A 72,089-nucleotide genomic window follows, 5' to 3' on the forward strand; every position below is an offset into this window, starting at 1 on the left:
GAGAGCCTATTTTTCATTTTGTAGAAAAATGAAGTATTCAATAATAACTTATCGTGACCAAGCACATGGCAAATGAAAGGGTAGAGTGGAGTGGGGAAGGACAATAATCTAATAGGGCTTTCAGCTGTTGGCGACAGATAAACTGTATCTAGACCTTTCTCTTTACTAGTAAATAGAAAAATGACTAAGAATCAGTAAATCTTTTACTTGGTTATACTAATCAATATAGAAACCCATGGAGACTAAAGAAAGGAAGGAGGAAAGGGAGAATGAAGGGAAGAAATCAGGAAGAAAGGAAAAGAGGCTTTATCAAGATGCTACTTTTAAAGTATTTAAAGTATTTTTAAAGTCAACTTTAAAATAATAATACCACACACATTTGACAATTTGGAGAAGTAAAGGCATATACTGTCATATGAACCCAAATCTGTGAATTTTAATCTAAAAGACTGAAATTGAAACACTATTTTAAGATAATGCAGAGGTTTTCAAACGTCCTTGGTTCCTGGAGTCCTTAACATCTTAGTCATTTTTCACACCCTCTGCACTCAGGCCAAAGGAGAGCTGTGCTTGTCAGGTCGTTAGAGCGAAACGATTTAGGAAGTTTTTATAATTCAAGAGATCGTTGTTAGTTGCTATGGAGTTGACTCTGACTCATAGTTACACGTGTACAACAGAACAAAACGTTGCCCAGTCCTGAGCCGTCTTCACAATCACTGGTATGTGCGAGTCTGTTGTTGAAGCCACTATGTAATTTAAGGGCTTTCCAGTCTAGGGGCTTACCTTTCTGGACTATATTGAACAATGTTTTGTTGTGATCCATAGAGTTTTCACTGGCTCACCTTCTGAAGTAAATCACCAGGCCTTTCTTTCTAGTCTGTTTTAGTCTGGAAGCTCTACTGAAACCTGTCCATCATGGGTGAACTTTCTGGTATTTGCAATACCTGTGGCATAGGTTCCAGCATCACAGCAACATGCAAGTCACCACAGCACAACAAACTAACAGATGGGTGGTGACAGACTTAGTCGCTGTTTAAAAAAAACCATAATTTGAAAGTTAAACATGACATTTTTCTTTCAACCTACACCCCAATAACTAATAACGAGATGTATCTACTTGGCAGGCACTGCACAAATTCTTAAGGTGGAAACTGGCACCTGCATTTCCTGCTCCAAATTATTTCCACGTGGTATTTACTTTTTCATGCAGTAACCATTAAAAACCCAGCTTCACAAAGATACGTCACTGAAAAGAAAGTAGCACAGTCTAACGTGAAACCATGAACTACCTCAAGCCAGTCGTTCACATGGTATACGCAGTACAATGAATCACTTTTATATGGCCTTTCTAGCCATGGTTTTGTAACTCACAAAATTATATCGGCAACAATGCAAATTGAGTGACTTATGGTCTACGGAGGGGATTGGTCAGTTTACGATGCAAATTCCTTACATAAGGGCCAACCCCACAGAGGTTGAGGGGGTGCCTCATTACCATCAAGAAGAAGTCTGGAGCTGAGTGTGTCCTTTGGACCAAGGACCAGGGGTCCTTGCATTGAGAATCTCCTAGACCCAGAAGAGAGAGATGTAACACTGAAGGTGGCGAGAATTGGTGGCAAGTACAGCAGAGCCTTGCAGCAGAGAAATGGAGGCAGCAGTATGAGCAGCAGGAGTCATGAGACTGGTTTCCCCACCCTCAGAGCGAGAGAGAACTGAGTGCCTTCAGGTAGGAGGCTTGCTGGCGGAGTGGGGTGCCTTAGGACATTTGTCGGTAGAGCTAAAAGAACTGTAACAGTTGCTTGTGCAGGGCAAGAGGGGTCCGAGTACACCTCATGCAGGGGTTGTACACTTCCCCTTCTGGACAGCAGGATCTGGTAGCATGGCTGCAAGAGATTCCTACAGGCCTGGGTAGCATGGTGGGAACTCGCAGAAGAGGCTTAGAAGGGCACAGAGGCAGAAGCTCGGGAGATCCTATGCAGGGGTTTTCCAGGTGGCAGCAAGGCCCAGCAAGGCCCAGAGGCAGGGAGAAGCCTCTGGCAGCATGGTGGTAGCTGAAGGCAGTGGTGACATGAACCCAGCATCTGACATGAACCACCGTGCACCTGCCCAGGGACATAAGAGTAAACATAGGCAATTTGGGGAAGGGTAAGAGTTTCCCCTTTGGGAATCTGTTATCATTTACTGTTTGCTTTCTGTAAATAATACTGACTTTCACTTTGCCAACACAGCATAAGTCTGTGTGTCCAGCTCAATGACAGATGAATGTAGCACCATAGAATGGCTGATAGCATTAGGTGTACATACCTCATTCTTAGTAGTTTTATGGCAGCCTGGAAGTTTGAGGCATAGCCTGTCTGCGGGCTCACTGCAGATAGACAGACATATGCATACAGTATAAAATTTTGTCCAGTAAAAATACAACTGATTTTTATCACATGGAAAAGATTACTTCCAACATTATAATGTTTTGCATACAGTTTATTGCTGTATAGTATAGTAAAAAGAGCCCTGGTGGCACAACTGCAGTGTTTAAGCACTTGGCTTCTAGTCAAAACGTTGGCAGTTCAAACCCACCAGCTGCTCTTTGGGAGAAATATCTGGCAGTCTGCTTCCACAACGACAGCCAAAAAAATCCTGTGGGGCAGTTCTACTCTGTCACATGGGGTTGCTATGAGCTGAAATCAACTCAATGGCACCTAACCAAAATAACAAAGTATATTAACAAGTTTTGTAATCTACTAGCAAAATCATTTCACCATCTGTCATTTCCTACATATATGTATTTCCTTCAAATTCTGCTTTGAACTGGTTTTAATATCTTACTAGTTTCCTCATTCACTAAGAAGTTAAATACAGTCTTTAACACGTGTTCATTTGTATGAAAGCGATGACTTTACTCTTAATACATCCTTATTCTTGATAGTAATCACAAACACCCATTACAAATTTCTCACTAATGTTCTCCATGGTTTCCAGCCTTTTGCTAGTTTCCTTAGCTTTCTTCGCTTTCCTTTCTTCTCTTTTCTGATCTGCTGCATGGTTTAAAATCAGGAAAAGTGTGTCAGGGTTGTGTCCTTTCACCATACTTATTCAATCTGCATACTAAGCAAATAATCCAAGAAGCTGGACTACATGAAGAAGAACAGGGCATCAGGATTGGAGGAAGATTCATTAACAACCTGTGATATACAGATGACATAGCCTTGCTTTCTGAAAGCAAAGTGGACTTGGAGCACTTACTGATGAAGATCAAAGACTACAGCCTTCAGTATAGATTATACCTCAACATTAAAAAAAAAAAAAAATCCTCACAACTGGACCAGTAAGCAACATCATGATAAATGAAGAAAAGATTGAAATTGTCTGGGATTTCATTTTACTTGGATCCACAATCAATGCCCAGGGAAACAGCAGTCAAGAAATCAAATGATGTATTGCATCAGGCAAATCTGCTGCAGAAGACCTCTTCAGAGTGTTCAAAAGCAAAGATGTCACTTTCAGGACTAAGGTAAGCCTGACTCAAGCCATGGTATTTTCAAATTACCTTATATGCATCTGAAATTTGAATAATGAATACTGAAGAATACTGAAGTACTAATGTATCTGAATTATGGTGTTGGTGAAGAATCTTGAATATACCATGGACTGCCAGAAGAATGAACAAATCTATCCTGGAAGAACTATAATCAGAATGCTCCTTAGAAGTGAGAATGGCAAGACTTCACCATACATACTTTGGGCATGTTATCAGGAGGGACCAGTCCCTGGAGAGGGTCATCATGCTTGGTAAAGTAGCAGGCCAGTGAAAAGGAGGAAGACTGTGTATGAGATGTGTTGACACAGTGACTAAAACAATGGATTCAAGCAGAGCAATGATTGTGAGGATGGTGCAGGACCAGGCAGTGTTTCATTCTGTTGTACATGGGGTCACCATGAGTTAGAACAGATTTGATGGCACCTAACAACAACGACATCCTGAATTATCCTGGTGGGCCGAATGCAATCACAAGAGTCCTTATAAGAGGGAGGCAGGAGGTTCAGGGTCATGAGAGCAGATATGACAGTGGAATCAGAGGTTGGCGTGGTGTCCTTTGAAGATGAAGGAAGAAATCAGAAGCCAAGGAAGACAAGTGGCCTCTAGAAGTTGGAACAGTAAGGAAACTGATTCTCCTTTAGAGTCATCAGAAGGAACGCAATCTTGCTAACATCTTGACTTTAGCCACCTGAGACCCGTTTTGGACTTCTAACCTCAAGAACTGTGAGAATAAATTTGTGTTGTCTTAAGCCACAAAGTTTGTAGTAATTTGCTACAGCAGCAATAGCAAGCTAATATAGACATCAACAGAAGCGCCTTCCTAACACCCCAAACACTTAAAAATCATTGTAAATGACTTGTAAGGTGGTTGCCAACCAAGTACACTCTTGCTCGAAGGAGTGGTTAGAGGGACAGAAAGCCTGTTTTCATGAACTCTTTCCTCCTCACAAAAGACGATCTTCCCTAACTCTCAGGCATCTTCTTATTTCCTTGGTAAAAGAATGTTTAGCACATGGTGGCAAAACTGGCATTGTCAGAGTCAAGATCTAGCTCTTCTCCAAGCTGTGCCTGGAGGGTTCATAACTTTGTTCTCAAGAGAGCCCAATCTCTGCTCTAGTCTCTTTCATGTTGCCATTTCTGAAAGCAAGCAAGAAAAACTTCAATAGGTACCACACAGTATCCTTATACAATATTTCATCTTACCACACCTAAGGCTCTCCTCAAGATATTTAAGACACTTCATCGCATTTAATTCTCACTCAAACCAGTGATATGCTGGGAATGAAGAAGTTAATTTATAGCTTTTGCCATTTCCCATGGTATAAATACTGCATCTTTGCTGATTTAAAGTTATGAACATGACATCAGCGAACACAGAGTTGCAAATGTGCAGTCGTACATAATTATATAATATTTCCATCATACAGATTCAAAAATAAATGTTAAGTAACTTGGAACATAGATAATAGTATAGTCAAATAATGAGAAAGTGATGACTTTTGAGAACTAATTAACTTTTTATTGAATATAATTTATTTAGTAGCAAGTTTATATAATTTAATTTTTAATAATGGCTGTGTTTAACAACTAGCTCAAAAAATTCCTAATAATCCTGGAGTCAGTTCAAATGCATCATGGGAAAACAAAACAATATTGTTTTCTTCAGACTCAGAGGTTGAGAAATTAGAAAAGCCAAGATTTTAACCCAGGTGCTCTAAATCCAAATTCTGTTATCTGCTCTTTATTTTGCTGCCATATCCTGAGTTATAACATTTCCCAAAGTAAATTCTCCATCACGATGTTCTCTAACCAAATGTTTCCAAGGATATAAAAGCCTGGGAAATACAATATTCTCTATCTACCTCTTGGGAATTCAAGATTACCATTAGCATATTATGTGTCCTGAAAATTCTTGACACATATAAACCTTGTTAACTGGAACTTAATTAACCCAAAATATATTCGACCAGGAACTTCCTCCCCATCCTCTTAGTACGTTGTTGTTGTTTGGTGCTGTCAGATCACTTCCAGCTCATAGCGACCCTAAGTATAACAGAACAAAACACTGCCCAGTCCTGCACTATCCTCACAATCATAGTTATGCCTGAGCCCATTGTTGGAGCCCCCAAGTCAATCCATCTCATTGAAGATCTTCCCCTTTTTCGATGACTCTCGAATTTATCAAGCACAATGTCCTTCTCCAGGGACTGGTCCCTCATGATAACATGTCCAAAGTATGTGAGACAAAGTCTTGCCATTCTTGCTTAAAATGAGCATTCTGGCTACACTTCTTCAAGACAGATTTGTTTGTTCTTTTGGCAGTCCGTGGTATATTCAATATTCTTTGCCAACACAATAATTCAAAGGCATCATTCTTCTTCAGTCTTCCTTATTCATTGTCCAGCTTTCACATGCATATGAAGCAATTCAAAACACCATGGCTTGGGTCAGGTGCACCTTAGCCCTTAAAATTTTTTTTTAATGGGTGGGGGAGTGGGGGGGAGAGATTTTGATTACTTTTTCAAACTCTTCTTTTGTTATGGGTCTATTTAGTTGTTCTAACTCTGTTTGTGTTAGTTTAGGTAGGTAGTGTGTTTCTAGGAATTCATCCATTTCTTCTAGGTTTTCAAATTTGTTAGAGCACAATTTTTCATAGTAATTTGATATGATTCTTTTAATTTTGCTTAGGTCTGTTGTGATACTGCCCATCTCATTTCTTGTTTGGGTTATTTGCTTCCTCTCCTGTTTTTCTTTTGTCAGTTTGGCCAATGGTTTATCAATTTTGTTGATTTTTTCAAAGAACCAGCTTTACAAAAAAATTAGGTCATTAATTCTTTTAATTGTTTTTCTGTTTTCTATTTCGTTTAGTTCAGCTCTAATTTTTATTATTTGTTTTCTTCTGGTGCCTGAGGGTTTCTTTTGTTGCTCTTTCTATTTGTTCAAGTTGTAGGGATAATTCTTTGATTTTGGCCCTTTCTCCTTTTTGGACGTGTGCATTTATTGATATAAATTGACCTCTGAGCACTGCTTTCTCTGTGTCCCAAAGGTCCTGATAGGAAGTGTTTTCATTCTCATTGGATTCTCTGAATTTCTTTATTCCATCCTTTATGTCTTCTATAGTCCAGTCTTTTTTGAGCAGGGTATTGTTCAGTTTCCAAGTGTTTGATTTCTTTTCCCTGATTTTTCTGTTATTGATTTCCACTTTTGTGGCCTTATGGTCAGAGAAGATGCTTTGTAATATTTCAATGTTTTGGATTCTGCTAAGGCTTGCTTTATGACCTAATATGTGATCTATTCTAGAGAGTGTTCCATGTGCACTAGAAAAGAAAGTATACTTGGCTGCTGTTGGGTAGAGTGTTCTGTATATGTATGTGAGGTCAAGTTGGTTGATTATGGCATTTAGATCTTCTGTGTCCTTATTGAGCTTCTTTCTGGATGTCCTGTCCTTCACCGAAAGTGGTGTGTTGAAGTCTACTATTATTGTGGAGCTGTCTATCTCACTTTTCAATGCTGATAGAGTTTGTTTTATGTATCTTGTAGCCCTGTCATTGGGTGCATAAATATTTAATATGGTTATATCTTCCTGGTATATTGTCCCTTTAATCAATATATAGTGTCCTTCCTTATCCTTTATGATGGATTTAACTGTAAAGTCTATTTTGTCAGAAATTAATATTGCCACCCCTGCTCTTTTTTGGTTGTTGTTTGCTTGATATATTTTTTTCCATCCTTTGAGTTTTAGTTTGTTTGTGTCTGTAAGTCTAAGGTGTGTCTCTTGTAGGCAGCATATAGACAGATCGTGTTTTTTAATCCATTATGCCACTCTCTGTCTCTTTATTGGTGCATTTAGTCCATTTACATTCAGGGTAGTTATGGATAGGTATGAATTTAGGATCACTATGAGTTGGAATCGACTCGACGGGGTTCTGGGTATGAATTTAGTGCTATCATTTCAGTGTCTTTTTTTCTGTGTTGTTGACAGTTTCTTTTTCCCACCTAATTTTTTTGTGCTGAGTAGATTATATATTGTCTTTATCACATATTTGTTTTGTTGGTTTTGTTTCTGCTGAGTCTCTGTTTTTTCCTTGAATTTTATTTTGATGGGTAGGATAGTTTGTCTCCTTTGTGGTTACCTTATTATTTACCCCTATTTTTCTAAATTTAAGCCTAACTTTTATTTCTTTGTATCGCCTTGTCTTCCTCTCCATATGAAACATCTTTGACTACATTCCTTAAGCCCTCTTTATTGTTTTAATGTTGTCTTCTTTTACATAATAACATTGCCGTTTCCCTGATTTGAGTGTTTTTTATCTTGATTTATTTTTGTGATTTTTCCGTCTGGATTGACTTTTGATGGCTCTACTCAGTGTTCTAGTCTTGGGTTGATACCTGGTATTATTGATTTTCTAACCAAAGAACTCTCTTTAGTATTTCTTGTAGTTTTGGTTTGGTTTTTATGAATTCCCTAAACTTCTGTTTATTTGGAAATGTCATAATTTCACCTTCATATTTGAGAGACAGTTTTGCTGGCAATTTTTTTCCTTCAGTGCTTTATATAAGTCATCCATCCCATTGCCTTCTTGCCTGCATGTTTTCTGCCGAGTAGTCCGAGCTTATTCTTATTGACTCTCCTTTGCAGGTGACTTTTCATTTATCCCTAGGTGCTCTTAAAATTCCCTCTTTGTCTTTGGTTTTGGCGAGTTTGATTAGAAATGTCTCGGTGACTTTCTTTTAAAATCTACCTTATGTGGAGTTCGACAAGCATCTTGGATAGAAATCTCCTCTTTCATGATATCAGGGAAATTTTCTGCCAACAAATCTTCAACAATTCTCTCTGTATTTTCTGTTATCCCTCCCTGTTCTGGTACTCCAATCATTCGTACATTATTTCTCTTGATAGAATTCTATGATTCTTAAGGTTTCTTCATTTTTAAAAATTCTTTTATCTGATTTTTCTTCAAATATGTTGGTGCCAAGTGCTTTATCTTCAAGTTCACGAATTCTGCCTTCTACTTGCTCAATTCTACTCCTCTGACTTTCTAATGAGCTGTCTAATTCTGTAATTTTATTGTTAACCTTTTGAATTTCTAATTGCTATCTGTCCATGGGTTTTTCCAGCTTATTAAATTTTTCTTTATGTTCCTAAATAACCTTTTTAATTTCTTCAACTGCTTTATCTGTGTGTTCCTTGGCTTGTTGTGCATATTGCCTGATTTCCTTCCTGATGTCTTGAAGGGTTTTGTATATTAATCTTTTGTGTTCTGTCTCTGGTAATTCTAGGAAGGCACTTTCATCTAGAAGATTTGTTGATTCTTTGTTTTGGAACCTTGTTGAGGTGATCGTAGCCTATTTCTTTATGTGACTTGATACTGACTGTTGTCTTCGAGCCATCTGTAAGTTGTTGTATTAGTTTATTTTATGTTTGCTTACTGTATCATAGATTCTTGCTTTGTTTTGTTTTGATATACCCAAATGGGTTGCTTGAGTAAGCTAGCTTGATTATTTTCACCTTTGGAGCACTGACGTCCTGTCCCCAGGTGGCTAGAGCTGTTATCAGGTATATCAGCCTAGGAGTCCATTCACTTTTCTTGTATGAATTCAGCTCAGGTGTCCAGGTAGCTGATCGTCAAGTGTGTGGTAGAAGCTCTGTCCTACAGCCTTAGAGGGGCAGGGGTGATTGGTTTAGGTACCGGTATCTGGTTGCAGCAGGGGGTCACTCTCTGAACAAGGCAGGGGGCTAAGAATTGTCCCCCACGTGTCTCTGAGGAAAGCATGTATCTGTTCCCTAGAGCATACGGGTGGGTGGGTTCTGCAGATGGACCATGGGTACACAATGTTTTTGCTTGTAAGGACTGGGAGGTACCAGTTATCCTTGGACCTCTCTCGTGGGTAGCTGGACAACCTGAGTGAAGCCACCAGTCCTTAGGCCCCTGATGTGTGTAGGTGAGGACCCCGTTTAATAGGCAAAGTAATGTCAAACATCAAACACCCAGCTCTCCACAGCACAGCTGAAACAGTTACAGTCTGCCAACAAGGGCCTATTCTCCTGAAATAGGCCCACACAGGTCCATGCAGGGCGGAAAGGTACTCAAAGTCCATGGATTGTTTATGCCTGGACAGGAGCCACTTCTGTCCAGAGCTCCCCTGGTTAGTAAAAAAAAGTGGAGCTGGTAAAATATCTTTTCCCTCATTTGAGAATTTATTCCTTCTCCAGGGCCTGGAGGATCGCTCTAGGCACTGGACGGGGCCTATCTCAGGCCCAGGGAAATGAACAGCCGCTGAAGCTGGCTTGGGGCCAGGGGGTGCGGTAAAATATATGGAAATGCTTGGCTTTTGCCTAAAGCAGTCTTCTTCTCTAGTTCTGGAGGTGTGAGTAGGCTGTTTGGCTGGCTGCTTCGCCCTGAGGAACTGCAGCTGAATGCTAGTACCAGCCCACCACCGCTGCTCTGGGAAGGGTGCCTGAGGCCTCCCAGCAATTCAGGTCCGATAACACCTCTCCACTTCTGAACCATCTCTTTCTCCCCCTGCCCCTCAATTCATTTTCTAACCCTAACTTTGATGTTCAGGGCTCCTAGCTTGTCATAAATATACTCGTTTCACTTATTTTTGGGGGTCTTTGTTGTAAGAGGGCTTGCTGGAAGCATCTGTCTATTCCACCATCTTGGCCCCGCCTCAGAGAAGTCTAGTTCTGAAAATTGACATCTTTGCTTTTTAACACTTGAAGAGGTTTTTTTTTACTTCAGATTTGTCCAATGCAATGCATCATTTGATTTCTGACTGCTGCTTCTATGGATGTTGATTGTGGATCCAAGTAAAATGAAATCCTTGACAATTTCAACATTCTTTCCATTTACCATGATGTTGCTTATTGGTCTAGTTGTGAGGACTTTTGTTTTCTTTATGTTGAAGTGTAATCCATACTGAAGTGTGTAGTCTTTGATCTTTATCAGTGCTTCAAGTCCTCTTCACTTTCAGAAAGCAAGGTTGTATCATCTGTATATCTCAGGTTGTTAACAAGTCTTCTTCCAAACTTGATGCCCTGTTCTTTATATAGTCCAGCTTCTGGGATTTTTTGCTTAGCATTATCCCCTTGTTCTGTTCAAACAACTGCTTCTTTGTCTATGCACAGGTTTCACATGAGCACAATTAAGTTTGCTGGAATTCCCATTTTTTGCAGTGTTATCCATAATTTGTTATGATCCACACAGTCAAATGCCTTTGCATAGTCAATAAAACACAGGTAAACTTCTTTCTGGTAGTCTCTGCTTTGAGCCAGCATCCATATGACATCAGCAATAATATCCCTTGTTCCATGTCCTCTTCTGAATCCAGCTTGAATTTCTGACAGTTTCCTGTCAATGTACTGCTGCAACCGCTTTTGCATGATGTTCAGTAAAACTTTACTAGCATATGATATTAATGATACTGTTCTACACTTTTTGCATTCTGTTGGATCACCTTTCTTTGGAATGAGTAAAAATATGGATCTCTTCCAGTCAGTTGGCCAGGTAGCTGTCTTCCAAATTTCTTGACATAGACGAATGATGGCTTCCAGAACTGCATCCACTTGTTGAAACATCTCATTTGGTATTGCATCAGTACCCGGAGCCTTTTTTTTCACCAATGCCTTCAGTGCAGCTTGAACTTCTTCCTTCAATACCATCGGTTCTTGATCATATGCTATCTACTGAAATGATTGAATGTCAACCACTTATTTTTGGTACAGTGACTCTATGTATTCTTTCCATCTTCTTTTGATGCTTCCTGTATCGCTTAATATTCTCCCTCATAGAATCCTTCAATATTGCAACATGAGAGGTGAATCAAAATGAGAAGAAACAGCTGCAAACATCTATTAATAATAAGAACATGGAATTACGAAGTACGAATCTAGGAAAATTGGAAGTTGTCAAAAATGGAATGCATAAACATCGATATCCTAGGTATTAGTGAGCTGGAATGGACTAGTATTGGCCATCTTGATTCAGACAATCATATAGTCTACTGTGCCAGAAATGACAAACTGAAGAGAAATGACATCGTGTTCATAGTCAAAAAGAATATTTCGAGATCTGTCTTTAAGCACAACCCTGTCAGTGATAGGATAATATCCATATGCCTACAAGTAAGACCAGGTAATACAAACTATTATTCAAATTTACTCACCAACCACTAAGGCCAAAGATGAAGAAATTGAAGATTTTTACCAGCTTCTGCAGTCTGAAAATTAATCAAATGTGCAATCAAGATACACTGATAATTACTGGTGATTGAAATGCAAAATTGGAAACCAAGAAGAAGGATTGGTAATTGAAAAATATGGCCTTGGTAATAGAAAAGATGCTGGAAATTGCATGAGAGAATTTTGCAAGACCAACAACTTCTTCATTGCAAATACCTTTTTTCACCAACATAAATGGCAACTATACACATAGATCTCACCAGATGGAATACACAGGAATCGAATCGACTATATCCGTGTAAAGACACAATGGAAAAGCTTAATATCATCAGTCATTACTAAGTAAGGGGCAGATTGCGGAACAGGTCATCAATTGCACATATACAAGTTCAAGTTGAAACTGAAGAAAATTAGAACAAGATGACAAGAGCCAAACCATGAAATTTAGTGCATCCCACCTGATTTAGAGACCATCTCAAGAATAGATTTGACTCATTGAACATTAATGACCAAAGACCAGAGAGTTGTGGAATGACATCAAGAACATCATACATGAAGAAAGTAAGAGGTCATTAAAAGTATGGGAAAGAAAGAAAAGATCAAAATGGATATCAGAAGAGAGTCTGAAAGTTGCTCTTGAACATCAAGTCACTACAGCAAAAGGAAGAATCGATGACGGCAAAGAGTCAAACAGAATATTTCAAGGGGTGGCTGTAGAAGACAAAGAAAACATTATAATGAAATACGCAAAGACCTGGAAATAGAAAACCAAAAGGAAAGAACACATTCAGCATTTCTCAAGGTGAAAGAACTGGAGAAAAAATTCAGACCTGGAGTTGCAATATTGAAGGCATCTATAGGCAAAATATTAAAATATTAAATGACACAGAAAGCCTCAAAAGAAGAGGGAAGGAATACACAGAGTCACTGTACCAAAAAGAATTGGTTGCTGTTCAACCTCTTAGTATAACAACAATTAAATTTCAGTAGAAGTTATGTTCCAAGTGTTCCCTAGTATCGTATATATGTTCATCTCATACGTGGGTGCTTGCCTCCCTCAAAATTGCTGGAAGCTTAATGACCACAGGAATTTTACCCTAAACTTTTCTTGCACCTTCCCTCCCCCCAAACTTGAGACATTAATAAAGACTCAGCACCATTTTATAACTTAATCAAATTCAAATAAATGACAATCAGGAACAGTGAAAATACAAGGACATTTCCTGAGGGCACAATTTTTCCCTTTCAAGATACAAAGACACTTTACTGATACATTTTAATTCAAGCTCATAATTTTCCTAAGTTATCCTTATTATCTCAGCTTTATGGATATTGATGCCAGAAAGAAATTAAGTCTTACCTAATAAGAAAGGATTGTCTTCATATTTTAGATTCTTCAGGTATAGTTCAAATCAGTTAATCAGTGGATAAAAAAAATATTGTAACTCTAGAATGGGAGGTATATGAATTTAGCTACATTACCACAGCACTTGTTGTCGTTAGGTGCCATGGAGTCAGTTCTGACTCATAGCAACCCTATGTACACAGAGTGAAACACTGCCCAGCCTTGCACCATCCTCACAGTCATTGTTATGCTTGAGCCCATTGTTGCAGCCACTCTGTCAATCCATCTCATTGAGGGTTTTCCTCCTTTTTGCTGACCCCCTACTTTACCAAGTGTGATGTCCTTCTCCAGGGACTGATCCCTCCTATTAACATGTCCAAAGTATGTAAGACGATGTCTTGCCATCCTTGCTTCTAAGGAGCATTCCGGTTGTACTCCTTCCAAGGCAGATTTATTCTTTCTTTTGGCAGTCCATAGTATATTCTACATTCTTCACCAACACAATTCAAAGGCGTCAATTCTTCTTTGATCTTCTTTATTCACTGTTCAGCTTTCACATGCATATGATACAATTGAAAACACCATTGCTTGGGTCAGGCATACCTTAGTCTTCAAGGTGACATCTTTGCTTTTAAACAATTTAAATAGTCTTTTCCAGAAGATTTGCCCAACACAGTGTGTCTTTGGATTACTTGACTGCTGCTTCCATGGGTGTTGATTGTGGATCCAAGTAAAATGAAATCCTTGACAACTTCAATATTTTCTCTGTTTATCATGATGTTACTTGTTGCTTCAGTTGTGAGAACTTTTGTTTTCTTTATGTTGAGGTGTAATCCATATTGAAGGCTGTGGTCTTTGATCTTCATCAGTAAGTGCTTCAAGTCCTCTTAACTTTCAGCAAGTGAGGTTGTGTCATCTGCATAACACAAGTCATTAATGAGCTTTCCATCAATCTTACTGCCCTGTTCTTCATAGACAGAGTCCAACATCTAGGATTATTTGCTCAGCATACGGATTGAATAAGTACAGATTGAATGGTGAAAGGGTACAACCCTGATGCACACCCTTCCTGACTTTAAACCACTTAGTATCCCCTCGTTCTGTCCAAACAAGTGCCTCTTGATCTGTGTGCAGGTTCCTCCTCATGAGCACAATAAATGCTCTGAAATTCCCACTCTTTGCAATGTTATCCAGAATTTGTTATGATCCACACATTTGAATACCTTTGTATAGTCAATAAAACAGAGATAAACATCTTTCTGGTATTCTCTGCTTTTGGTCAGGATCCATTTGACAACAGCAATCATATCCCTGGTTCCTCACCCTCTTCTGAATCTGGCTTAAAATTCTGGTAGGTCGCTGTGGATGTACCGCTGCAACTTCTTTTGAATGATCTTCAGCAAAATTTTACTTGCGTGTGATATTAATGATATTGTTCAATAATTTCCACATTCAGTTGGATCACCTTTCTTTGGAATAGGCATAAATATGGATCCCTTCCAGTCAGTTGGCCAGGTAGCTGTCTTCCAAATTTCTTGACATAGATGGGTGAGCACTTCCAGCTCTGTTGAAACATCTCAATTGATATTCCGCCAATTTCTGGAGGAAGCATATGATCAGGAACCGATGGTAGTGAAGGGAGAAGTCCAAGACTTCAGTGTATCTTGGACTTCTTCCTTCACTACCATCGGTTCCTGATCATATGCTACCTCCTGAAATGGTTGAACACTGACCAATTCTTTCTGGTATAATGGCTCTGTGTATTCCTTCCATCTTCTTTTGAGGCTTCCTGCATCATTTAACATTTTTTTCATAGAATCCTTCACTGTTACAACTTGAGGCTTGAGTTTTTTTCTTCAGTTCTTTCAGTTTGAGAAACACCGAGTGTGTTCTTCCCTTTTGGTTTTCTATATCCAGCTTTTTGCACTTGTCATTATAATAGTTTACTTTGTCTTCTCAAGCCACCCTTTGAAATCTTCTGTCTAGATCTTTTACTTAATCATTTTTTCCTTTTGCTTTAGCTACTCAATGTTCAAGAGCAAGTTTCAGAGTCTCTTCTGATATCCATTGTGGTCTTTTCCTTCTTCCCTGTCCTTTTAATGACTTCTTGCTTTCTTCATGTATAATGTCCTTGATGTCATTCCACAACTCGTCTGGTCTTCAGTCATTAGTGTTTAACGAGTCAAATCTATTCTTGAGACGGTCTCTAAATTGAGGTGGGATATACTCAACATTGTACTTTGGCTTTCGTCGACTTGTTCTAGTTTTCTTCAGTTTCAACTTGGCATACAAGCAACTGATAGTCTATTCCACAGTCAGCCCCTGGCCATGTTCTGACCAATGATATTAAGCTTTCTATCATCTCTTTCCACAGATGTAGTCAGTTTGATTCCTGTGTATTCTATCTGGTGAGGTCCATGTGTATAGTCACCGTTTATGTTGGTGAAAAAGGTATTAGCAATGAAGAAGTCATTGGTCTTACAAAATTCTATGATGCAATCTCGAGCATCATTGCTTCCTTCCACCAAGGCCATATTTTCCAATTACCAATCCTTCTTCTTTTTTTCCAACTTTTGCATTGCTATCACTAGCAATTAGCAGTGCATCTTGATTGGATATTTGATCAATTACAGGTTGCAGAAGCTCCTAAAAATCTTCAGTTTCTTCATCTTTGGCCTTAGTGGTTGGTGTGTAAATTTGAATAATAGTCATATTAACTGGTCTTACTTGTAGGCATATGGATATTATACTGTCACTGATAGCATTGTACTTCAAGATAGATCTTGAAATGTTCTTACCACAGCATTTAGGGGCCACCTTTCCCGTTATGGTTGGGTATTAAGAGCTTACCATGCTACTTAACATTCTTAATTGAATGTCAGTCTGACTTCCAGTGTTTCTGGCTGTTGAATTATATGGCTTTGGACTTAAAAAGTAACAGAAATTAGCTTCCCTCCAGAAATTAGCCCACCTTATGTCCCTTCCATTCACTACCCTTACTAAACTCACAGTGACTCAATGTTTATCAGAAGCTTAGGTGAAAGAAATAATATTTATAGAGGGTTTTCTGAAAGACACGTTATACAGTTCAAGCCATTCTTTGTTAATTTCCATGTTCCTCATTAAGGTAAAGTCTTAAGAAATTTAAAGACAGAGAAAAAAAACTATATCACATTATATTGTACTATAGTATATTATATCATTTAGTAAATAATTTTATGTTTTGTTTTGTTTACCTAATAAAAGCTTCTACCAATATTAGCTGATGAATTCTAGGAACGGTTTCTGCCAGCTAGCCCACAAAGCTGTTCTTGTTATGAACCTAAATTACCAAACTTATATAAAACCAGGAAACGCTGGTGGTGTAGTGGTTAAGTGCTACGGCTGCTAACCAAAAGGTCGGCAGTTCGAATCTGCCAGGTGCTCCTTGGAAACCCTATGGTGCAGTTCTACTCTGTCCTATAGGGTCGCTATGAGTCGGAATCGACTTGACAGCACTGGGTTTGGTTTGGTTTTTGGTATATAAAACCAAACAAAAATTCACTCATAGAAGTAAAATTAATAAGTCAAATCTGCCCATCACCAACAGATGGTATTAACAGTCACTTGCATAAATGTTACTTTGGACTAACATATAAAGAGGTCTTTGAATCTAAATTTTTTGTAAACAGGGGAATTCATTACTTGAAACATTTTGTGTCATTTTTTTCTCAGCCATATCATCATCCTAGTTGCCTCTCTCATGTTGTAGGCTATAAAGTGTGATTGTAATAATGTATGTAAGAAATTGATGTGACTATATTAATACTGAACTAGAAAATGATTTTATATTAGATAAAGCTATTAAAAAGAGTCTTAATAAGATTATTTGAAATAATATATTGAAAGACTTAACTGAAGGAAGACTTTAAGAGATATGTTCATTTGTTTATTCACTGAACATACATTTAATAAAACCCACATTGTGACAACTGGAGCCCTGGTGGTGAAGCCGTTATAGAACTTGGCTGCTAACCAAAAGGTCAGCAGTTCAAATTCATCAACTGCTCCTTAAAAACCCTATGAGACAGTTCTACCTTTCCGATAGGGTCGTTATGAATCGACTTGATGGCAACAGGTTGTTTTTGTTTTTGATAGTGTGAAAAATAACTTGATGGCCACTTCCTGCAGAAAGAGTTTTGCTTTTATCAGCTTTCAGTGCCTTCTGTTATATTTTATTTTTGCTTTTTAGCTTGTTGACTCATTTTTAATTTAATAACTTCCTTACTTTTTGGTTATTTTTAACTTTTTATTGAAGAATTACATAGTCCAGAAATGGGTAAAACTTGTCAGGGTACATATTTATGAATTTTCAAGAAATGAACACATTCATGATGCCAGAAGCCGAATTACAAACAGAATCTTACCAGCACCCCAGAAGCCCACCTGATGCCTATTCCATTCACTACCCTTTCTCCCAAAGGTAACAATTTATCCCAACCTCTAAGAGCATAGGTTAGAGGGCAGTGGTTGTTCAGTCATAGAATTCTCACCTTCCACGTGGGAGGCCTGGGTTTGATTCCCAGCCAATGCACCTCAAACGTAGGCATCACCCATTTTTCAGTGGAGGCTTACATGTTGCTATGATGTTGAACAGGTTTCAGTAAAGTTCCAGACTAAGAAAGACTAGAAAGAAAGGCCTGGTGATTTAGTTCTAAAAAAGTTAACCAATGAAAAGCCTATGGGTCATAACAATCCAATCTCATTTTGTAAGGGTCACAAAAAATCAGGGGCCAACTCAATATAACAACAGCAGCTAACATCAACAAGAAAGAGCAGAGATTAATTTGGCCTATTTTTGTAGTTCATGTATAAAGGGAATCATACAGCATATGCTCTTTTGCTTCTTTTACTCTATTTAAGAAATTCATCCAGAAGTGTTCTAGTAAAGTTTTAACAACTAGCTCTCTGGGGACAAAAAAAAAAATCTGATTTGTAGTTTTTGCCTATTTCTATGGTGTATGGTCACTGTAGTCAGAATCAACCGATGGCAATGTGTTTGGTTTTTTCTTTTTTTTTTATGGTATACATACTTTCATTGTGGCTAATTTCAAGTCATCAACATGATGTCACTGATAACACAGTTGGGAAGAGATGCACACAGTCACCTCTTACGAACCATGCAGACCATGACTTAATAAATTCCTATTGTTGCAGGTAGCATTTCACTGTGTGATTATGCCATTATATGTTTGAAATCTGCTATTGATTGCTTGTGGGTAGTTTCAGTTCAGGATTATTAAGGTTGTTGTTGTTATTAGGTACCCTTAAGTTGGTCCCTACTCATAGCAACCATACGTACAACAGAACGAAACATTGCCCGATCCTGCACCATTCTCATAATCATTGCTATGCTTGAGTCCATTGTTGCAGCCACTGTGTCAATCCATGCCATTGAGAGTTCTGGTCTTTTTCTCTGACACTTTAACTTCTCTGGGAGCTGGTCCCTCCTGATGATATTTCCAAAGTACGTGAAATGAAGTCTCACCATCCTTGCTTCTAAGGAGCATTCTGGCTGTACTTCTTCCAGGACAGATTTGTTCGTTCTTTTGGCAGTCCATGGTATATTCGATATTCTTTGCCAAAACCATAATTTAAAGGCATCAATTCTCCTTCAGTCTTCCCTACTCATTGCCCAGTTTTTGCAATCATATGAGGCATTTGAAAACACCATGGCTTGGGTCAGGAGTACCTTAGTCCTTAAAGTGACATCTTTGTTTTTTTAATACTTTAAAAAGGTCTTTCACAGCAGATTTGTCCAATGCAATGTGTTGTTTGATTTCTTAACTGCTGCTTCCATGGGTGTAAATTGTGGATCCAAGGAAAATGAAATCCTTGACAACTTCAATCTTTTCTCAGTTTATCATGATATTACTTATTGGTCCAGTTGTGAGGATTTTTGTTTTCTTTATGTTGAGGTGTAATCCATACTGAAGGCTATAGTTTTTGATCTTCATCAGTAAGTGCTTCAAGTCTTCTTCACGTTCAGCAAGCAAGGTTGTGTCACTGCAGAACACAGGTTATTAATAAGTATTCCACCAATCCTAATGCTAAGTTCTTCTTCATATAGTACAGTTTCTCAGTTTATTTGCTCAGCATACAGATTGAATCAGTACACATTAAATGGTGAGAGAATACAACCCTGACACACACCTCTCCTGACTTTAAACCATGCATTATCCCCTTGTTCTGTTTGAAAGATGGCCTCCTGGTTTATGTACAGGCTTCTCATGAACACAATTAAGTGCTCTGGAATTCCCATTCTTCGTAATCTTAATACATAATTTGTTATGATTCACACAGTTGAATGCCTTTGCATAGTTAATAAAACACAGGTAAACACCTTTCTGGTATTCTCTGCTTTCAGCCAGGATCCATCTGACATCAGCAATGACATTCCTCCTTCCATGTCCTCTCCTGAATCCAGCTTGAATTTCTGTCAGTTCCCTGTGGATGTGCTGCTGCAGCCGCTTTTGAATTTGCTTGTGGTATTAATGATATTGTTGGATAATTTCTGCATTTGGTTGGATTACCTTTCTTTGAAATAGGCATAAATACAGATCTCTTCCGGTAGGTTGGCCAGGTAGTTGTCTTCCAAATTTCTTGGCAAAGATAAGTGAGCACTTCCCGTGCTGCATCTACTTGTTGAAGCATCTCACTTGGTATTCTGTCAGTTCCTGGAGCCTTGTTTTTTGCCAGTGCCTTCAGTGCAGCCTGGACTTCTTCCTTCAGTAGCATCGGTTCCTGATCATATGCTACCTCCTGAAATGCATGAACACCGACAAGTTCTCATTGGTATAGTGACTCTGTGTATTCCTTCTATCTTCTTTTGATGCTTTCAGCATTGTTTAATATTTTCCCCATAGAGTCCTTCAAATCTCCTGCCCTTTTCTCCATTCAAACAGGTAGTTTTCACTGGCTCATTCCCTTAAGGGAAGAATGCAGCAGGGTAAAAAGCATTAGCCTGACTCATCTACTTCCAAAAATTAACCCCCAGATGAGGGAGGGAATGTACATCATATGTGACATGTTGGCTCCAGAAATATAAAGGGTTCTTTCTTTGAACACTAAAAAGTACTTGCCTTAACAAGACTACAAAAGGTGATAAAATCTCAGAGGTATATAGTTCTCAGAGAGAGGAAATCTGCCTTTTATCATCTCAGAACTGCTTACAGGGCATCAAGAGATGTGCCCAAGACCGTAGAAAGAGGTGACTTGCATACCATTTCAGCTTGTGCTGCCTCAGAGGCAGAAGCTCCCAGAGATGGAGTGGCTACATGATGTGTCTTAAGGAGATGGCATCCTGGGCATATGTAACCAATGGGCAGCCTCGTAGAAAAAGCACTTGGTCTGATCATAACCAGCTGGGAAGGCTGAATTAGTCCGAGCTCATTAGGAGGTGTTCACAATTGAGAAAACAGTAAAATATATTATAACTAGTTTAAAAAGAGACAGCGTTTCCCAAAGGATATTACAATGATAAGAGAATTTCCAACTACAAGAGATCCATCCTTGGGAGCCATTTCCAAGAAAAAATATCCAAATTATACCTCTGGACAACTCAGATGGAGATCCAACTACCTCCGCTGCTGGGCACAGTCACTGCAGCTCAGACCGAGGCAGAGCATGGAACATCAGCACAGGACGCCTGCCACTTCTGCCTCTGCCTTTCACACACCCTTGTGAAAAATGATTACATAAAGAGGGTCCCTCTTCGTAGCACTCTTTTGGAAGTGAAGCCTCAGGTGGTTGCATTTGGTTAGCAGAGCCTAGGTTCCATGCCTGCACCCTGATTACAAATGAGAATAGGAAAGTGAGTCTACAGCTTCTTTTTTTTTTTTTAGTGAAACTGAAATCATAAGATGAGAAATACCCCAAACATCGGAATGGTGTTCAAGTGTTGATGCCAAGAACACTTGGCAAATATTCACTATAGTCCTCCCTTGGTTACCAACATTCTCCCTCTCCTAAACTTCCAACAACCACCTATCCCTGTGAACAAGAGTATAACTCTCCTTCACAGAAAGGAAAACACACTCCCTCTCCTCCAAACGGGAAACAATCCAAAATTTCATCAATCATTGCTTGCAGCTTCACAGCTGGTAGTATTTCTCTTTGGTTATCGGGACTGTATTATATTCACTAGGTTCTGTATATTTATCATTCTTATCTGTACAAATATAAGACATTTAAAGGATAGCACCAGAACAAAGACTTTTGAGATACATGAATTTGCTTCCTCACTGTGTAATAAGAGAAACCCTGGTGGAGTGGCGTAGTGGTTAAGTGCTACAGCTGCTAACCAAGAGGTCAGTAGTTCAAATCCCCAGGCGCTCCTTGGAAACTCTCTCGGGCAGTGCTACTCTGTCACATAGGGTCACTATGAGTCGGAATCGACTCGACGGCAGTGGGTTTTTTTTTTTTTTTTTTGAGTAAGAAAAAAAGGAAAAAACAGTTGCCCTGCACTTGATTCTGACTCATAGTGACCCCAGGGTTTTCAGTGACTGATTGTTTGGAAGTAGATGGCTGGCCCTTTCTTCTGAGGCACCTTTGAGCAGACTCAAACCTCTAACCTTTCAGCTTGCAGTTGAAGACGTTAACAATTTGTACCACCCAGAGACTCCTGTCTCTGTTAAAGGATCTTGTAATTCCTTTTAATCAAGACTGAATGACCAAGCCAAGCCCAAGCCCAGCGCTGTTGAATCAATTCCAACTCATAGCAACCCTGTAGGACAGAGTAGAACTGCCCTGTAGAGTTTCCAAGGAGCACCTGGTGGATTCGAACTGCCAACCCTTTAGTTAGCAGCCATAGCACTTAACCACTACACCACCAGGGTTTCCGACTGAATGATCAGTCACTTGTATTTATTTACTAATTCCTTAATATTTCCTTTCCCAAAGAATACATTTGTACTTTCTGATTCCATAGTCATCTGTTGTTACCCAAAGCTCTTTTAAATTGCCTTTATGTTGGTTTGCTCATTTTGTGTTGTTTTTGGGAAGCTTTGAAATCATTGGGACAAAGTTTGTGACAAATTTGCATAGCAGAGAATCTGAATGATCATCCTTTTGATTGTATTTTGAAATTTGTAGTCTATATTAGATTCGTGATTTTAGTTGAAAAGTATAAGATAGCTTGATTTATAGCAGTCAACCATAACAAGAATTGAAATGTACGAGAGAACTCACAAATGACTGATGAGTATAATTTGTTAGACTTATAAAATTTGTTACATTTATAAGAGGATTATAAATATGAGATATTTGGGTTGCATTGCATGCTAGGGTCATAGATTTGATGAGGCAGATATCTGATCTGTGTATACATAAAATAAAATATATTAAATGTATGATTATTTTAAGTTTAGAATGTATAAAGACTGATTATTTAGGAGGATACCATATTTTTATGCAAATAACACATGCCTTCTATGTTTGTTTGCCAAACACGCCAGCCTCGAGTGAGGTATTTTCATAGGAACACTGCTAATTTATTTTTTACAGAAATGTGTAAAAAAAACTTGGCTCAATGGTGCTATGAAAATACCTTGAAGGGGGAGGGCGCAGATGGCAAACAAACATAGAAGGCGTTTGTTATTTGGTAAAAATATAGTATAGTCTTTTAAAATTGTGGCTAAATAATATTCTTTTTCTTTTAACTTTTTTCTTTGTGTGTTTTAGGTGGAAGTTTACAAGCACAAACTAAGTTTCTCATTCAAGAATTCATACACAAATTGTTTTGTGACATTGGTTGCAATCCCCACAATGTGTCAGCATGCACCCCCTCTTCCTTCCCGCCATGGGCCCTCCATGTCCATTTGTCCAGTTTTCCTGTCCCTTCCTGCCTTCTCGTCTTTGCTTTTAGGCAGGTGTTGCCCATTTGGTCTTGTATACTTGATTGAACTAAGAAGCACATTCCTCATGTGTGTTATTGTTTGTTTCATAGGCCTGTCTAATCTTTGGCTGAAAGGTGGACTGCGGGAGCGGTTTTAGTTCTGAGTTAGCAGGGTGTCAGGGCACCAGAGTCTTGGGGACTCCTCCAGTCTTTGTCAGGCCCATAAGATGTGTTTTTGTGTGTGTGTGTGTGTGTGAATTTGAATTTTATTCTACATATTTCTCCCACTCTATCTGGAACCCTCTATTGTGATCTCAGTCGGAGTGGTCAGTGGTGGTAGCTGGGCACCATCTAGTTCTGGGCTCAGGCTGGTGGAGGTTGTGGTTCATGTGGTCCATTAGTCCTTCAGACTAAAATTTTCCTTGTGTCTTTGGTTTTCTTTGTTCTCCTTTGTGCTGAACATGGTGGGGCCAAGGGACATATTTTAGATGGCCACTCGCAAGCTTTTAAGATCCCAGATGCTACTCACCAAAGTAGGATGTAGGGCATTTTCTTTATGAACTATGTTATGCCAATTGACCTAGATGTCCTTCAAACCATGGTCCCGAGTCCTCAGCCCCAGTAGCTCAGTCCTTCAAGGTGTCTATTTTACTTTTCAGTGTTGTTAGAATTTGTTTTAAGTATTTAGAAACTCCTACCTTTTTTTGGTTACTGTTTGCTTGCTTGATATATTATTTCCATCCTTTGATTTTAAGTATAGTTATGCCTTTGTGTCTAAGGTGTGTCTCTTGCAAACAGTCTATTAATGGGTCATTTTTTTTTTTTTTTAATCCAGTCTCCCACTCTCTGTCTCTTTACGGGTGCATTTAAGCCATTTACATTCGGTGTGACTATTAATAGGTATGAGTTTATTGCTGTCATAGTGTGCTTTTTGTGTGTGCGTGTGGTGCTGACATTTTCTTTGTTCCTCTTACTTTGCCGTACTGAGATCCTTTTGTTTGTGGATTTTCTTTTCTTTTGTTATTATAGATTTTATGTGTACTGAGTCCTTATATTTTTCTCCTTTTTTTAATCTGATGAGTAGGTTTGTTAACTCGCTTCTTTGTTACCTTGAAATGAATATATCCTTTTCTTCTTAAGTTTTAACCAGTCTTTTATTACTTAGTATTGCCTTGACTTCCTCTGCATGTGAAAGTTCTATATGTACACTGTTTATTCCCTCTTTTATTGTTTTATGTTGTCGTCATTTAGATTGACGTCTGTTTCTGTTTTCAGTCTTTTAGATTTATTTTATTGAGAGTCCTTTACCTAGGTTGGTATCTGGCTGATGCTGCCCCATGTCCTAGGCTTTGGCGGTTGTCTAATGTTGTGGTCCTCTAACTGTAGGACTCCCTTTAATATTTCTTGTAAGTTTTGTTTGGTGTTTACAAATGTCTTAGCCTGGGTTCTCTAGAGAAGCAAAACCAGTAAAGAATATAAATATATATACATAGAGAAATTTATAGCAACAAAATGGCTTACGAGGTTATAGAGGAACTTCCTAAGTCTGTGGGTCAGGATAGAAGCTTCTCTTGATTTGCATAGCTGCAGGGGCTAGCAAACCCAAGATCAGCAGGTAAGAGAGCAGGGCTGTTGCTCACAGGCTGTGAAGATCAATGAATCTCAAGATCAGCAGGCAAGACCGCAGTTAAGCTGCCAGCTCAAGTCCCAAGAACCAGAGGTCAGATGAGCAGAAGCAAGCTGCAGGATTCAGAACAAGCAGAAGTTCCTGAGCCTTGCCAAAACGTCTGCTTGTATTTGGATGCAGGCCACATGCCCAAGGAAACTCCCTTTCATCTGATTGGCTACTCATAGCAGACCTCATCATGGGGGTGATAACATATCAAATCTCAACAGGGAAGTCATCACAACAGTATACGACTGCCAAAACACTGAGAATCATGGCCCAGCCAAGTTGACACACAATTTTAACTATCACAATGTGTTACCTCAATTTCTGTTTATCTGGAAATGTCCTAATTTTGCCACCATATTTGAAAGTTTTGCAAGATATATTACTCTTGGTTGGCAGGTTTTTTTTTTTTTTTTTCAAGCTTTTGTCATTGCATTGCCTTCTCGCTTGAATAGTCCCTGCCAAGTAGTCAGGTCTTAGTTTTATTGTTTCCCCTTTGTAAGTGATTTTTCTTTTTTCTCGAGCTGCTCTTAGGACCCTTTCTTTGTCTTTGATTTTGGCAAGTGTGATTATGATATGTCTTGGTGACTTTCTTTTGGAGTTTATCATATATGGAGTTTATCATATATGGGGTTTGTTGAGCTTCTTGGATGGTCAGCTTTTCACCTTCCATGATGTTTGGGAAGTTTTCTGCCAGCAAACCTCAACAATCTTCTCTGTGTTTTCCATTTTCTCCCCCTGTTCTGGAACACTGATCAAATGCAGATTTTTGATCTTGATTTTGTCCCACATAATTCTTAGGTTTTCTTCATTCTTTTCTGATTTTTCCTTAAACAAAGTAGCGTCCATGAATTTGTCTTCAATCTCACTGATGCTGTCTTCCATTATTTCAAATTTGCTCTGAAAACTACTGAGTTGTCCATTTCTGAATTTTGTTTCATATCTTTGGGATTTCTAGTTGCTGTTTTTGTATGATTTCTAATTGTTTATTTTGACTTTTTGTTCTTGTATTATTTTCCTGATTTTCCATGGTCTGTTTTCCTTGATTTTGTCTATTTTTTCATTCATGTTCTCTGTGTTTTCCTTGATCTCTTTCCTAATCTCTTAACCACAACCCCCCCCCCAAATTGCCATCGAGTCAATTCTAACTCAGTGGGTGGTGGAGTGGTGGGAGGGGAGAGGTGGTGTGTGCACAGTGTGGCATCAATTCTGAGCCCCGGGGATACTCTAGTTGCATTAGTATGGCAGGGCCTGATGAGAAGGGGGTGGTGGCATACGGGGCTAGGTAGGTGGGAGAAAGAAAAGGAAAAAGACAGATTTTTTTCAAAAAGTGTAGCCAGCAGATGGTGGTGGGTTGGGCATGGGGGCCAGCAGGAAGGGTTTGGAGGTGGCATACAGGGCTAGGTGAAAAGGTGAAGAAAAGGAAGAAAGGGGAAAAAGTGGCATGATGGGAGCCAGCAAATGGGGGTGGGAGGATCCATGGTCCTGGCTCATGAGTGGCTTTCTAGGCCCTGGTGCAACATGGCCTGTTGGAAGGGGGGTGACATATGGGGCTAGGTGAGAAGGGGAAAAAGTGTTGCACTAGGAGCTGATGAGTGGGGGTGGGCAGACCTGGGTAACTGCAGGTTAGTGGCTCTCTAGGCAAGTGATATGGTGTGGCCCATCAGGGAGTGGTGGATTTGGCTAGGTGGGAGGGAGAGAAAAAGGATGATAGGGAAAAAATGGCACGGTGGGAATTAGCAGGTGAGGGCAGGGTAGACCCAGGGCAGTGGTGGGGCGGTGGCTCTCTAGCCAAGCGATGTAGTGTAGCCTATTGGGAAGGCGTGGAGGTGGCATATGGGGCAGAAGGGTGAGGAGTGGAAAATCGTGTTTCTCTGGTTACTGGGTGCAGTGTCTCCTCAGGGGAGCCCTGTGAAGTTGTCTTCCCACAATCACTGTCCAGGGTCCTTGGTGGCTATCTTCCAAGATGGGGATGTTGTGCTGGGTTAGTTGGCATGGGACCACCCCTCCATATCTCTCCTTATTCTCTCTTTTCCTTTAGTTTCTTCTTCCATTCAGTGTTTGATCTAGTTTTTTATCCCTTCATTTGATGGTTAGGGTTCCAGGATTGATGTTTGTATCTGTTTTGCTTAGTTTTTCAGGTCTTTGCTGCAGAAAGACAGAATGGTACATCCATCTACAGTGCCATGTAGGCTCTACCTCCTAAATAATATTCTTGATTAACACGACTTGTGAGTTTAAAGTCAAAGCTAAGAAAAATAATGTTTTTTTTTAATTTTTAATTCTAACGAATTGGATATAATTTTAAACCCAACTAACTATATTGACACAAGAAAGAGCTGCCTCAGCTCTCAAAACACTCAAATTAGGAAATATAAGTTCTATCTGAACTATGTTTCAGGAAATACGGGACTCATGAGTATACTGCCTATTTAGATAAGTCCTGACTCATTTAAAAACAAAATGACAATGAAATCCTTGGCAAGCTTAGCATAAAATAAGCAAGAGCAAACTCAAAAGATGCTACCCGCTAAGGTCCAAAACCAAACCCTTTGATGATTCCAACTCATGGCAACCCCAGAAGTTACTGAGTGGAACTGATCCATATAATTTTCTTGGCTATAATCTTTATGGAAGCAGGTCATCAGGCCTATCTTCTCCACTGCTGTTGGGTTGGTTCAAATTGCAAATCTTTCGATTACTAGTCAAGGGCAAACTATTTCTACCACTCAGGGATCTCCCACTAAGTTACCATATTTAATTATATGTGTAAATTATATCTTCAAAAACACTCAAATCTAAGAAGCCCACATGCGAAGGGATTAGCTGGCTCTCATATATAAATGAAGGCAAATTCTGGAACATTGATTTTTGATTCATTTATTGAGAAGGTTTATGGGGCTTTACAATCCAAAGCCAACTGTTTCACATTCATAGGCACAAAGTCTCACTTGGTCTTATAAATGCTTTCTCACATTAAACAATTAATTTAAAATTCAATTAAAAAAAATATGCCTATGGAAGAACAATCTAAGTTGTGAGCTCTGCTCTCTCCAGTTTGTTTATATGTATGAGTTCTGTGCTTACAGTTGAGTCTATTCCATTTTTGAAAGGAAATATTTTATTTCTAACAAATTATATGATTATTAGACATGATAACTATAAAATATGAACAAATTATTTTATTTCTGCTGCAAAATTTTTTTGAAACCCTTTTTCATTATATTGTACAATGTTCTTTTCATGACGATCACTGGAGAAATTTCTTTCTGGTTTGTACTAATTGTCTCCCTCTTTTTGCACTGAATGCAGAAATCTTTAGGACAAATCAGTGAGATACCTCTAGCAAAGTTAACAGGACCTTGTAGCATGCATTTTGTGTTCAAACCTCACTTCTCATCATCTTTTCCCTATTCTGATTTTCCTTCGTGCCATTTCCTTCAGGCAGTTATTTAATTTTTTAAATCGTGTATTGTCAGTTAAATCAAGCCACCTGAATTAGTTATACATTACTATGCAGCAAATTACTCAAAAACTTAGCAGCTCAAAACAATAAACATTTATTATTTCACAGTTTCTGTGCATCAAGAATGCGGGACCAGCTTTGTTGGATGGTCCTGCCTCAAGGTCTCTCAGAAGGCTGCAGTCAAAAGTGTCAGCTGGGATTTCAGTCACCTGAGGCTTGACTGGGGCTAGCAATTTCACTTTCAAGCTCACTCTCATGGCTGTTGGTTGGAGGCCTCTGTTTCTCACCACATGGGTCTCTTCATAGGGCTGCTTGCAACATGGTGGCTGGCTTTCCCCAGAGCAAGAGGGAGGGAAGACAAGCTCAAGAAAGAATATCCAGTCTTTTATACTCTAATCTTAGAAATGGCGTGCTATCACTTCTATTTGTGCTACTAGTCACAAAGAACAACATGGTACAAAAGGGTGTGAATGCTAGGAGGCAGGATCATTGAAGGCCATCTTGAAGGTTGGCTCCAATATCTCCCAAATAGTCTCAGAAACAATTTTAATGTATGAAAGTGTGTGGTGTCAAATATGAGGGTGGTTAGAGAGAGAAGCTTAGAAAACTATAATTTTATTTCCATTTATGATTTTTCTTGTGGACCGAAGGTCATTAAGGTAGACACCATTTAGTAAATGGGTTGGTAGGAGAAAGTGGGAAATGAAAAGAAGGAAGGCTAGGGCTCTGGAGAACAGTATAAGTGATCAGTGCCAACACTCCCTGCTGTGTTGTGTGGTTTGCAGACACTGTTGGCTGCTTGTCCAAAGAATCATTTCCCAACCACCTTCTTTTGTACTACTCTCTAATAAAAAAAAAAAAAAAATTCATCTTTCCCAGCCTCCTTTGCAAGTAAGCGTGGCCAAGGGTTTAGCTAATGAAGCATAAGCTTCAGACTTCTAGGAAAGGGAGAAGGAGTTGTTATTGACCTTCAGCTCTTCTTCTGCCTTACCATATACATCACAGACATTACACCTGGAGCTACAGATGCTATTTGGGGACCATGAGGCAATAAATATGAGACTGAAAGGCAGCAGAATTAATTGGGGAAGAGCTAGGTCCCTGACGAGGCCAATGAGCAGCTAAACCAATACTAGAAACCATCACCCCTCAGAGTTCTTGTTATGACAGGTAAATGAACCCTGATTTGCTCAAGCCACCTTTAAGGCAGAGTTAATGTAACTTACAGCTAAATGGGAAACCCTGGTGGTGTAGTGGTTAAGTCCTACGGCTGCTAACCAAAGGGTTGGCAGTTTGAATCCGCTAGGCACTCCTTGGAAACTCTATGAGGCAATTCAGCTCTGTCCTATAGGGTCGCTATGAGTCGGAATCGACTCGACAGCAGTGGGTTTGGTTTCCTTTTTTTTTTTTTACAGCTAAATGTATACATTAATTAAAACAGGTAGTGTACCACGATTGAAACTGTGATTGTAAATGTTGTGTGCCAACTCAGCTAGGCTGATTCCCAGTGGTTTCGCCAAACACTAGACTAGTTGCTGTTCCATAATTTAGTCTAATGAAATGTAATGTAACATAACGTAATGTAATGTAATCACCTTTCTCAAGGTAATATAATGCAATCAATCAACCATGTCAAAGAGGGATTGCCTTAGGGTGTGTTCTGCTTCCAGACTATAAATAAATATCCTGACAGAATATACTCTCTCTCCATTTTGTACTCTTCCCATCACCTGACCTACGGATCTTGGGATGCAAACCTGCAGGAGTCTCCAGCCTGCTGCCTTACCTACAGATTTTGAACTTGCCAGCTCCCACAATCACATGAGCCAATCCCTTAGTTAAATCTCTCTCTTGTTGTTGTTGTTAGGTGCCATCAAGTCGGTTCCGACTCTAAGTGACCCTATGCACCACAGAATGAAACACTGCCTGGTCCTGCACCATGCTCACAATCGTTGTTATGCTTGAGCCCACTGTTGCAGCCACTGTGTCAATCCATCACCTTGACGGTCTTCCTCTTTTCCACTGACCCTGTACTTTACCAAGCACGGTGTCCTTTTCCAGGGACTGATCTCTCCTGACAACATGTCCAAAGTGTGTAAGACACGGTCTTGCCATCCTTGGTCTTAAGGAGCATTCTGGTTGTACTTCCTCCAAGACAGATTTGTTCGTTCTTTTGGCAGTCCGTGGTATATTCAATATTCTTTGCTAACACCACAGTTCAAAGGCATCAATTCTTCTTCAGTCTTCCTTATTCATTGTCCAGCTTTCACATGCATATGATGTGATTGAAAATACTATGGCTTGGGGTCAGGCGTACCTCAGTCCTCAAGGTGACATCTTTGCTTTTCAACACTTTTAAGAGGTGCTTTGTAGCAGATTTGCCCAATGCAATGCGTCTTTTGATTTCTTGACTGCTGCTTCCATGAGCATTGATTGTGGATTGAAGTAAAGTGAAATCCTTGACAACTTCAAACCCTACTCTGTTTATCATAATGTTGCTTATTGTTCCAGTTGTGAGGATTTTTGTTTTCTTTATGTTGGGGCGTAATCCATACAAATCTCTCTCTCTATATATACATACATCTCACTGGATCTGTTTCTCTAGAGAACTCTGCCTAAGACAGAAGATAAAAGACCAGTAAGCTGACCCAAGGCAGCGGCACAGGGAGTGAGCACGCTGGGAGGTGTTTTCCTTCACGTATGAGCTTTTCTACTACCTCTCAGCATTCAGTCAGAACCTTTGTTGCCCAAAGAACGATAGCCCATGTGACTCAGAAAAAACAAAGGGGTTCACAAGCAACAGAACTGGGGACTGCACTGGTGCTGGAAGCAGATTCACGGAAAGAAGTGTGAAACTCACTTCTGAAAAAATAAGCGGTTACCAAATGACATTTAAAATCCTGATATGACCTTGCTGTGTCCCTTGACATCAGACAGAACTTTCATAGAACACTGAGCAGTGGGCCAAATTTTAAAGAATAGATACGGGGACTTGCGGAAGGAAACTGAGAAAAAACAATTAGGATGATCAACTCTGGAAAAACAGCTAATTTTTAAATGGCTTAAGGAATCATTCGTATTTCTTGTGCCTAGAGAAAAGAAGGCAGCTATTGATGCGATTTTTCTAATCATCTGTAAACATCTGATTTGTTATAACAAATCAGAATGATATTCAATTCTGCTCCTTTTCTTTAGGGGTCAGAAGTTCATAACAGCATTATTCAAAGTGTGCATTTGTTGTTTTGCTCCCTTAGGAAAATTACTCTGTTATTCCTAGGAAAAGAGTGACTCATCAAGATGTAATGAAAGCACTCCCTGTGAGAAGACCAGCCTCGTGCTTCTAAGAGTTAGGCCTGCCTTACGACAGTGAGGTGGTGACCAAGTTTTGTGTGCTTTGCATCATTAAGGATAAAAGTCTAAAGAGGAAGGGAGTGAAAACACAGAGAGATTCCTGGAAAGATTAGGAGAAGGGAGAATATCTAGACCCTTCCCTAAGGGTGCTCTCAAAGAGGTCTTGAGGCTGCAATGCGTGACCCTGGAAGGTCCAGAAGCCCCATAGAAGTAACCTCAGTGCTCTGCAGGCCAGGTAACAATTCACTAGAGCCATGTGGGCCCGGAACCAGCTACCTCCCCAAACCTTGGGCTCTCTCCTGGCTAGCTGCCTCACCTCAGGTGAATGAGATCCTGATCCTCAAGTTTGAGTCCACATACAGCAAATAATATCGCCTCCTCTTGTGGATTCCTCCCTACCACAGCCCAGGGTTAATTAAGCCTTAAAGGAGTCATGGCAGGAGAGGATGAGAGAATCTCTCATATGTGGACTTTGAGGTTGGACTGGGACACTGAGAGCTAGAGATCAAGGAGAAAACACCCCTGTTACAATACAGAGGAGAAGACACTATTGAAATGCAACCTATGAACTTAGGCTAAAGATGAAGAAATTCCTGACAAAGAGCACTGTCAAATGTTAGAAAGCATCACAGCAAGTTTGCTCTCTCTCTCAAAGCCTTTAAAAACAGGCTAAAGCATCATCTGCCTGCAGGGGCTTTAGTATAATCCTGCCTCTTGGCAGATGACTATCCTGAGTGGTTCATCCTAATTTTTTCCTTGTAATCCTTTATTTAGTCCAGTGGGGGGAGGGGGCAGGAGGAGACCTTTAAAAAATATTTTATGTATTTATATTTTACTTCTTTCCAAAAAAAACAAAAAATTTTTTTCAGGTGAATTCCAGGAATACTTATAATATTAGCAAAAAAAAGTATGATGAAAGAAATACTCAAGTGGAGTGAAATACTCAAGTGAAGTGGTAAGAAAAAGTAACAACATAGATAGGTTGGCTTTTGCTTTGCTAGGAGAACGAAGCATGCCAACAGAGATAGCCGGTCAATTTGCAGTGTGTTAAGTTCGTTGCAGTGGTGTGTCCCTGAGAAATTAGCAAACTTTTGCAAACTGTCTGAAGTACTCTTGAAAGCACTGTCTCACTCCTCGCCTGTCACTGATGAAATTATTCAGCACTACAATGGTCCCAAAAAACATGGCCTGCCAAGGCACCTAGACATAATTCTCCTATTTGGTCTAAGAATTATCAAGCAAGCCCAGAAGTGCCTGCCACATGACATGGTCCTCAGTTCCAGACAGTCGATCCAGGCCATGGGACCACCCAACACGGTCACAAGGGCCCCTGGACTTGACTTTATTTTTTCACCTGTTTCCCTTCTCCTGCTCCCTGGTCATTTTCTTTTGGAGAAAAGCCGTGATCAACAGCCTGCCTTAAGCATGCACACTGAGCCACAGAATATACTAGAATCCTTTTATTTGTTTTAATAAAAGGAATAGATGAACAATGAATCAACAACAAAAAACTGAATTATAGATTTGTTAATTGGTAAAAAAAAAAAAAATACCAAAAAAAAAACCCATTGCCTTCGAATTGAATTCCGACTCATAGCGACCCTATAGGACAAAGCAGAACTACCCTATAGGGTTTCCAAGGCTGTAATCATTACGGAAGCAGACTACCACATGTTCCTCCCGAGGAGCAGTTGGTGGGTTTAAACTATTGACCTTTCAGTTAGCAGCCAAGTGCTTAACCACTACACCACCAGGGCTTCAACTGCTGAAATAATCAGTCATAAAGGGCAGGAGAAAACCAGTGATGGGGCTTACCAGAGCTGATGCTTATATAATAGTGAGTTGCCTCAGATCCCCTTTACTCCTTCATTCCCTTTCTCCACGTTCACATCATCAACAAGCGTGAGCTGATGACCCGGAAGGAATTCCCCTGTAGCCTGCTCCTGGTGAACTCTACTCCCAACATTCCTCCTGCTTGAAATGCCTTTCCTCCTCCTTTCTGACCATCTACTGCCTGCCCCTTTCTTCGAGACTCATCCACAAAATCTCCCCTAATGTCCAAAGCCATTGCCATTTGTCCTTTTGCTGAATTCTTCCAGCATTTTATCTGTTCCTCGCAATTTAATACTTATTCAGCTATTGCCTTAAATTTTTCTTTAGATATTTCACTTATACTACTTCTTTTCCCAAAGGTATCATAAACTCGTGAAGGTTAGATCCCCATGGCTGGGCAACATCCTAAAGCCTTTATCACACTCCTTTGATCTGGCCTAATGGTAAATGAGTGACTTGGCTGTGAATTGGATAAGAAAATGGACAAGAATCTTGTTAGAGAAAATGTGCTTTAGAAATACAGACTGAAAGGCGAAGTAACTTCCCTTCTTCCCCATTGCTCCCCTTCCTTTTACTGCTAATATTAAGTGATAATCCTTTGATTAAGAAGTCCCGATGATACAGTGGTTAAGCACTCCGTTGCTGCCTGAAAGGTCAGCGGCTCAAACCCTCTTGCCGCTCCACAGAAGAAAGATGTGGCGTCTGCTTCAGTAAAGATTACGGACTTGGAAACCCTGGGGCAGTTCTACTCTGTCCTATAAGGTCACTATGAGTCAGAATCTACTCTACAACAGCAGGTTTTTAATCTTTTTAATGCTCTTGCTATGTGGCTTGAATGACAGCACGTAACGTAAATCAGTAGTGAAGTCCCACTCCACTCCATGGTCCTGAACATGCCGGGAGTGATGGCAGTGGCTGAGCTTCCTGCACTAATTTGGCAAGTCCAGTACTGGTCTGTCCTTGAGCCTCCTCCCTCTGGGCCTTGCATCACTGAGAAAAAAAAAAAGCACTTCCCCACAGATGACTCATCTCTCTTCAGGCACCGTCCCAATCCTTGTTGTATGCATTTCTAATATTCATAATATATCTTTTATATTTCATCTCTAGGCATGAGCTCTACAATACAAAGAAGTTCATTTGTTATCTGCCTGGGAAATATGGGTACTCTGAGACTGGGTAGCACTGGAAAAAAAAAAGATTTAATAAAAAAGGTATGAAAGGTTAAGTCTTTAGCTCTGATTTAAAAAAAGAAAAAATGGTGGTAATTATATTAGATGGACCATTTTGTGTCCTGATGAAACGGGGCATTGTTGATCCTCAAAATTTAGCTTCAAAGTACTATTCAGTGTTTCACTCTCTTTCTCCTCTTTGATTCACTGAGGGTCCTGGCATATGTAAGCGTTTATATTAGTCCCCCCAGAAAATATAGACCACTAAGCATAATCTTAAAAGGAGAAATCATATACATATGAGCTATGATTTTTTCCTGCATTTACACATATACTTATTTCACTTCATACACACGGGGTTGCCACTGCCATCGAGTCAATTCCAACTGATAACAGCCCCATTGGGTTTCCAAGCCTGTAAATCTTTATGGAAGCAGACTGCCACATCTTTCTCCTGCCGAGCAGCTGGTGGGTTTGAACTGCTGACTTTTTAGCTAACAGCTGAGTGTTTTAACCACTTTGCCTTATTTCATATCTTCAGGAAAAGGTGTCGCATATAATTTTCAGGCATCAAAATGGCATTCAGCTCTCAAGTCCTTATTGAACTTCAGCCATCAGATGGAATCTTGTTCAACTTCCTGCAACTATAGCTAAAAATCTCTCTGCACCTACAGCTAAGCTCCTCTCTTCCCATCCTCTTACAATACAATAAGTGTCCCTCAGCCTACCAGCAGCCTCCTTCCCTGACATATTCTAAATCCTACTTCCTGTTTCCTTCTCAGAGATCTCACTCAGCCAACTCAGGGTCAATATCTTCAGCCTTTCCCTCACTACTGGTCCCTTCCCATCAACACACTAACATAATAAATTTGTTCTATTTAAAGAAAAAACAGTAATAACAGCAGCTACTTTCCCCTTCAACTTTTTCTTCTTTCTTTCTCATCTCCTCAGTTTCAAGCAACTATGATTTCCAGTGGTACACCTCCAGCCCAGTCCTCATCTTATCCTGGCGGCCATTTTGCCATTTTTTTTTTTTACTTACACATCTTGCATTGAAAAAAAAATTTTTTTTTTATGAAAGGGTATGAAAGGTTAAGTCTTCCTTCAATGAGAATTTGCTCTGATTGTTTTTTAAATCTGCTGATAGCAATGGTGTAAGAGTTATGTTTCCTCCACTGTCTCATGTCATTGATGTAAAATACCTGTGTCCTAGTGACCTGATGCTACCATCACAGAATTAAAATAAGTGAGTGACTAATTTATTTTCTCACAGTTCAGGAGGTTGAAAGTCTGCATTTGAGGTATGGCTCTAGGGGGAGGACCTTCTTTGTCTATTTCAGAGACACTATATAACAGAGTAGAACTGCCCATAGTGTTTCCAGGAGTGGCTGATGGATTTGAACCGCCAACCTTTTAGTTAGCAGTGAAGCTCTTAACAACTACGGTACCAGGGTTCCGTTTCAGCTTCTAGAAGCTAGCAATCTTTGGAGTTCTCGGTCTTGTGGATTCATCTGCCTCCATAGTCAGTAAGTATCTATCTTGCCTTTCCCCTGTGTGTGTCTCTGGGTCTATTCTGATCTTTTTATAACTCAGATGTGGTTAGATTTAGGATGTACCATACATTGGTATGACCTCAATTAACTGATTATATTACATTGTAGAAAGTTATTACATTATAATACATTAGATGTGAAGTAATTACATTATATCACATCACGTCACCTTGCTATCCACAGTTATAATGTTTAGGATTCCAATACATATTTTGTTGTTGTTAGTTGCCATCTAGTCAGCTCCAAGTTAGGGCAACCTTATGTATAACAAAACAAAATATTGCCTAGTCCTGCACCATCCTCACAGCCTTTGGTGTGTTTAAGCCTGTTGTTGCAACTGCCTTGTCAATCCATCTCATGGAAGGTTTCCCTCATTTTTGCTGACCTTCCACTTTACCAAACATGATGTCCTTCTCTAGCTGGTGGTCTTTCCTGATGTCCAAAGTAAGCAAGATGAAGTCTCACTATCCTCACTTCTAGGGAGCATTGTGGCTGTACTTGCTCTAAGACAAATTTGTTCAGTCTTCTGGCAGTCCACGATATATACAATATTCTTTGCCAACACCACAATTCAAATACATCAGTTTGCATTCATCTTCCTTTTTCACTGTTCAGCTTTCACAGGCATATCAGGTGATTGAAAAGACCATGGCTTTGGTCAGGCACACTTTACACATCAAAGTGACATCTTTGCTATTTAAAACTTTAAAGAGGTCTTTTGCAGCAGATTTTCCCAATATAGTACATCATTTAAGTTCTTGACTGCTACCTCCATGGGTGTTGATTGTTCATCCAAGTAGAATGAAATCCTTGACAACTTCCATTTCTTTGTCATTTATCATGATATTGTGTATTGGTCTACTTGTGAAGATTTTCATTTTCTTTAAAGGAAACACACAATTTAGGGGGACACAATTCAGTTCATAACAGCCTGTTATAAATATGCATTATTCATTCAATAGTTATTCATTCAACAACTATTTATGGAGTGCCTGCACTGTGCCACAAACTGTGCTGGACAATAGAGATACAGATAATTGACAAAATATAGTCCCGGGCCTCAAGTAGCTTTCTTTTCAGAGGGTGAGGGCAGCTATGTTATGCTGTGAAGTAAAAATTTTCAGGCTATCATGGGATCACAGAGGCAGAGTACCTAGCCAGATATAGAGTGGGATAGGATGTGCAGGAAACACTTCCTAGAGTTGGTGGCATCTATGCCAAGTACGGAAGGGTGAGTCTTGGTTGACCAAGTAAATTGGAGAATGGGGAAAGAGAAGCCAAGTATGTTCGGAACTTGTGCAAAAGCCCAAGTCGAGTAGACAGTGCTGCTTGACAGAATGTGGGGAGTGATTAAAAGTAAGACTGGAGAAATAAAGCACATGATTGGTAGGGCAGGTCATGAAGGACATGCTGAGGAATTTGAACCTGATTCAGAGCGTAAGAGGGGTTGTTTGAAAATTTTATGCATGTAAATACAAATATCTAATTTATGACTTAGAAAAATCAGTGCCATGTAGAGAATAGATTATATGGGGCAAGACTGGAAACAGAGGACTAGTAGTTAAGAAAGATGTTAGTGACCTTAATTACGATAAAGACAAAGGGGTGGAGAATAGTCAGTAGGTTTTTGAGATGTTAAATGAGCATAATTAGCAGGGCTGGCTGATTCATTGAGTGTAGTGCATGAGGGTAAAAGAGGATTCAAGAACAACTCCCAGCTTGTTGATATGCTCCCATCCTAATCCACAGATGTATGTCAGAATCTGGATTTGGCTTAAAACCATGTCCTCTCTGTTTTCAACTATTAAATGGTTAATTCTTTACTTTCAGATGTTCTTGTTTTTATTTTTAAAATCCCTATGTATCTTATTAATTACTTTAGGAGACTTATTTGAACTTCAGATGTACTCTGTTCTCAATTATTACAAAGGATTAAATTTGATTACCTTGGGGTGAATTTCATTTTCTCCCTAATTTATTATATGTTCCAGTTGAATAAAAAAAGGGAATATTTCTTTCTCTGACATAAATAGTAGACTATTCTTCCAATTTGAATTCTTGCTGTTTAAAGATTAAGCAACCTTGACGCCTAGCTCTAAGCTTTACACCTCACAGAGAATTTTAACTTGTGCCTAAAGCACATGGGGTAAGGGTCAATTCCCAACATGGTTTAGGGTCTTGTTTAAAGTTTTTTCTGCGTTTATTCTCCTGTTAACACTTGAGATAACTTTTTCTCTTCATCCTCTCGAGAGTGTATGTGTTTACCAGAAGAAAGATTAGAGATATTCATGAAGAAGAAATAATCTGACCTTGGGCTTCCTTGATGAATAAATTAGCTTTATAAAGACTATATTTTATGTTAATGTGTCTTTTCTATACCTAGAAAATACATTTTATTACTTAATTACTGAATTTTTATGTTTTAGTCTATAATGCTCCCAAATTCATGTGATTCCTAATTTGCTGAATCCTGCTACTCCAGATGATAAAAGGCCTTCTCTTTCCCAGGTAGCACACAGGATTTATTATGGGTACAGATACATTTGTTTCTAGTCTACACTGATAACCTCTCTGTTCCTCCTGGGCTCTTGTATATTAAATAGTAATTTACTAAATGTAATAGCATTTATTCCCTATCCGCTGTGTAAAGACCACTCCTGTTTGTATTCTGGAGCAATAGAAAAGCACAAGAAACAAGTCCAGTACTATATCTAGTGAGTTTATTATTTGATTCATAACACAATTCATGGTAGTCAAATGTGTTACAGAGCAGAACTGCTCCATAGGGTCTTCTTGGCTATAATCTTTACAGAAGGAGATTGCCAGATATTTCTTCTGCAGCACTACTAGGTGCGTTCATATCATCAGGTTAGTAGCAGAAAGCAAACTGATTGTACTGCCTAGGCTGGAGTTGCAACATTGAAGGATTATATGAGCAAAATATTGAATGATGCAGGAAGCATCAAAAGAATATGGAAAGAACACACAGAGTCACTGTACCAAAAAGAATTAGTTGACATTCAACCATTTCAAGAAGTAGCATATGATCAAAAACTGATGGCACTAAAGGGAGAAGTCCAAGCTTCACTGAAGGCATTGGTGAAAAACAAGGCTCCAGGAATTGGCAGAATACCAACTGAGATGTTTCAACAAATGAATGTAATGCTGGAAGCACTTACTTGTCTATGTCAGGAAACTTGGAAGATAGCTACCTTGCCAAGCAACTGGAAGAGATCCATATATGTGCTCATTCCAAAGACAGGTGATCCAACAGAATGTGGAAATTATCGAACAATATCATTAATATCACAAGGAAGTAAAATTTTGCTGAAGATAACTAAAAAATGGTTGCAGCAGTACATCAACAGAGAACTGCCAGAAATTCAAGCCAAATTCAGAAGAGGACGTGGAACCAGGGATGCCATTTCTGCTATCAGATGGATCTTGGCTAAAAGCAGAGAATATCAGAAAGAAGTTTATCTGTGTTTTATTGACTATGTAAAGGCATTCAGCTGTGTGGATCATAACAAATAATGGATAACATTGCAAAGAATGGGAATTCCAGGACACAATTAATTGCTCGTGAGGTGCCTGCACATAGACCAAAAGTCAAAAAGAACAAGGGGATGCTGCATGGTATACAGTCAGGAAAGGTGTGCGTCAGAGTTGTATTCTTTCACTATACTTATTCAATCTGTATGCTGAGTAAATAATCAGAGAAACTGGACTATATGAAGAAGATGGAAGCATCAGGATTGGAGGAAGACTCATTAACAACCTGTGATACGCAGACAACACAACATTACTTGCTGAAAGCGAAGAGGACTTGAAGTACTTACTGATGAAGATCAAAGACTTCAGCCTTCAGTATGGATTACACTTCAACATAAAAAAAAAAAAAAATCCTCACAACTGGACCAATAAGCAACATCATAATAAATGGAGAACATATTGAAGTTGTCAAAAATTTTTTACTTATTTTACTTGGATCTACAATCAGTGCTCATGGAAGCAGCAGTCAAGAAATCAAAGGACGTATTACATTTGGTAAAACTGCTGCAAAAGACCTCTTTCAAGTGTTCAAAAGCAAAGATGTCACTTTGAGAGCTAAGGTGTGCCTGACCCAAGCCATGATATTTTCAATTGTCTCATATGCATGTGAAAGCTGGACAATGAGTAAAGAAGACCAAAGAAGAATTGATGCATTTGAATTACGGTGTTGGTGAAGAATATTAAATATACCATGGACTGCAAGAAGAATGAAAAATTCTGTCTTGGAAGAAGTACAAGCAGAATTCTCCATATAAGGGAGGATGGTGAGACTTTGTCTTCCATACTTTGGACATGTTATCAGAAAGGACCACTCCCTGGACAAGGACATCATGGTTCGTAATGTGGAGGGTCAGGGAAAAAGAGGAAGACTCTCAATGACATGGATTGATATAGTGACTCTGACAATGGGCTGAAACATAGGAACGATAGTGAAGATGGCGCAGAACAGGGCAGTGTTTTGTTCTGCTGTACATAGGGTTGCTATGAGTTGGAACCAACTCGACAGCACCTAACAATAACACAACAGTTCAGAATAGACTTGAGAGCAATGGTTTTGTTTTGTTGTGTTGTGTTTTAGTGCAGTCAAAGGAGTGCAAGCTCAGCCAGGCAAGCACTGTCCAGTTGTGCAGCACAGGGCTTTCCCTGCATAGAGCAAACAGATGTGGGAGGTGGTTGTGACTTCAGGGTTACAGGAATGCCAGCACAATGGAAACACAACAAATAGAAGACAACTCATGGTAAATGTCTAGGAATAAAAGCAATGTTCCTTTGGAACATACCAGGACCTCTGAGGACTGATTCAACTAACTACAGCACTGACTCTTTCAGTAGAAAAATGGGATCATGTGCCATGGACACTGCTTTGGTTAGCCCTAACTATTTGTCTGGAATCCCTGGGTGGAGCAAATGTTTAACATGCTTGGCTATTTAATCAAAAGGCTGGTGGTTTGAGTCCACCCAGAGAGCTTTGGAAGATAGGTCTGGTGATCTACTTCCAAAAAAATCAGCGGTTGAAAACCCTGTGAAGTACAGTTCTGTTCTGACACCCATGGGGGCTTTAGAAGTAGGAATCGGCTCAATGGCGACTGGTTTAACCATTTTCCGGATGTCAAACTCTCTATGCCAGAAATCTTAAATTGCACCAAGTGCTGGGAAGCAGTTTCTACGACCTTATTTTCTGGGTCTTACAAAAACATTATTTTTGACTTTAACCCCAAGATTAATGCTTACCTTGTTCCTCTGAGAGAGTTTCATATTTGTAAAGGTCCCTTTACAAATATTGTTGGTAAACTTTAAAAAACTGTTCTTATGTAGCAAACCAAATAAATGTAACACCAAGTAATAACTATACAGAATATCTTGTTAAACACATCCTAGAATTTTTAATATATTTTTAACATGTGCTGGAAGTACAAGTGGCCCCTGGGCCTATGTTCTCTTGTTGTACACTTTATTATTTTAATACCAAAAATATTGCTTGAAGTAAAATGTCATTGTAACTATATCTTTGCACAAATGATTGAAATGCTCCAAATTCATATAATAGGATGTTGAATGGTTCTTTTCTTGTCGTCTTAGATTTCTGCTGAAGCCCCCAAACTGAGAAGAACAATAGACGATAATCACCTTCACATTCTAAAGAGAGCTAGACCCAGCCATGCATAGCTTATTCAAGATTTTTTTAGAACTACCACCCCCAACAATCTATATAAACAGAAAATGGAGTTCAGTGAAGGAGCAATTTTAATTGAAGGGAATTTACAAGGGTAATGAGTGCTTTTCTCCTTGTTGGGGGGAGTTTTTTCCACCCGCCACCTCATCTGTATTAATTTCCTAGGGCTGCCACAATAAAACAGCACAAACTGGGTGGCCTTAAACGACAGAAATTACTGTCTCACAGATCTGAGGCTAGGAGGGCTCCAGGGGAAGATTCTTCCTTGTCTCCTCCAGCTTCTAGTAGCCCCAGGCATTTACAGTGCATTGGCTTTTGTAGCTACATCTTCACATGGCTGTTTTCTCTGTCTCTCTGTGTGTTCTCTCCTTTTTTAGAGAACACCATTCAAATTGGATCAGGACCCAGCCTCCTCCAGCATGGCCTCGTGTCAACCGATAACATCTCTGAAGACCTTAACAGGGGCACATTCACAGGTAAGGGGAGGAGTCAGGACTTCAACATATCTTTTTGGGGACACAAGTCAGTCATAACATCACCCAAACAAATGCAGGGTCACTAAAAGGACCACATTTGGAGATTGTGATGCTCATCAGTCAAAACCGTCTCTCGCTCCCTGCCTAATGCTTGCTGAGTTCCTAAGACTCTGGCCACCCTTTCCAGGGGGCATGTTGAAAGGGTTCCTAGAAAACCTCTTGGGTTGCAGGAGTTAGGAGTCATATGGAAACCCGGAGTCTGGTGCTAGCTTTCCATCTGGAGAATTCTGAAGAAAGAGGGCTGGCTGGAGCCTCATAAAATTGCATACCAAGGGAAAAGGAGCAGTGAGCGCTGACTGCCTGCCATCTTGTGGCTGGGTAAGTATGTGCAAGCTTTCTACACATGACTGTAATGGAAGGTAAGCGTACATGACTTATATTGATGGGTTGCTGCCAGGGTTAGAGGCCACCAGAGTGGGAACTGAGGGAGGTACTACTAAAGACAGAAGCTGAGGGAAGTCCTCAAGAGATCATTTCAACGGGAAGTGAACACATCACTGTGAGCTTGAGCTTCCCGGGAGACTTCAAAGGACCCACAAACACACCCTTTAAGAAACAGGCAGGACAAGACTCATTTCTCCCTCCTTCTCCTAGCTAAGTACAACTAGAAACCCTGGAAATAATGCAAGAGGCAATCAAAGGAGAACTCTGAAGGGTGGTAAGTGGCAGGTGAACTGGTTTGGGATCCAAGACTGGAGTAATAACACCACAACAGGGTATCTTACGTATCCACATCCAACAGAAGAAGGCAATACAGGATCAACCTTTCCAACACCCAACCTAGTAACAGAAGGCTTCCCCGGTAGGCTCATTTCTCCCCTGGCTCAGTTCATCACTGGCAAGGGAAATTGATGGGGACACTTGCCAATAACAAGGAGGAAGCACTTTCTTTTCCTACCAGGTCTGAGATTCCCCTCCCCCTCTGAGATTTACCCAGTTGAGCAAACAGAACACACTAGAAAGGCACAGGCCCACCAAGTGCCTGGCCCCAGAAGCCACTTTGTCCCCATGGGCCTGAGACTGCCCTCCCTGACCCAGTGATACCAAACAGCCCAGCCTGAGAGGACTCCTTCCTCTACCTCAGGCAGCATGGACAAGGATTGGTGAGGTCCCCAGCGACTCCAGATAAACCAAATGAAAATAATATTCAAAAGGCTCTGAAAATTAAACTACCATTGGAAGAAGAGGTCACAAACACAGACCAGAACCTGTGTGCTAAACCTAAATGACGTGACTTCCTGCTGAAATAATTGATTTAAATAGGATCCGGAGTCTCCTAACATACTAAACAACTGTTTGTTGCTGAAATATAAAAATATAACTGTATTTTGCATATTGACTATGTATCCAGCAATCTTGCTGAACTTCCTTATTAATGTTAGTATTTTATTCGTAGAGTATTTGGCATTTTCCATGTACACAGTCATATCAACTGCAATTAGTTGTTTTTTGTTTTGTTTTCATTTCTGTTTTTTCCTCTCTTACCAATACTGACTCTTTTTATTCATTCTCCTTGCCTTACTGTGCAAGATGGAACCTCCAGTATAATGTTAACTAAAAGTAATAGAAGCAAGCAGATATGTGAGGATGAGGTGGGAAATAGAGCATGACTAACTTATAAAATGGGTACAAATTAGCTTTGAAGAATTAGTTACCTGTATTTTGGGCTGGCATATTTAATATAAATATCATAAATTTCACGTTTCTTGAAAGTGTCAATGCTCTTCTTCCCTGATAGAATGACCAATCAACCTGGTTATTAGTAGCAAATACCAAAAACACCTGAATGTAGAATGGTGAAAAATATATGGTCCCAGCGTAAGAATAACACGATGGTATGAGAGGCACTCAGCATATCCAATAGAATATTATTTTTAAGGACTAATGTTTCCAGGGAGAGGAATCACGACTATCTCCTGCACATTGCAATCACCCAGGGAGTTTTAAAAGTACTCAAGACTAAGCACCACTTTTAGAGATTCCTTTGTAGCTGGTCTGCACATCAGGGTTTTTTATCAGCTTCTGGGTGATTCTATTGTACAGCCAAGGTCGAGAACCAGTGTCCTTGAGGAAGCTTATGTTCAGCGGCATGCCTTAGCACCAACTATATCTGGAAATCAGTTTAAAGCATGATCGCTTTACTGAATCAGTGTAGGCTCCATGCCAAGGGAATTTACTTTTAACAGCCAATCCATCTTCCGGGCAAGAGCTTTGGTTAGCCAAAGATCTATCTAATTGCAAGGAGCCACAAAATTGATGGAACTTGGTAGCAGTTCAGTTCTCCTAGAAATTACCCATAATGAATAATATGGATAGCAGAGATCTTTACACACAGTTATACTTCCTTTGAAATATCCACCAAAATCTACAAAAATAATGAATAAAAACAACTTTAAAATCAGTCTGTCTTGGCAGCCCAAATTTAGTCATTGAAAACTCTCCATCTACTATTAGTTTTAAAAATCCATCCAGTGGGGTACTGTTCTAAGAATTTCATCCCTTTAATTAAGAATCTACCTGAACCATCAACAAGCATTTCCTGATTCTCACTCTAAATATGGATTTTTCATCTAAGGATAAAAGCATAGGTATGGAAAGTTACCAATGGGATATTTGTAAAAGAAAGTATATCAGATGTATGAGGAAAAAGGAAACAGAAAACCTAATGGGACCACAAAAACAACCAGCTCGTTAATTTAGGCCATTGTTAAATAATCCTTCTCTGTGATGCCTATTCCATGTAATTTTACAATTTAGAAATATCAGTGCCATCCACTAAAAGGAATTGTTTACTGGGGAAGCCAGCACAACTTGCACAGGGCAAGGTCACGGAAGCTCCATAGACACATCCAAACTCCCCGAGGGACCAAATTGCTGGGCTGAAGGCTGTGGGGACCATGGTCTCGGGGAACATCTAGCTCAATTGGCATAACATAGTTTATAAAGAAAATGTTCTACTTTCTACTTTGGTGAGTAGCGTCTGGGGTCTTAAAATCCTGTGAGCAGCCATCTAGGGTACTCCACTGGTCTCACCCCTCCGGGGGCAAGGAAGAATGAACAAAACTAAAGATACAAGGGAAAGATTAGCCTAAGGACTAATGGACCACATCTACCACAGCCTCCACCAGACTGAGTCCAGAACAACTAGATGGTGCCTGGCTACCACCACTGACTGCTCTGACAGGGATCACAATAGAGGGTCCTGAACAGACCTGGAGAAAAATATAAAACAAAATTCTAACTCAAAAAGAAAGACCAGACTTGCTAGCCTGACAGAGACTGGAGAAACCTTGAGAATATGGCCCCTGGACACTCTTTCAGCTCAATAATGAAGTCACTCCTGAGGTTCACCCTTCAGCCAAAGGTTGGACAGGCCCATAAAACAAAACAAGCCTAAAAGAGCTCACCAGCCCTGGGGCAAGTACTGGAAGGCAGGAAGGGACAAGAAAGTCGGTAATAGGGAACCCAAGGAAGAGGGTTGACATGTCATGGGGTCGTTAACCAATGTCGTAAAACAATATGTGTACTATTTAATGAGAAATGCGTTTGTTCCATAAACCGTTATCGACAGTACAATAAAAAAAAAAAAAAGGAAGTTTAGAAAACTCTCATTTTTAATGTGCTTTTATAACTGAATCAATTGTGAAGGAAAGCTATCCCCAGCCCTCTGAAGTGATGAAGATAGGCAGGGCTGGTATTCAGCCAGTCAACTCTGCTCTCACTGCGCCACTTATTTCCTGGTGGCATTGGCTCTTGAGGGTCGATTCCTGCATCACACCAGTTGCTAAATATTTTACTTAATACCTGAGATCCAGGGTATGCAGGCAAACAAGCACTCCAAGAAGAAAAAAAAAATTCAGTTGTAGTTATACTGGGCTGAATGGTACCCCTCCCCAAAAGATATCTCTATGCCCTAATCCTTGAGATTTGTGAATATTACCTTTTATTTCAAAAGACTGAATATTACTTTACATGGCAAAAGATGTAATTAAGCTAAGGGTGTGGAGAGGAGGACCTTATCCTGGATTATCTCAGTGGGCCTTACTGTAATCACATGTATTCATATAGAGCAGATGCAGGAGCATGGGGGTTTAAGACAGAAGAGGAGGGAGCAAAGCAACCATGGAGGCAGACATTGGGGTAACGTGACCACAAGCCAAGGAGTGCCTGCAGCTGCCAGAAGCTGGAAGAGGCAAGGAAGAGATTGTTCCCTAGAGCCATCTGAGGGAGCACAGCCCTTCCACAGCCTTGATTTCAGACTTCTGGCCTCCAAAACAGAGCTGGTTGGTGCAGTGGTTAAGAGCTATGGCGAGCTACAGCTGCTAACCAAAAGGCTGGCAGTTCAAATCCACTAGTCACTCTTTGAAAACCCTATGCAGAAGTTCTACTCTGTCCTACAGGGTTGCTATGAGTTGGAAGCAACTCAACAGCAATGGGTTTGGTGTTTTGGGGCTGTGGTCTCTAGAACTCTGAAAAAATATCTTTTGTTTTAAGCCACCAAGTTTGTGGTGTTACAGCAACCACAGAAATTAATACAGCAGCATTTCCTGATTTATTTGGTATAACTGTCTGACTGTGGCTGATTTCAAGCTACCAACATAAGGTCACTGAACACAGAGTTAGAGAGACAGGCACACAATTTGACTGTCCTGAGCTGGTACAAGCTTGCTTCTAGCACACACTGGCTCTGGGTATAGATGTATCTTTCTAATTCCTTCATAATTTCCTATTTGACTTTCGTTTCATTTCTTTCTTCCAGAGAGTATAAAATGAAGAATCTTGTGTATTCGCTCATGTCAAAGTCACACAAGAAAGAACAATAAAAATAACTTTGAAAATCACTCCAATTAATAAACTAGAGAATGACTGGCATTTTCATAAAACCCAAACAAATGACATTCTATTGATAGACCTAAAAGGCATTCTAACATAAAAATATAAGCTATGAAGTCAGACAGACTTGCACTAGAATTCTGCCTTCACTACTTGTAACCATCAGCAAATCGCTGAGTTTGTTTCCTCGCCTGACTGTGAAGTAATTACCCCAGTGTGTCTCCCAGGGAAAGAGTTCAATGAAAGTTAGTTATAATTATTTCACTGTCTTCTACGCCGTTGGTGGGATGATGATTACAGTAATAATAAAAACAGTCTTAATGGTAATAGTAGCAATGGCACTTGTATTAAAAACAGAATAGATAATCTTACTCACCTGTCGAGATAAAGAAAAAAAAGTAAGGTAGGAGATCAAAGACCACCTACCAGGGATCTGTGCAAAAGCAGTTGTCACATGTAGGGGATCCAGCTTTCGGAAGGAAGAGGAAGAAGAGATGAGGGGAAGAGCCATGTCGCAATGAAGGCCTTGCAGATAAAGAGAAGAGAGATTTTAGCAGTTACTATGGATGATTTTCCTTCACCTGTCAGTTTGTTGTACTATGGTGGCTGTACGTTGCTGTGATGCTGGAAGCTCTGCCACCCGTATTTCAAATACCAGCAGGGTCACCCATGGTAGATGGGTTTCAACATAGCTTTCAGACTAAGATAGACTAGGAAGAAAGGCCTGGCAATCTTCTCCCAAAAATTAGCCAATGAAAACTTTATGGATTACAACAGAACATTGCCCAATATAGTACTGGAAGATGAACATCCTAGGTTGGAAGGCACTCAAACTACACAGTGGCCACAACAATGGACTCAAGAATACCAACAATTGTGAAGATGGCGCAGGATGCTGGACCAGGGAACATTTCCAACTATGAGTTGGAGCTGACTGGCTGGGACTAACAACAACAACTACATGGATGGCTTTGTGGAGGAAGATGTCTGCAAAGGACTCAGAGGAAGCTGGCCCATATGGTATGTGGCCACTACTACAAGGAAACGTGCAATGAGAGGTCCCCATTGTCCTCCACGATCTTGGCCATCAAACTAATGTTTTGTACATCAACTGACCGGCAAAAATGGGCTTCAAGGCAGTTCAGAGTTAATTAGGTTACTTATTGCTGCTTTTCCTTGTTACCGAGGCTGGCTGAATTGGTAAAGACCTGAGCAATTACTTGGGGGTTTCATAAGTGAAGACAACTAATTGATCATTTTTACTCCATAAAAGAGGCATTAACTGAATGCCTCAAACATTTTCTCAACCTAGATACCTATTTCAAGATCTGATGAAAATAAAGTGTTCGCAAATCTCTTCACTTGCCATAATCCTGGCGTTTAAACTTGCTCAGCTGACTTTCCCACCGGCTATAAAAAACAAAAACAAAAAAAGTTGTGCTCAGATTTCATGCTGGGCTGGCTGATGGCATTTAGTCAGAGGGCAAGCAGGTGGAAGCAATATCCCCCAGCACTAAAAGTTGCTGGCAGGTGATGGGTGGCCTCAATTACAATTGAGCATTTTTCAAGAAAACCTACGTTTCAGCATTTGTTCTGACTTGTAATTTCCTTTCCAAAGTGCAGCATGTCAATCGAATGGCATGAAATTCCCCCAAGCTTCAGAAACAAAATAGACATGATACCTTCAATCCCTGTCTTCCCTCCTACCCTTCCATCCAGTATAAAGGATTTTGCACAGACAGAGTTCCACAAGCTGATGCCAAAAATCAAGTTTAAAATCACTGATCGGACTTTTCTGTGCAAAAAAAAAGGTATCTGGTAACATCATTCTGCTTCTTTTTTGGGCATAATTGTCATATGGAGCACACATTCACCATAATGTCCAGTCCAACAGTCTGCTGTTCCTACTACCAGGCAGGGCTTTCAAATAGAATTTATCATCAAAATCAATTATCAAAATAGCGATACCCATGCCTCACCCAGATGAACTACCCACTCTCACGGAGTCTATCCTGGGAATCTATTGTTTTAAAAACTTCCCAGGTGATTCTGATCACCACACAGGTTTGGGAACCACTGTCCTGGTACATGTTACTCAGGGGTCTTGGGAAACTCTCTGACGAAATCCCCTCCTGGATCACTTTCCAAGTGTCCACTCAAGTATAACAGAGGACTTGAGAGATTCCGGCTTCCTCATATAAATAGACATTCAGTTATCCAGATATGTTCTCCCCCTTCAGCTTCATCCCACCCATCTTTTCTTAGAGCTACCTGAGAACTTACTTATAACAACCCCACAACTGCCTTGGACAGGTTGTGGAAAGGAAGATGAGGGAAGAAACAAAATATGCATCAGTGGGGACTACCAAAAACAAAAAGAAAGACAGACACTATGTTTTTTATGATGTGCATCAGGTGATTTGCAAATTTCATTCCATTTAATCCTCACAACAGCACTAAGAGGTGGCCTATTAGAAATATTCGATCTATCACAGGGTTATGCTGCTCCTGGAGTTGTGGTGCTAGGGTTGGACCCAATCAGTACCAGTCGCCATCAAGTCGATGGCAACTTATGGTGACCACATGCACGTCAGAGTAGAACTGTGCTCCGTAGGGTTTTCAATGGCTGCCTTTTCACCAGACCTTTCTTCTGAGGCACCTCTGGGTGGAACTGAACTCCAACCTTTTGGTTAGCAGCCGAGTGCATTAAACATTTGCACCACCTACGGATTGCAGGGTTTGGACCCAGGCAGTCTGAATTCAGAAACCGCATTTTTAACCACCAAGCTATAGCACCACAGAATGGCACAAGGGAACCAGACAAGGACATTTTGACGCTGCCTGTGTGTGAGAGGAACAAAAAGTGCACAAGTGAACGGGTCAGGACCTTTTCAAGCACCTTAGTAGGGAAATATGTGTAGGAGGACCTATCAGGCCACCTAACCAGCTCCCTGCTTCCAAATCCCAGGTCTGATGAGCAGGGTACAGCTCTGCTCTCATTAGGCAAAAGGCATTTATAAAAGCCCTTAAAAAATGTGGAACCACTGCAGGTGCCCTTCTAAGACCAATGAACCACAGGACCCAGCAGGTGGCTCTGTTTCCAGGGAATCACTGCAGGTGGGTGGACCTAAGTAGCGGCCAGCATCAGCTGAAAATCAGCAGCTGTGATTTCAGTGTCTTCTCTATGGAGACGCTGTGTGCCCGTGTGCAGCACGCGGTGCTCCTGCTTATTGAACGGACAGTGAATAGCATAATGGTTCATTAAAAGCAGACACACGAGGAAGACAGTCAAATGATTCTTTAGCCACATTAGGAGGGGATGGATTTATCTGCAAGATAAAGGGATTACATCTGGAAAACGTGTGTCAGGCCACTCCTAACATGAGGAGTAGGTAAAAATTTCAACTGACCAAAGGACTTTTTAAAACATGACTTTGAAGATATGAGGGCTATTAACTTGAAATGCACAATATTTGTGCATGCAGAGAGTGTCAAAAATGTGCTGCAACCCATTTCCTTTAACGTCCAAACACTCTTATTAAAACAAATTTTAACGAGAAATAATCACTACATGAAAGGCCTGGGTTGTTTGTGGGCATCAGGATTCTTTTTATTACGGTTTCTATTCCAAAGAGTAGGATAATTCTCCATTAGACAGCCTGGGACACAGACACCATTCTCAGAATGAAGACGCGATGTAGCAGAGGGAGGATTTGCTGGAGAAGAAGAGAGGGGAGGGGAGGGGAGAGTGGAAGAGGGACAGGAAGGGAGAGAGTAGTTGCCTTCTGTAAACTTACTTAATCAACTGCAACATCTGAAAGGGTGTACAGGTACAGTACACAACCAGGCAAAATCAGTACCTAACGAAGAATATGCCTGGTGCAAAATACTATCTCTTACGGTTTTTACTGGGTCACGTTCCAGTCCAAGGGAAACCATGCTTAAAAGTCCCAGTACACCTGTTTTCCCTCCCTTGTTACTTCCCCTTTGCCTTCTCTCTGAGGTCTTGGCTCCTTCCTGCATCCAACTGTTTCCACCAAGGTTGGGAAATTCTGGCCCCTTCCTAGGAGTACTGGGGATGGCAGCTATTTACATTGTTTAAAGTGGACAATTAACAAGACCAAAATCTTCTCTTGGTGATGTTGTCTCTCTAACTCCAATGCATAATTATGCTTTAAAAAATCCTCCCTTTTTGAAGTCAACACAGCTGGACTAAACTAAAAGCTAAGAAGTTTCCTGAACACAACCAAACACTTTGAAGGACAGAGTAGCAGGGTCAGGGTTTCAGGGAACATCTAGGTCAATTGGAATAACAAAAGTTTATTAAGAAAATGTTCTGCATCCCATTTTGGAGAGTAGTATCTGGGGTCTTAAAAGCTTGTGAGTGACCATCTATGATGTGTCAATTTGTCCCAACCTACCTGGAGCAAAGGAGAATGAAAAACACCAAAGACACAAGGAAAATATTAGCCCAAGAGACAAAAGGGCCGTAAAACCAGAGACTCCATCAGCCTGAGACTAGAAGAACTAGATGGTGCCTGGCTACCATCAATGACTGCCCTGACAGGGAACACAACAGAGAGTCCCTGCTGGCACAGGAGAAAAACGGAGTGCAGAATTCAAATTAACATAAAAAGGCCAGACTTAATGGTCTGGCTAAGACTAGAGGAAGCCCAGAAGACATGGCCCCTAGACTCTCTGTTAACCCAGAACTAAAACCATTCCCGAAGCCAACTCTTCAGACAAAGATTAGACTGGACTATAAAACAAAATAATACTCATAAAGAGTATGCTTCTTAGTTCAAGTAGATACATGAGACTAAATGGGCAGCCCCTGCCCAAAGGTGAGATGAGAAGGCAGAAAGGGACAGGAGCTGGGTGAGTGGACATGGGAAACCTGGGGTGAAAAGGGGGAGTGTGCTGTCACATTAAAGGATTGCAACTAGGGTCACATAACAATATGTGTATAAATTTTTGTATGAGAAACTAACTTGAGCTGTAAACTTTTACCTAAAGCATTAAAAAAAAAAACCTTTTCATTAAAAGGAAAAGAACAAGAAAGTAAAAGGAAACAGAGCGCCTTTTCCTGTCACACAACCAAGAAAAGCAGCAGCAACACAAATCCCACAACTCCCCACAGCTCCTGGTGCCCTCCCATTGCCTGTTGCCGTAGAGTCAATTCCGACTAATAGCAATCCTATAGGACAGAGTAGAACTGCCCCATAGAGTTTCCAAGGAGCGCCTGGTGGATTTGAACTGCCAAACTTTTGGTTAGCAGCCATAGCACTTAACCGTTAGGCCACCTTAGCATTTTCAAATATCCCTTCATGAGGAATTTTTTTCAAACTTGCCTCCTCTGGACCTGAGTTTCTTTCCACCAAAACATCTGCTGCACTGCCCCCTGTTGGAAGGTCAGCCCACCACTCGGCTTGGTGAATTTAGGGCCCAGCACTTGTTCAATGTGGATAGATGTCTTAGCTTCCTAGTGCTGTTGTAACAGAAATATCACAAGTGGGCGGGTTTATAGAAAAGAAATTTATATACTCACAGCTGGGAAAGCTGGAAGTCCAAATTCAGGTCTCTGGCTCTAGGGGAAGGTCCTCTTTCAGCTTCTGTAGCCCCTGCATTCCTCAGTTCCCTAGCAATATTCACGGGGCATCCATCCTCCCCCTTTCCCATTTGTGCTTCAAAAAAAAAATTTTTTGTGTGTGTGTCTAATTTGCTCTTTTTATAACTCAAAAGTGATTAGGTTTAGGAAACACCCTTCACTGATAGGGTCTCTCATTAATGTGACAAAGAAAACCCAGTTCCCAAACGTGATTACATCTACAGGTATAGGGGTTAGAATTCCAACATATATTTTGGGGGAACACAATTCAATTCATGACAATAGGACTAGGAATCTCAGGCACTCTTCCGCTGCTCCCTCAGTGATAATCTCTGCCCTTCCCAAGGGCCATACCTTAATTAGATAGACCACCTTCTTTAGGACAACTCAGCTGTTTACATTTGAGCCACATATGATTGACAGGAGCTCATGTAGGAGGGGGTCTCTGTGTCTCCTCGCTGAGGTTCTCCTTTGTTGCTGCTTTTCTTTCTGAATCACGAGGAAATGAGCCTGGACTGCCAAAATTATGGTGCTTCATCCCACCCATCTCTGCTTAGGGCTGCCTGACATTTTATTGTAACAGCCCCACAACTGCCTAGAACAGGTTGTTTTAGTTAAATAAAGCCAAATCAACAGCTAATGCCAATAGCAGTCCAGACATCATTTATTTCATATAATGAGCAATGGTTAATTATTTTAGCCAAAAATAATCTCTGTAATAAGCCAAACTATTTCTTAAAACAAAATATTAGTTAAAAGAATGTGGAGTAGCTTCCCATCAAGTTGCTATATTATCAAAACTTTGTGCTGTATCATTTCCTGGGAAAAGTCAATCTCTGTAAATGGTGCTTCCTTTTTCTTGCTTCTCTGTCCTTGAAGAAAGATAAGTTTGAGTGCAATCAATCACAAGATTTTATCAGGTCCTCAGTTTAGTTATAAATAATGTCTTATGCCTGCCTTACCAAAATCTCCATCCAGGGAAACCCTGATAGAATTTTGAAAGTATTTATCAAAGTTAATAGTGTTCTTGTCACCTGCATACGGTGATGTATTCTAATAAACATAAAGTGAGAAATTTAGTGCTCTTATTTCCTTATTTTGCAAGCTAATAAAACTAAACTAATATTGAGCTCTAGCTTAACACACTTTGAATCATGCTGCCTTTTCTCCAATATCTTTTCCATCCCAGCAAAACACTCCTGAGTATAAATCCAAACCAGTCCCTAATTAAATTGCTTGACCTTTATTTGCTTGAAAAGGGAAAAAATAGTAATACTTGGCTTTTTAATCTGTAAGTCTTCCATTCGTCCCATTTCAATGAGCATATTTCTCAACAAAAATATTTTTCGGTTCTACTTTCTCATCAGTTTTTCAGCTAACATTTTTCAATTGGTTGCCATTTGCCTGAACAGGAGAGGAAGAAGACCACCCAGGAATTGGAGAAGGAAATGGGGTGCAGGTTTAGTTGTCTCCAAAAACTATGACTACCTTCATTACCATGAGACCAGAAAAAATGGATGGTGCCCAGCTATCATCACTGAATTTTTTGATCAAGGACCCAATAGATAGATCCAGAGCAAAAGGATCAAACTCATATGGAAACCAGACTTACTGGATCCATTGAGACTGGGGGGACCTCCCAATCTAATGCCCAGAAATAACCTTTTAAACCTTGATCCAAAACTATCCGATGGGGCCGTCATTAAACTAAACAACAGTTTAGCCCAGTTAATAAAGAATATTTGCCTGAAGCATAGTACCCTTATAAAGAATTATCTATGTGAGTATAAACTGAAAATGGTTAATCTAAAGCATAGATGAGCACTTTAAGTGTCAGAGAGCCTGAATTAAAGGTGATGAAACAATATAGGTATAGTGAGAATGATGACACAATGTGAAGAATCTAACCAATGCTATTGAACTATTCATGTAGAAATTGTGAATGCATGTATGTTTGGTTGTGTATATTGCCACTGAAAATAAATGAAATGCCTTTAAAAATTATTAAACTCACCTGATTAAAAGTACCTGGATCTGCTAAAAATGTGAGTCCAAAAAGCAAAAATAAGGGATCTTAACTCTGGATTTGCTTCAGAATGCAAAAAACTACTTTACCCTAGTCTTTTTTTTTTTTTAATTATTACCTCATAGTGGAATGGAGGATGTCATTCCTGATCTCAGATGGATCCTGGCTGAAAGCAGAGAATACCAGAAAAGGTTTACCTGTGTTTTATTGACTGTGCAAAGGCATTTGACTGTGTGGATCATAACAAATTATGGAGAACATTGCAAAGAATGGAGATTCCAGAATACTTAATTGTGCTCATGAGGAACCTGGACATAGATCAAGAGGCAATCGTTCGATCAGAACAAGGGGATACTGATTGGCTTAAAGTCAGGAAAGGTGTGTGTGTCAGGTTGTATCCTTCCACCATACTTATTCAATCTGTATGCTGAACAAATAATCCGAGAAGTTGGACTATATGAAGAAGAATGGGGCCTCAAGATTGGAGGAAGACTCATTAACAACCTGAGATATGCAGATGACACAACCTTGCTTGCTGAAAGTGAAGAGGACCCGAAGCACTTACTAATGAAGATCAAAGACCACAGCCTTCAGTATGGATTGCACCTGAACATAAAGAAAACAAAAATCCTCACAACAGGACCAATAAGCAACATCATGATAAACAGATACAAGACCGAAGTTGTCAAGGATTTCATTCTACTCACATCCACAACCAACAGCCATGGAAGCAGCAGTCAAGAAATCAAAAGAGGCATTGCATGCGGCAGTTCTGCTGCAAAAGACCTTTTTAAAGTGTTAAAAAGCAAAGATGTCACCTTAAAGACTAAGGTGCACCTAACCCAAGCCGTGGTGTTTTCATTCACCTCATATGCATGTGAAAGCTGGGCCATGAATAAGGAAGACTGAAGAAGAATGATGTCTTTGAATTCTGGTGTTGGCAAAGAGTATTGAATATACCATGGGCTGCCAAAAGAACCAAAAAATCTGTCTTGGAAGAGGTACAACCAGAATGCTCCCTAGAAGCAAAAAAGTGGCGAGACTACGTCTCACATTCTTTAAACATGTCATCAGGAAGGATCAGTCCCTGGAGAAGGACATCATGCTTGGTAAAGCAGAGGGTCAGCGAAAAAGAGGAAGGCCCTCAGTGAGGTGGACTGACACAGTGGCTGCAACAATGGGCTCAAGCATAACAATGATTGTGAGGATGACGCAGGACTGGGCAGTGTTTGTTCTGTTGTACATGGGGTTGCTATGAGTTGGAACCAACTGGATGGCATCTAACAACAACAACAACCCCATAATAGTGTTAAGTTCCTTGAAAAGTAGACATAGTTTTCCTTCAATTAGGAGATATTTCAAACATACAGAAAATAACATATACCTGTCTACCCATAACAAGTATTTTTAAAATATTAACATTAATAATATTAACATTTAAATACATATATAACTGAAATCTTTCTTTCAGATCCCTTTTAAAGATGTAAAATATTAAAGACATGCTTTAGTTACCCAGTTGCCCCATTCTCTCTCCCTCCATCTTTTTCCAGAAATTACCCTCTGGTCCGAAGTCAGTGTCTTCCTCCCAAAGATGTTTTAGGTTTTTTCTACACATGCACATACTTGTCACAATACTGTCAGGTGTGCTTTTATGTCTTATGCATATTTGCACCCCCACAGTAACTTACACATACTAAAATCTGAAAATTCTTTAGTTAAACTGAATTGAACTCAGCAGATAAATCTGTAAGTGAGGAAAACCATAAACCCCCAACATTGAAAATGTCAGGCTAAAATTTAAACAGCCTAAGAATAAAACATTAAACGGAAATCAAGAAAGTTGCTTTCAAGATAGTCTTGCTTTGATGATAAATCTCTTCTTCCTTCAAATTATTCAGAAAAAACCAGTTTAGTACTGTTTCCCTGAAGAGTTCATTTCTTTCCCATTTTGCCATCAGAGTACAATCTAATTTTCTCTACCTCATTAAATTCCACCCACCTTCATGTGAAGTATAATTTACATATTTATATTTGAATAAATATCTCCTCATATACATCTGCCTCATTAACAAAAATCACCATCCTGAGTTCCATATTAATGTTAATACTTCCCCAAATCAGAGTATTAATTAAACAATTTTATCATTGCCTTACTCCAAAACCACATTATCTCTCAATGCTAGATAGCGACACTTAACAGCCAGTTTTTCCCTAAGGTCTATAACTTTCCCTAGTGTATGTAGCAAATGAATGCACAATAAGTAACCCATAAGGTCAAAAAAAGGGAAACGTTTTGTCCTAATCGATTCAGCACAGCCTTGTCTGGGACAATGGTGATTTATGCTCCTGCCAATGCTTTCTGCTATCTTTTAGAGAAATTCAGTAAAAGTTTCAAAGGCCTGCTACACGTTGCACCCTAGCAAAAACAAGTGCACTCACACTGTAAATGTTGCCAGGTAATCCACAGCCTCCAAGCATGGCCTGCGGACTAGCAGCACAGGCATCACCAAAGAGCTTGTCAGAAATGCAGAGTAGCAGGCCCACCTCAGCCCTGCGGAATAGGAATCTTCATTTTAATTACACAGCCTCGTAGAGTAGCCACCTGGTCCAGAGGCATGTGTGCTGCCTCTGTCCACATTCAGTCGAAGTGCTTTTTACAAAAGGTTATGGATTGAACTGCATCCCCAAATTTATGTGCTGTAAATCCTAGCCCTTAAAGAGTTGCTATGAGTCATGAATAGACTCAATGGCAAAGAGTTTGGTTTTGGTTTTTATACCTGTGGTTATAATCCCATTTGGGGATGGGTTTCCTTAATGTTAAGTTAATGAGAAAATGTAGTGTAGGATGTGCCTTAAGTCTATCTCTTTGAGATGTAAAAGAAATTAAATAAGCAAGCAAGAAGCAGAGATGGGGGAAGAGAGATGTCAAGCCTCATGAAGATTCCCCAAGAGCAGAAGCTCAAAAGAGACAAGGACCTTCCTCCTGAGCCAACAAATAAAGCAAGCTTTTTCCTACAGCAGGCACCCTGAATTCGGACTTCTAGCCTCCTAAAACGTGAGACAATAAATTTCTGTTTGTTAAAGCCACCCACTTGCAGTATGTCCGTTACAGCAGCACTAGATGACTGAGACATAAAAGTACAGAAAAAGCCTTATATGTATCTGTGAGCATTCTCTGCAGAGTGCCCAGCAGGGTTGATTTTAACAAATAGCTGTGTTGCATTAAGAATCCAGCCAAATTGGATTTTGAAACAGAAGACTCAGCGCTCTTTCCCTTTACCTTCTCCCAAAGGTCACTAGTAAGATAGGTTTAATGATAATGGAGTCATCTGTATATGGAAAAAATATTAATAATATTACATTTCTATTTGCTCTCTTAATTGGCCAGATACTGTTCTTGCCCTCAGAGACATAATATAGCAGAGAAATTAGCTAAATATCAGTTCTAGCTGCTAGCTAGACTAGAAGCAGTTAGAGCAGGGTTAAGAGCATACTTACCAGCCGTACCAATTTCTGTACCTCAGTTTCCTCTTCCAAGGACTCTGCGCAGATGGGGTATTTGGGTTTCCATTTGGATAGCAACATGAAAAAAACAAAATACAAAAAAACTGCTCTCTCTTTACAAAAGGGAAGAAGATAGAACAAGTTCTAAAACCTTTTCCCACACAGATATATGAGACTTGCGGAAGAGAAAAAGGAACAGGTTACAATTCTCTTTGTAAATAGAAAGGTGCCTTCCTAGGTGGATTTGTTTGGGTTCCTGTGGAAATACAGCCTGAGGCGAGGACTGGGCTGCAGGTAGTTGACTTGGGGAGTGGCCTGAGAAAGCAGGGGTGAGGGAGTGGGAAGAATGAGACAGGGAAGAAGGAAAAGTCAGTATAAAGGTATATTAGGGGCTTGATTCCACAGAACCTCAGAAAACATGCAACCTGCCTCCCCACATTGTCGCTATGACAACAGGAGGCCGGGCTTTTGTCCATCGGATCCCACCCCACACTGGTCAAGTGTCGCCACCACTACCACCACGACTACTCTCCCCAGCACGTTAACTCCACTGCACTTCTGGGCACAAGAGCTGATCAGGCTCCCTTGACTTTAGAGAAAGCTCAGAGAGAGAAAAACAGAGGGACTCTTGGCTAAGTTGATCACCTCAAACATGTTATAATGTACCCACCAGTTGCTATCAAATCTACTGACTCATGGCGATCCCGTGTGTCAGAGTAGAACTGTGCTCCATATGCTTATTTTTCAGAGGTAGATTTCCAAGCCTTTCTTTCGAGGTGCCTATTGTTGTTGGTTGCCATTGAGTTGGTTCCAACTCATAGCGACCCTATGTACAACAGAACGAAACACTGCCCAGTCCTGTGCCATCCTCACAATCATTGTTATGTTTGAGCCCACATTGTTGCAGCCACTGTGTCAATCCATCTCGTTGAGGACTTCCTCTTTTTCACTGACCTTCTATTTTACCAAGCATGATGTTCTTCCCCGGGGCTGATCCCTTCTGATAATGTGTCGAAAGTGTGTGAAATGAAATCTCACCATCCTTGCTCCTAATGAAAGTTCTGGTTGTGCTTCTTCCAAGATAGGTGCTGTGATAGTTGAGATTGCATGTCAGCTTGCCTGGGCCATGATCTTCTGTTTATATGTGATCACTCCCATGACTGAATCTGCTATGAGTAGCCAATCAGTCGAAAGGGAGTTTCCTTGGAGGTGTGGCCTGCATCCAAATATAAGCAGACGTTCTGGCTTTTTTGCTCACTCTGGATCCTGTGGCTGCCTCCTGTTCATCTGACCTCTGGCTCTTGGGACTTGAGCTACCAGCTTATCTGGAGACCTTGGGATTTATTGATCTTCACAGCCTGAGAGTGGAATCCCTGCTCTCCCACCTGCAGATCTTGGGTTCGCCAGCCCCTGAGGCTATGTGAATTAAGAAAAGCTTTTTTTTTTTTTTCTATCCTGATCCACAGGCTTAAGACATTCCAGCCTCTACAATTATGTGAGCTATTTCCTTGATATAAATCTCTCTGTATATACATTTACACACTTTACGGGTTTTGCTTCTCTAGAGAACCCAGCCTAAGACAGGTGCCTATGGGTGGACTTAAACCAGGGCTTCCAACTGGTTCATTCCACTTTGAACACCTGCTGAGAATTTGCGTTTTACCCCAGATATACTAAATCAGAATCTACAGTTTAACAAGATTCTCAGATGATTCTTATGTATAATAAAATTTGAGAACCACTGCTGTACTAGTGGTTCTCAAAATTGGCTCCAAACAGCAGCGTTAGCATCACCTGGGAACTTGTTAGAAGTGCAAATTCTCAGCAGGGGTTTCAACCAGAAGAACCAGTTCAAAGCCCTGACTTAAACCTTCAACTCGTTAGCAGCTCAATGCATTAACCATTTGCACTACCCAGAGACTAATTATAAAAATCTGTTCGTATTTTATGGCTATTATATCAATCTTCTGTGGTTCTGATATTAGTTTACATTATTAGTTTATTTTATGGCCATAAAATGTGAACAGATTTTTATATTTGTTATTGAAATTACTTTTGATATTGTAATTTTTGTTTCATATTTTTTAGTTGATTTTCCTTTTCAGTCTTAAAATTTTTTAAGGTTTTAAATATTTTAGCCAACTGAATAAAACAGCCCTGAAGCCTCCTTAAAGACTGTTCAATAGGAACAAGTAGCGACAGCTCTACTCAAAACCCTATCCTTTAAATAGTTGCAGACAAATAATGAGAATTCAAATTCTCTAAAATTGGTGTTACGAGCCCTAACATCAGGCATCAACCATCCCCGGTGCAAACAGGCATGGAACAAAACGGGTGCTGAGCAAGAAGAAAATGACCTGAGAGAATTAAAAAAGTAGACTAGAACAGAGAGCAGGCCAGGAAAGAGAGATTGCTATCAGTTCCACCTAGAGATGACTCAGCAATTTCCTGATAAAGTGAAATTATAAACCAATATCAGAACCACAGAAGATTGATATAGTCATTATAATCCATTTAACTATTTCATTAACTGCAAAATTCTGACTCAAAAATGTAAGTCTAGCTTTCTCAATTAATCTTTGAGTTTTCTTTATACAGCCCAAGTCAAGAGCCCTTCCAGGCATTGATAAAACTGACAGTTGTAAAAGTCTGTTATCCAGAGTAAATGAACAAGGTAAGCTATGCTTCACAAAATACTGCCTTAACAAGGCTTTTTGTATGCCTGTCTCTATCTCAGAATATACTCATATTGAGGACCTTGCACTGTCTTTTCTTCCTTCTCCAGTTTACAGGAATCTCCAACACCATTTCTCTAACTCTGTCATCTCCCAGCAGAGCTTGAGAGAATCATTAACCATCTTCAAGTAAATAAGTCTTCGGTGGCACCCAGCAAGGAGCAGAGCACACTGAGTTGGTCGTGTGAAAAGAAGTTCAGTTGCATATACATGTCCGCCATTCAGACACCCGCCCTTGAGATTTTGATTCAAGTTTCTATTTGAAACTGCTGTGTATTTCATCTCTCCATGGACCTTGAACACTTACAGTAGAGAGGCTTTCATCCAAAACAACAGAAGTCTGTTCAAGTTTTAAAAAAACCATTGCATACACAAGCTTAAAAGACATGACTATACATTCATTCACCAATCTTTTGATATTGGGCCAAGTTTTTTCTTGTTTTGCACACAAATAACACAGAATTTACCATGTCAAGCTTCATTTTTCTTAAATGGTGCTGAGAACGTAAAAGATGAAGAGAAGCAACCTGAGAGTAGAATCCTTCTGTTTTGTTTTTGTTTTTTGAGGGGTTTTTGTTGTTGTTGTTGTTCTTTTTTTTTTTTTTTTTTACCATTTTTCTCCCAAATCTGTGGCAGTTGTCTCACTGGCACCCCTCTGACAATAATCAAGGGCTGGGAGGCACTGTGTTCTAAACTTTTGCCTGTACTGTTTCCTTTTATTGCTGCCAATTCAATAATATCACCTTTTTCAAAATCCAGTTAAAGCTCACTTGCCCAAGAGTGGTTCCATAGATCTCTCTCCAACTGTGGTCTTCTTCAAAGTATTTGTACCCAGTGGCTCTGCAATTCCCCGACCATTTGATTTATATCTGTTCCTGTTTTCCATGGGCGTGTTTTATTTTATAGGACAGAAAGTCTTGTTGTTAGTTGCCGATGAGTCAACTCCAACTCATGGTGATCCCATGGCACAGAGTAGAACTGTGCTCCGTAGGGTTGTCAAAGCTGTAACCTTCAGAAGCAGGGATTTCACAGAAAGTCCTACCAGATAGATATGGACATGTACCACCGGGACAGTGTTTCTCACACTGCTGGTGATGATCCCATTTGTGAGGAGTAATACCGGTTTAGTGGGATTTTTTTTTTTTTAATGAAATTATACAGAAAAGAAAATTACAGAGTGAGAATGTAACCCAAATCATAAGTAATTAGTTCAAATTTTTTTTAAGCTTGATATGTCTGTCTATGAGTATGTGAACTGGACCACAGTATAAACTGTATTTCTTACTATGGGTCACAGTTAGGAAAGTTGAAAAGTCACTGATGCAGGCCAGTGTTACTCAAATAGTTATTAGCCAGCAAATGCGTGGTGGTGGCCTTAAACAAAAATGATTACTCAATGTAAAAATGTACTGTCTTCATTGGTGCTAGCTATACAAAATTAAAACTTCCAACAAATATTTATTGAATATTTGTGCCAGCCACTGCAGATATAATAGTGGAAATGACTTGGTCCCTTTCTTCACAGAGCCTACAAGAGTAATGGGAGGAAGACAGCTAAAGAAGAAATTTTTAGTCAATATAATATGGCATAAGTCGGGAAGCCATGAGAGCACATAGAAGGTGCTTCCAACTATCTCCAAGGATTGGTTTTAACTCCAATCCCAGGATTTAACTGACCTAAATCCTTAGAGGAGTCTTTGGGTGGTGCAAATGGTTAACACACTTGGCTGCTAAGCAGAAGGTTGGAGGTTTGAATCCACCCAGAGGTACCTCAGAGGAAAGGCTTGGTGATCTAATTCCAAAAAACCAATCATTAAAACCTGCAGCAAGCACAGTTCTGCTCTGACACACATGGGGTTGCCATGAGTCAGAATCGACTCAATCACAACTGGTTTTTTGTTTTTATTTTTTAATCTTTATTGTTGTTGTAGGTCCCATCAAGTCAGCTCCAACTCACAGCAACCCCGCGTACAAGAGAATGAAACATTGTCCTGTCCTGTGCCATCCTTATGATCATTGTTATGCTTGACCCCACTGTTGCAGCTACTGGACCAACCCATCTTGTTGAGGGTCTTCCTCATTTTTGCTGACCAAGGGTGATGTCCTTCTCCAGGGACTGATCTCTCCTGATAACATGTCCAAAGTATGTGAGACAAAGTCTCGCCATCCTTGCCTCTAAGGAGCATTCTGGCGGTACTTTTTCCAAGACAAATTTGTTTGTTCTTTTGGCAGCTCATGGTATATTCAATATGCTTCACCAACACCATAATTCAAAGGTGTCAATTCTTCAGTCTTCCTTATTCATTGCCCAGCTTTCACACGCATATGAGGTGGTTAAAAACACCATGGCTTGGGTCAGGTGCACGGTAGGCCTTAAAGTGACATCTTTGCTTTTTAACACTTTAAAGAGGTCTTTTGAAGCAGATTTGCTCGATGCAATGCATCGTTTGATTTCTTGACTGCTGCCTCAGTGGGTGTTGATTGGGGATCCAAGTGAAATGAAATCCTTGACAACATCAATCTTTTCTCCCTTTATCATGGTGTTGCCTACTGGCCCAGTTGTGAGGATTTTTGTTTTCTTTATGTTGAAGCGTAATCCATACTAACGACTGTAGCCTTTGATTTTCATCAGTAAGTGCTTCAAGTCCTCTCCACTTTCGGTAAGAAAAGTTTAATCTTTAGAACACCCTAATCTATAAACTAGTTAGATTTTTGACACATGTATATACTACAGGTATAAAACCAACATTCTATGTGAACAAAATCATGTCATGCTACACAATGGAAACTCCTTTGGACTAACTAGCCTGTCAATCAGGCTTCAAATGCTTTAAGGTTTCAGGAGGCCACTTACTACTGTGTTCACTTTTCTCTGAGACTTAAAGATGAAAGACAGCCCACCACTCCCACTGTCAGGAGATAGTTGTATGGTATTATGTATGCTCTCTGTCTCAACTCAGTACCCACGAAATGAACTAAGGCTTGCATTCTGGATGTGTATTGTGAAGTTGTCTCTGAAATAATATCTATGAGGAGAGAAAGAAGCAGAATTGAGTAAACTAAGAGTCTGAACTGTAAAAGAGTTCAAAGGAGGTCTCAACCAATCTCAGTGGGAGCTCTAGAGCTGGGATGACCTTCAGAGATACCTCACATTCAAAATGGTTGTGCCATTTTGCATTTGATATGGTACATCCTTAAAAAGCTAGAAATAGAAATACCATATGACCCAGCCATTCCACTCCTAGTAATACACCCAAGAGAAATAAGAGCCATCACATGAATAGACATATGCACACCCATGTTAATTGCAGCATTATTCACAATAGCAAAAAGAGGGAAACAACCTAAGTGCCCATCAATAGATGAATGGATAAACAAATTATGGTACATATTACACAATGGGATATTACAAAACATTAAAGAACAATAATGAATCTGTGCAACGTGTCACAACATGGATGAATCTGGAGGGCATTATGCTCAGTGAAATAAGTCAATCACAAAAGGATAAACATTGTATAAGACCACTATTATAAAAACTCATGAAAAGGTTTATACACAAAAAGAACAATCTTTGATGGTTACAAGAGAAGGGAGGGATGTGGAAGGAAAAACACTAACTAGACAACAGATAAGTGGTAACAATGATGAAGGATAAGGCAATACGCAATACTGGGGAAGCCAGCAAAACTTGAACAAGGCAAGGTCAAGGAAGCTCCATAGACACATCCAAACTCCCTGAGAGACTGAATTACTGAGCTAGGGTTGGGGACATGGTCTTGGGGAACATCTAGCTCAATTGGCATAATGTAGTTTATAAAGAAAATGTTCTACATTCTACTTTGGTGAGTAGCATCTGGGGTCTTAAAAGCTTATGACCAGCCATCTAAGATACTCCACTGGTCTCAACCTGTCTGGAGCAAGAAAGAATGAAAAAAACAAAGACACAGGGAAAAGATTATTCCAAAGGACTAATGGACCACAACTACCACAGTCACCACTAGACTTAGCTCAGCACGACTAGATGGTGTCCAGCTACCACCACCAACTGCTCTGACAGAGATTATAACAGAGGGTCCCAGACAGAGCTGGAGAAAAATGTAGAACAAAGTTCTAACTCACACACACACAAAAAAAACTTACTGGTCTGACAGAGACTGGAGAAACCCTGAGAGTATGACCACTGAACTCCCTTTTAACTCAGCACTGAAGTCACTCCTGAGGTTCACTCTTCAGCCCAAGATTAGACAGGCCTATGAAACAAAGTGAGACTGAATGGGCACACCAGCCTAGGAGCAAGGATGAGAAGGCAGGAGAGGACAAGAAAGCTGGTAATAAGGAACCCAAGATCAAGAAGGGGAGAGCATTGACATGTCGTGGAGTTGGCAAACAATATGTGTATTAATCATTTAATGAGAAAATAATTTGCTCTGTAAACCCTCATCTAAAGCACAATACAAAAAAAAAAAAAAAAAAGGCAAGAGTCTTTGTCTACACATACCCCTGTCCTTACCAATCAGTCACTGAATGTGGGCTGCTTCCAGGGAGAGTATGTGGCTGTGGTTGATGATTCTTTAAACCAAAACCACTTGCCATCAAGTTGACTGCTTCATGGTGACCTCATGTGTGTCAGAGTAGAACTGTGCTTCATGAGTTTTCAACACCTGATTTTTCTAAAGTAGGTACCAGACCATTCTTCCAAGTTACCTCAGGGTGAAATCAAACCTTCAACCTTTTGGTTAGCACCAGAGTGTGTTAATTTTTTACACCACCCAGGGACTCCTTAACCCAAGGGCAATTAATTTCCTGAGAGTGATGCAGCTGTGAGCTGTCAGACACAAACCCTCTGTACAGCTGGGAGTGTAAGGGCCTTGTGCCTGAAGAGGGGCCTGGATGGCACACTACAGCATCCACTACACTCTCCCTGTGGAGAATTTGTCTTCAGTAACCATTCTGATGTTTACCAAATGTATGCTAACATGACCAGGAATCAAAGCAGACAAAAAAGGCCAAGTTTTCTTCAAATTCTTACCTGACAATTCTAAGTCAAGTAATAATCAGTGAGAAAAATGTGACAGCCCACTGTGAAAAGACAACAAGTCTTTCTTATCCCTATAATTGAACTTTTTGTTAATTTAAGCTTAATAAAAATTCTGCACAAACATTTTAATTTTAATATTGTACCATACGGTTGTGATCCTGACAACATAGGACAGGTGATGTGTAATCCTCTCTTAAAAATATCTTAGATATTCTCCCTGCCAGGAACTCACTATAGGCTATAGTCAAGTTGTAGAGTAACAAGTAAAAAAATCCCACAATAAGAACTTAGGCAGAAATTTGCCAGCTGAGAGTTTAAAATACATTGCTGAAGTTTATGACTGTGCCTTATTTACTCACCCAAACTGAAATTTCAGACACTTTCATGTGGATGGAGTCAATACATTCCTTTAAAAAGAGCTTTGAAGTCGCTCACGTACTTTGACAAGTTAAACCTCAGAGTTCTACCACTTATAACATAAAACCAGAAAACCAAACTCACTGCTGTCGAGTCGATTCTGACTCATAGCGACCCTATAGGACAGAGTAGAACTGCCTGATAGAGTTTCCAAGGAGCACCTGACAGATCCGAACTGCCAGCCTCTTGGTTAGCAGCAGTAGCACTTAACCACTACACCACCAGGGTTTCCCCTCTTATAACATAAACGCAGGAGACATTATTTCGTACTGGGGGTTTTTAGGAGCCCTGGTGACACAGTGGTTAAACATTCGGCTGCCAACCAAAAAGGTCAGCAGTTCAAATCTACCAACTGCTGCTTCTTGGAAATCCTATGGGGCAGTTCTACTCTGTCCTATAGGGTCTGTATGAGTCATAATCAACTAGATGGCAATGGGTTTGGGGATTTTTAAGGGAAAATCTCAAAAAAGCTCAGTGTGACTCCAGAGTCCCATCTAACTCTACATGGTTCCACATTTTCACCACAAATAGGCTGCCTACAAAACACATCTTCAAGTAGTTAGATGAATTGATCCAGATGATGAGGACATTCAGTATTTCTCACTAAAGACACTAACACCCATGAAAAGCAATTTTTATTCTAGTGCACTGAGATAAAGTAACACTGATACTCCCTGGCAATAATTAGCCACCAGGTTTGACTATGATGACTCTGAGTTTCAGAGAAGAAAAGTATATTCCTAGCACAAAACAGGACACCTGATTGCTATAAATTAATGTATCCAAATGTTTTGTGAAGGGACTACATTGCAGCTGTTTTAGAAGAATGAACGTGAGTTGGCCAGGCTGGGGAAATATTCCAAGTAGAGGAAACCAAAGAAAGGGAGGGAGGATAGTCTGTTCAGGTAATTGCCACTAATTCTGCATGAGTGGATGGGGACGGGGGGGACATTGGGAGGGAAGGATCTGGAGAAGTTTGCAGGTGCAAGATCATCAAGAAATTTATAGTCTTTGTAGGAGTTTGGGCTTCACAGGGAACATAATGATAAGTCATTAAATTTATTTTAAGTTAATGTGATCAAATATGTATTTTAGAACAATCTGGGACCAGAGGAAAGACGACCTTTTGTATTTACTAGTGTCATGATACCAGTTTTAAGAAGTTAATAGCCAAGGATTTATAAAAGATTATAGAGTTTAGTCCTTAGGCAGCTTCTACCTTAAAGTCAATAGCTGTTGACATTCTAATGAATACTCTTGATGATAACAACCGAACACAGCTGTGATCAGTAGTAAAATAATTGTTCATAAATCCAGTTCATTTCTCTTGAAGTTTATATTGAAAAACTAAAATATGCAATTTGTTGTACAAAACAATGAGAAGAGTCACAAAGGAAAAGATCAATCAATGTAATTTCCCAAAATTTAAAAGTGAATATATCAAAAGCCATATATAAACTTGAAGGCAAAGAAATCGAGACAAAATATTTGCAACATATACAAAATACAAGTTGTCATTCTTAATATATAAAAAAACAACTTTAAAATCTAAATGTATCTATTAATATACCAGTAGTAAAAATGTCAAAGAATATTAATTCAAAGAAAAATACAAAAAGCCAATACCAATGACAATGTTTAATCTCATTAGTGATAAAAAATACAAATTTTTTTACCTACCAAATTGAAAAACTTTAAAACAATAACCTAGTGAGATTGAAATAGGAAACTGAAAAACTGCTGGTGGTATTATGAACTGGTAGCAATCAGAAAAGCAGTCTGGCAGAATATATCAAGAGCCTCACACTGGCATAATATATTGGCAAACAATCATAGAAGACGAACGTTATTTCCATAAAAATACCTTGTCTTGGAAACACAACAGAGAATCCCTGATGGAGCAAGAGAACAGTGGGATGCAGACCTCAAATTCTTGTAAAAAGACCGTATTTAATGGTTTGACTGAGACTGGAGGTACCCCAGAGGTCATGGTCCCTGGACCCTCTGTTAGCCCAAGACTGGAACCATTCTTGAAGCCAACTCTTCAGACAGGGATTGGACCGGACTACAAGACAGAAAATGATACTGGTGAGGAGTGAGTGTCTTGGCTTAAGTAGACACATGAGACTATGTGGGCAGCTCCCGTCTGGAGGGGAGATGAGAAGGCAGAGGGGGACAGGAGCTGGCTGAATGGACATGGGAAATGCAGGGCGGAGAGATGGAGTGTGCTGTCACATTAGGGGGAGAGCAGCTAGGGGTACATAGCAAGGCGTGTATAAGTTTCTGTATGAGAGACTGACTTCATTTGTAAACTTTCACTTAAAGCACAATAAATTAGAAAAAAAAAGAATAAAAGCAAAACAACTCATAGCAGTTTAAGCAAAGGACCGTTGTGAACATAAAATGTTCGAAATAGTGCAGGTTGAAAGCTTGGTCTTTTGCAGCTGTAGTGAAACCTGTGAAAGCAGGAACTCAGTGGGACTGCCTTGTTTTTCTGCATCTCCCAAGTTCTCTGCCTTTGACTTTTCTATCACCTGTTTTAGTGGAAAATATTTGCGTTTTCCTTCTCTGACAGGTTTCTACCTTATACAGCTTCTGGCTTTTGCAGGCTTTGCTGTCCTACATTTTCCCCCTGCTCGTTTTCTCAGATCTTCTCCAGGAAATGTAACCTTAATGAATGTCAAGTGTGGAGATGAGGAGACGTTACAATGTGGAGCTGGCCAACTAGAGAATTATGTAATTAATTGGAGAGAAAGCTGTGCCACTCCTGCCATCTATCACATGCCCCCCTGAGGTACGGTGGTTGTCATCGCTGGTTTTCTGCACCTCATTGACATGAGCTGAGGAAGCCAAGACTCCCCGACTAGCACAGCGAGGTGCAGTGGTCCCAGGGGTGAGGCCAGAGCCCTCCCGCCACCGAGGACAGGGAGGATCCAAAAGGGTCTCTATGTTCTGCAGTTTTCTGTCTTCTTTATGCTTATATTCAGAGTACACAGTCTGACAAGACTGTACCTGGTTTTGATTTTTTTTTTCTTATTCTTTCCACTTATGTTTAGCTTCCACCACAGTTGAATAAACAAACTACTTTAAATACCTAAAAATAAACAAATAAATACCTGTTTAATCTAATCGTTAACTATGGAAGAAGGTCAAATGCAATACCTGTTAAAACCTATTGCCATCAAGTGGATTGCAACTCATAGTGACCCTACAGGGCAGAGTAGAACTGCCCCATAGAGTTTCCAAGGAGCAGCTGGTGGATTTGAACTGCTGACCTTTTGGTAAGCAGCCAAGCTCTTAACCACTGTGCCACCAGGGCTCCAATTATTACCCATAGTCTACAAATCTCTTCAGTGAATACAAAGGAAGAAATTAGAGGTATGGCACAAGGATCATCATGACAAAGGGTCCATAAGCCCCTTGGCTGTAAGTAATAAGCCCAACTTTAGTTATTCTTGAATAAATAAATCAGGAATTACAGTACATGTATATATATGGTTTTTTCCAGCTAATTCAAAACTCAATATGCTCTGAGTAAAAATTGAGATTGGTACAAAGATCCTACCAATGATGTGACAAAACTTTGTAAGGGGTGTTATGAGGCCCAAATGAAGAACAGTGATCTATACTAATATGGGTATAGCTGGAGAAACCATGGCATGAGACAGCTGGGTCACTGAGGAGGGCATTGGGGAAAGTTGTACCAGTGGAATTTATCCACTCTTCCAAACCTCCATGAATCAGAACTCACTATTAAAGCAGCTGAGCCAAGAACAAGGTAACTCAAGGTGCAGTTTCCCAGTTTCTAGTAAGCACTTGTTAGGATAAGTGAGAGAAAAACCCAGAATATTCCAATATGTTATTCTGGTTGCCTTTAAGGTTACAGGAGATTTTATTTTCTTCCATAAAATTTTACCTTTGAATTTTTCCGCAGTTAGCATGTATCCTTACTTTCCATTCAACCAACAAATATTTAATGAGCACTTTGTGCCCAACACTGTCCTAGGTGCTAGCAGTGAATCATGGAACTAAGCAGACATACACCCTGGGTGATGAAAATGGTTAACATACTCAGCTACTAATTGAAAGGTTGGAGGCTCAAGTCCAACTAGGGCACCTCGGGAAACAGGCCTAGCAATCTACTAAAAAACCAGTCACTGAAAACCCTATGGAGCCCAGCTCTACTCTGATACACGTGGGGTCCCCATGCGTCAAGTCAACTTAACAACAACTGGTTAAGAGGAGTTGGTGACTGATTGGAACACTACATGTTGTTGCCTTAGGACATCATCTGCCAATTAGTCATCACCTGCTGGAAAGCACAGTAGCACAATGGACGCAAGGCACCTTTTCTGCCTTTCTTATCGTTATTCATGTTAGGTGTACAAACTCCAAAGAGTAATTTCAAATGAAGTTGATATAAGGAAAAAAAAAAAAAAACTTGCCATGTCAAAGTCTCCTTCAAATAAATTCTTTCTTCCTATTAAATAGTTAACATTATTTGGCTCTGGTACGCTTAATCCCTCTAGTTTTCTCTTAAAATTAAAATAAAGTTGTGTTCATAAAAAGTCCCAGAGAGAACAGTTTGATAGTTTAAACATTACTACTGAGATGCTTCTTTTTATGCCTGAAGCCTTGACATTTGAATAGCTCTTTATTATAAAACACTTGAGATACATGTTATAGACACTGAGAGCCAGAAGGGGCTCTTGGAAATTGTTTAAACCAATCCTATAATCTTCTTTGATTTTGACAACAATCCTATGAACTTGTTATGCAAGAATTATTACTCCGATTTTATAGTTGCAAATGGAAAGCACAGGGAAATTCAAAGACTTTTGTAGATCAGAGCTGAGAATTTAGAGAAGTGGCATTAACCCCAGGCTTCTGACTCCCAGCCCAGTGCCTCCTCTAAAACACCATGCTGCCACCCACTAATCATCAATTTCTAAGGAATGCGTTCTTTATCTTGGTGAATTGTCTAGGGAACCAGACCTTTATTCCTTTAAGTGGCAAGATATTGGTCATCATTATGAGTGATAGCTCAGGGGAAGCTGGAAAGTCCTACATTGTTTGTTTTCTATCACCAGCTTGGAGGAAGGCTTTGCTCTATCTTGATCTAAAATCCAACAGCAAACAATTATATGAAAATGGCAAGAAAGTGTGATGGAAAATGTTGAACTAAAAATTAGGATTTTAATTTAACTTAATTTTAATCTTTGGGTTGAAGACTCCTGATTGAAATTATGACGTGAAATCAAATGATATTTCGAGTCAATAGTTGGTTGAGCACCTAACATGTTTTTAACTGAAAACTACCCTCCAGGAAAGCACAGTCTGGTTAGGAGGAAGGGCCATGTGCAATAGTGAGAAGCAGCTTGCTGAGGCGGAGAGTCTTGGCCTTCAGGGGCCTATAGGAGTAGGTTTAAATCTAAGTTCAGTGACCTACCATCTGTGGACTTTCACTTCTCTGGGCCGCAGCCTCCTCATCAATAAATTGGTGATAATGCCTACTTGACGTAATGTCTGACAAATGTTCTGTTTAACCTCAGACCCATTTTCTAACCTTCTCTGCTGACTTGGAAGGACTGCACCACTCAGGCTCCTGAGTCTTCTGAATTCTGGGAGGTTTCAGCCAAAGGGAAGCACTGTTAGAAGATTGGAGTTAAGAAGAAGTGAGA

The sequence above is a fragment of the Elephas maximus genome, chromosome 13 (genome assembly GCF_024166365.1).
Source record: "Elephas maximus indicus isolate mEleMax1 chromosome 13, mEleMax1 primary haplotype, whole genome shotgun sequence".
NCBI classification, from domain to species: domain Eukaryota; kingdom Metazoa; phylum Chordata; class Mammalia; order Proboscidea; family Elephantidae; genus Elephas; species Elephas maximus.